Genomic DNA, 65039 nt, shown 5'->3' with positions numbered 1-65039 from the left:
ACACACTCACCCTCACACACACACACACACACACACCCTCACACACACACTCACCCTCACACACACACTGACCCTCACACACACATACTCCCACCCTCACACACACACTCACCCTCACACACACACTCACCCTCACACACACACACTCACCCTCGCACACACTCACACTCACACACACTCACCCTCACATACACACACACTCACCCCTCACACACACTTACGCTCACACACACACACTCACCCTCACACACACACACACTCACCCTCACACACACACACACACACCCTCACACACACACACTCACCCTCACACAAACACACCCCCTCACACACACACTCACCCTCACACACACACACACACCCTCACACACACTCACCCTCACACACACACACTCACCCTCACACACACACTCACCCTCACACACACACTCACTCTCACACACACACTCACCCTCACACACACACTCACCCTCACATTCACACACACTCACCCTCACACACACACACTCACCCTCACACACACACACACACTCACCCTCACACACTCACCCTCACACACACACACTCACCCTCACACACACACATTCACCCTCACACACACACACTCACCCTCACACACTCACCCTCACACACACACACTCACCCTCACACACACACACTCACACACACACACACTCCCACCCTCACACACACACTCACACACACACACTCACCCTCACACACTCACCCCCTCACACACACTTACCCTCACACACACACTCACCCTCACACACACACACTCACCCTCACACACACACACACCCTCACACACACGCACACCCCCTCACACACACACGCACCCTCACACACACACCCTCACACACACACCCTCACACACACACACCCTCACAGACCCACATTCACCCTCACACACTCACCCTCACACACACACACTCACCCTCACACACACAGACACACCCTCACACACACACACTCACCCTCACACACACTCACACACCCTCACAGACCCACACTCACCCTCACACACTCACCCTCACACACACACACTCACCCTCACACACACTCACACTCACACACACACACCCTCACACACACACACCCTCACACACACACACACCCCCTCACACACACACTCACCCTCACACACACACCCTCACACACACACCCTCACACACACACACACACCCTCACAGATCCACACTCACCCTCACACACTCACCCTCACACACACACACTCACCCTCACACTCCCACCCTCACACACACACTCACTCACTCACACACACTCACCCTCACACACACACTCACCCCCTCACACACACTTACCCTCACACACACACTCACCCTCACACACACACACTCACCCTCACACACACGCTCACACACACACACCCTCACACACACACACACCCCCTCACACACACACTCACCCTCACACACACACCCTCACACACACACCCTCACACACACACACCCCCTCACAGACATGCTCACCCTCACACACACAGTCACCCTCACACACACACACTCACCCTCACACACACACTCACCCTCACACACTCACCCTCACACACACACACTCACCCTCACACACACACATTCACCCTCATACACACACACTCACCCTCACACACTCACCCTCACACACACACACTCACCCTCACACACATACTCCCACCCTCACACACACACTCACCCTCACACACACACACTCACCCTCACGCACACACACTCACCCTCACACACACACACCCTCACACACTCACCCTCACACACACACACTCACCCTCACACACACACATTCACCCTCACACACACACACTCACCCTCACACACACCCCCTCACATACACACACTCACCCTCACACACACACTCACCCTCACACACACACACACACCCTCACACACACACTCACCCTCACACACACACATTGACCCTCACACACACACACTCCCACCCTCACACACACTCACCCTCACACACACACTCACCCTCACACACACACTCACCCTCACACACACACACTCACCCTCACACACACTCACCCTCACACACACTCACCCTCACATACACACTCACCCTCACACACACACACTCACCCTCACACACACACACCCACCCCTCACACACACTTACCCTCACACACACACTCACCCTCACACACACACACACACACACCCTCACACACACACACTCACCCTCACACACACCCCCTCACACACACACTCATCCTCACACACACACACACCCCCTCACACACACTCACCCTCACACACACACACTCACCCTCACACACACACACACACACCCTCACACACATGCTCACCCTCACACACACACACTCACCCTCACACACACACTCACCCTCACACACACACTCACCCTCACACACACACACACACACACTCACCCTCACACACACACACTCACACACACACTCACCCTCACACACACACTCACCCTCACACACTCACCCTCACACACACACACTCACCCTCACACGCACACTCACCCTCACACGCACACTCACCCTCACACGCACACACACTCACCCTCACACACACACACACACACTCACCCTCACACACACACACACACACACTCACCCTCACGCACACACACACCCTCACGCACACACACACCCTCACACACACACACTCACCCTCACACACACACACTCACCCTCACACGCACACACTCACCCACACACACACACACACACCCTCACACACACACACACACACTCACCCTCACCCTCACACACACACACACCCTCACACACACAAACTCACCCTCAAACACACACACTCACCCTCACACACACACACACACACTCACCCTCACGCACACACACACACACACACACACACACTCACCCTCACGCGCACACACACCCTCACACACACACTCACCCTCACACACACACACACACACCCTCACACACACACACTCACCCTCACACAAACACACCCCCTCACACACACACTCAGCCTCACACACACACACACACCCTCACACACACTCACCCTCACACACACACACTCACCCTCACACACACACACTCCCCCTCACACACATGCTCACCCTCACACACACACTCACCCTCACACACACACACTCACCCTCACACACACACACTCACCCTCACACACACACTCACCCTCACACACACACTCACTCTCACACACACACTCACCCTCACACACACACTCACCCTCACATTCACACACACTCACCCTCACACACACACACTCACCCTCACACACACACACACTCACCCTCACACACTCAACCTCACACACACACCCTCACACACACACATTCACCCTCACACACACACACTCACCCTCACACACTCACCCTCACACACACACTCACCCTCACACACACACACACACACCCTCACAGACCCACACTCACCCTCACACACTCACCCTCACACACACTCCCACCCTCACACACACACTCACACACACACACTCACCCTCACACACTCACCCCCTCACACACACTTACCCTCACACACACACTCACCCTCACACACACACACTCACCCTCACACATACACACACCCTCACACACACACACACCCCCTCACACACACCCGCACCCTCACACACACACCCTCACACACACACCCTCACACACACACACCCTCACAGACCCACATTCACCCTCACACACTCACCCTCACACACACACACTCACCCTCACACACACACACACAAACCCTCACACACTCACCGTCACACACACACACACACCCTCACAGACCCACACTCACCCTCACACACTCACCCTCACACACACACTCACCCTCACACACACACTCACCCTCACACACACACACTCACCCTCACACACACACACACCCTCACACACACACACACACCCTCACACACACACTCACCCTCACACACACTCACACACCCTCACAGACCCACACTCACCCTCACACACTCACCCTCACACACACACACTCACCCTCACACACACACTCACCCTCACACACACACACTCACCCTCACACACACACACACCCTCACACACACACACACCCCCTCACACACACACTCACCCTCACACACACACCCTCACACACACACCCTCACACACACACACACACCCTCACAGATCCACACTCACCCTCACACACTCACCCTCACACACACACACTCACCCTCACACTCCCACCCTCACACACACACTCACTCACACACACACACTCACCCTCACACACACACACTCACCCCCTCACACACACTTACCCTCACACACACACTCACCCTCACACACACACACTCACCCTCACACACACGCTCACACACACACACCCTCACACACACACACACCCCCTCACACACACACTCACCCTCACACACACACCCTCACACACACACCCTCACACACACACACACCCTCACAGACATGCTCACCCTCACACACACAGTCACCCTCACACACACACACTCACCCTCACACACTCACCCTCACACACACACTCACCCTCACACACACACATTCACCCTCATACACACACACTCACCCTCACACACTCACCCTCACACACACACACTCACCCTCACACACATACTCCCACCCTCACACACACACTCACCCTCACACACACACACTCACCCTCACGCACACACACTCACCCTCACACACACACACACTCACCCTCACACACTCACCCTCACACACACACACTCACCCTCACACACACATTCACCCTCACACACACACACTCACCCTCACACACACCCCCTCACATACACACACTCACCCTCACACACACACTCACCCTCACACACACACACACACACCCTCACACACACACTCACCCTCACACACCCATATTGACCCTCACACACACACACTCCCACCCTCACACACACTCACCCTCACACACACACTCACCCTCACACACACACTCACCCTCACACACACACACTCACCCTCACACACACTCACCCTCACACACACTCACCCTCACATACACACTCACCCTCACACACACACACTCACCCTCACACACACACACCCACCCCTCACACACACTTACCCTCACACACACACTCACCCTCACACACACACACACCCTCACACACACACACTCACCCTCACACACACCCCCTCACACACACACACATCCTCACACACACACACACACCCTCACACACACTCACCCTCACACACACACACTCACCCTCACACACACACACACCCTCACACACATGCTCACCCTCACACACACACACTCACCCTCACACACACACTCACCCTCACACACACACTCACCCTCACACACACACACACACTCACCCTCACACACACACACTCACACACACACTCACCCTCACACACACACTCACCCTCACACACTCACCCTCACACACACACACTCACCCTCACACGCACACTCACCCTCACACGCACACTCACCCTCACACGCACACACACTCACCCTCACACACACACACTCACCCTCACACACACACACACACACTCACCCCCACGCACACACACACCCTCACGCACACACACACCCTCACACACACACACTCACCCTCACACACACACACTCACCCTCACACACTCACCCTCACACACACACACACCCTCACACACACACACTCACCCTCACCCTCACACACACACACTCCCTCACACACACAAACTCACCCTCAAACACACACACTCACCCTCACACACACACACACACACACTCACCCTCACGCACACACACACACACACACACACACACTCACCCTCACGCGCACACACACCCTCACACACACACTCATCCTCACACACACACACACCCTCACACACACACACTCACCCTCACACACACACACACACTCACCCTCACACACACACACTCACCCTCACACACACACCCTCACACACACACTCACCCCACACACACACACTCACACACACACTCACCCTCACACACACACACTCACACACACACTCACCCTCACACAGACGCTCATCCTCACACACACACACACTCACCCTCACACACACACACTCACACACACACTCACCCTCACACACACACTCACCCTCACACACTCACCCTCACACACACACACTCACCCTCACACACACACTCACCCTCACACGCACACTCACCCTCACACGCACACACACTCACCCTCACACACACACACTCACCCTCACACACACACACACACACACTCACCCTCACGCACACACACACACACACTCACCCTCACGCACACACACACCCTCACACACACTCACCCTCACGCACACCCTCACACACACACTCACCCTCACACACACACCCTCACACACACACACTCACCCTCACACACACACACTCACCCTCACACACTCACCCTCACACACACACACACACTCACCCTCACACACACACACTCACCCTCACACACACACCCTCACACACACACTCACCCTCACACACACACACACTGACCCTCACACATACACTCACCCTCACACACACACTCACCCCCTCACACACACTTACCCTCACACACACACTCACCCTCACACACACACTCACCCTCACCCTCACACACACACACTCACCCTCACACACACACTTACCCTCACGCACTCACACTCACCCTCTCACACACACACTCACCCTCACGCCCACACACTCACCCTCACGCACACACACTCACCCTCACGCACACACACTCACCCTCACACACTCACCCTCACACACACACCCTCACGCACACACACTCACCCTCGCACATACACACTCACCCTCACGCACACACACACCCTCACACACACACTCACCCTCACACACACACACACATGCACACACACTCACCCTCACACACACACACACTCACCCTCATACACACACACTCACCCTCACACACACACTCACCCTCACACGCACACACTCACCCTCACACACACTCAGCTCCCACCCCAATGCCTGAACCACCCCTGCGTTCCAGCCCCCCACCCCCAGATCCTTTCTTGAGTCACTGAAAACCCCCCCACTCCGCTACTTTCTTCTCGCCAGAAACCCCCCCCCCATTCTTTTCCTGAAGCCCAAACTACATCTCGTCACCCTTTCCCGAACCGCTCCTTGCACCCTATCTGCATCCGGCGCTCCAAGAGATCTGCTCTGATTGGCACATTTGATTTCTCTAATTCATTTTAAATTTTGTATATTTAAATCAGTGTTTACCAATCACTTAGTGACCACCAGCTTTGCAGAGCCCCTGGAGGCCTTCATGGACCCCTGCAGATCCGCAGACCCGCGTTTGGGAACCTCTGACTTAGTCCATTGTAAAATAATTGACTTTTTGTTTCAAATTCTAAATCAAATAAAGAACACAAAGGATTAGAAAGAATCATAGAATCCCACAGTGCAGAAGGAGGCCATTTGGCCCATTGAATCTGCACCAACAACAATCCCACCCAGGCGCTATGCCCACAACCGCATGTATTTACGCTAAGCTAGTCTCCCTGACACTAAAGTGCAATTGAGCACAGCTAATCCACCTAACCCGCACACTTTTGGACTGTGGAAGGAAACTGGAGCACCCAGAGGAAACCCATGCAGACACAGGGAGAACATGCAAACTCCACACAGATAGTGACCCAAGGCTGGAATTGAACCTGGGTCCCTGGCGCTGTGAGGAAGCAGTGCTGACCACTGTGCCACCGTGCTCCCCAAGATTTAAAGATAAACGATATTTGAATCTGATGTTTCTAAAGGTATGAACCGCAATGAAAAACGCTATTTATCGATTCAAAACAAATCTCAAAAGTAACAACTGTTTTTCTAGCAGTTTTATCACATTTTCCAATGCATAGCAAGTTATAAAAATATTAAGTTCCAAACCAAACCAGGAAGGTTGGTTTACAGGGAGATGCAATATTCCTGAATCCCATAATAAAACATATTTCACTACAGTGCACATTATAGGCCCACATGAACTTTCCCCAATTTGTGTCTCCTTCCCCAGTTTCTGCTTTACTCTCCCTTCCCAGGTTAACTCTCTCTCTCTCTGCTTTGTGAAATTCAATGATTTCATCCCCATCCATGGCCAGTGTCTAAGGTTGAATGAGGTTGTTTTCACCATCAGCACTGTTCTTGACCCAAGCTGAGTTTCGAAGCCCATAATCCCTTCCTTCACTATGATCCCAATCTCACCTTTGTAATTTTACCTATCTCCATCCTGACCTCACTGATCTGCTGCTGAAACCCTTCCCAATGACTTTGTAAATTCCTGACTTGGCAATGCCAATGACCTCCTGGCTGATCTCCATCTTCCACAAGCTTGAGCTCATCCAGAACTCAGCCTCCTGTATCCTGACTCGGACCAAGGTATGTTCGTATAACGGTCCTGTGCTTGCTGACTAACATGGAGTCCTGGTTCAGCAATGCTTCCGGTTTTAAAATCTTGTCCTTATCATTTCTTCATGCTCTCACTCATGTCTCTGACCTCCTCCTCCTTACAACCCTCTGTGGTGAACCATAGATGGTTACCACTATGGGTACTTGTACATATGTTACTCTTGTTACTGTTGGGGTTAGGGTTGGGGTGTTCCACCTGTTAGCATTGTTCTGTGGTACACTCCGTTTGGCTCCGCCTTCTTCCAGGAGTATAAAGGTCACTGATACTTCCTAGTGGCCCTTAGTCTGGGATAGTATTGTTAAGCAGTATGCTCTATTCTTGTTGTGAATAAAAGCCTTTATTCCCGGGTACGTCCTAGCCTCCCGAGTGAATTAATCGCGCATCAATTTTATTCACAACAAAATACCGAAAATTTTGTTCGAAGAAAAATGGAGCAGATGCTGAAACCCGATCGGCTAACCTTGGATCCACGTGCCGCGGGAGCGTCGAATACTTTCGACCATTGGTTGAAGTGTTTCCAGGATTACATCGACGCCTCGACAGCAGTCCAGACCGACGCCGACAGATTGCGGGTCCTCCACGCAAGGGTGAGCGACACTGTGTATGCAACAATCTGTGATTCCCAAAATTACAAAGAGGCCATCGAATTACTCAAGAAGCTGTACCATAAACAGCCGAACGAAATTCATGTTCGTCACCTATTAGCCACTCGACGGCGGCAGCCCGGCGAAACTACGGGACAGTACCTGCGCGAACTTCAACAGCTAGCCAGAGCCTGCAACTGCAAGGAGGTGTCGGCTACTCAATACACCAACGATCTGATCCGAGATGCGTTTGTGGCGGGAATCGGCTCATCCTATATTCGCCTGCGGCTGCTAGAGCAGGGTAACTTGGACCTGGCTAAGACGGTAGAATTGGCCGATGCAATGGAAACGGCCTCCAGAAGTCTTGAAACCTACCCCACCGACCACGTGGGAACATCGTGGCAAGTACAGCCACCGCCTCAACTGTACCCGGCGGCTCCTCGGAACTGCGCGATAATGCTCCCAACTTCAGACCTGACGGCTGCGGCAGCTCCTGGAGGCCCACAGTGCTATTTCTGCGGATTGGCGAAACACCCTCGTCAGAGATGTCCGGCCAGGACGGTCTTTTGCTCCGCCTGTGGAAAGAAAGGGCACTATGCAAAAGTGTGCCGAGCAAAGACCCCTTCCAAGCCCAGCAGTGCTGCGTGTGACTCCCCAGGATCCATCTCCTCGTCTCCGGCCTCGCCGATGTCTTCAGCCACGTGCGATCCACGGGCGCCACCATTTCCTATGACGACAATGCAAGCCACGTGCGACCTGTGGGTGCCGCCGTTTTCAACACCATCGACCACGTGCGATTCGTGGGCGCAGCCATTTTGGTCAACACCGGCCGCAGAAGACCAGCAGGGGTCCTCGTCATCGGCTATCTCAGCTGCCTGCAGTTACACTCAGGATCCAACAGTGGCGTCAATCATCCTGGACCAGGTCAGGCCTCACAGACTCGACAAGTCCATGATGGACATAGAGGTAAACAGGCGCCTGACACATTGCCTGTTTGACAGGGGGAGCACGGAGAGTTTCATCCATCCGGATACAGTGAAATGGTGCGCTCTCCGTGTGCAAACTGTCAGGCAGACAATCTCCATGGCGTTGAGGTCCCGATCTGTTATCGTTCTTGGGAGCTGTGTGGTAACCTTAACGGTGCGGGGCACAGTTTACGAGAACTTCAGGCTCCTCGTGTTACCGCACCTTTGCGCTCCGGTACTCCTGGGGCTAGACTTTATGGTCCACCTGAAGAGTGTGACCCTGCGGTACGATGGGCCAGTCCCTCCACTTTCAGTGGGAGAACAGCAGCCTCCAAATTGTCCAGCGCGCTCCACATGCAGTCTCTTGACACTCAAAATTACCCCGCCTTCCCTATTCGAAAATCTCGTGCCAGGCTGCAAGCCCATCGCGACTAAGAGCAGGCGTTACTGCGCTGAGGATCGGATCTTTATTTGATCTGAGGTTCAGCGGCTCCTCAGGTAAGGGGTCATTCAACCTAGCACTAGCCCATGGAGAGCACAAGTCATGGTGGTCAAGACTGGAGACAAGCCTCGGATGGTCATAGGCTACAGTCAGACCATTAATAGGTACACGCAGCTGGACGCGTACCCTCTCCCGCGCATATCTGACATGGTCAACCAGATTGCGCAGTACCGGGTGTTCTCCACCATCGACTACAAGTGTAGAGGCTGGGGACGAGCTTGGGGCTGGGACAAGGCTGGCAAAGAAGAAGAGCACTCTGGGGGAGGATGACCTCACTGGGCCTGGAGGTCTGGAGTGCTTATACTTCAATGCAAGGAGCGTAGCAGGTAAGACAGATGAACTTAGGGCCTTAATGCTCACGAGGAATTTGGATGTGGTTGCGGTGACAGAGACTTGGTTGAAAGAGGGACAGGACTGGCAGCTGAATATTCCGGGGTACAAGTGTTTTAGGCGAGACAGAGGAGAGGCCAAAAGAGGTGGGGGAGTAGCAGTATTAGTTGGAGAGCATATTACAGCGGTGCAGAGGGAGGACAAGTCAGAGGGGTCGTGTAACGAGTCACTCTGGGTGGAGCTTAGAAACAGGAAGGGCGCAGTCACTATGTTGGGGTGTACTACAGGCCCCCCAACAGCCCAAGGGAAGTGGAAGAACGGATATGTCAGGAGATACTGGATAGGTGCAGGAAAAATAGGGTTGTTGTAGTGGGAGACTTCAATTTCCCTGGTATAGACTGGAAATCGCTGAGAGCAGGGACTCTGAATGGGGAGGAATTTGTAAAATGCGTACAGGAGGGTTCTTTGGAACAATATGTAGATAGCCCGACTAGAGAAGGGGCTATACTGGACCTCGTACTGGGGAATGAGCCCGGTCAGGTCTTCAAAGTTTTGGTAGGGGAACATGTGGCAAATAGTGACCACAATTCTGTTAGCTTTAGGATAGCGATGGAAAAGGATGAGTGGTGTCCCAAGGGTAAGGTGTTGGATTGGGGGAAGGCTAACTTTAGTGGGATTAGGCAGAAATTGGCAGCTCTTGATTGGGAGAGGTTGTTTGAAGGTAAATCCACATCTGGCATGTGGGAGTCTTTTAAGGAACAGTTGTTAGGGCTACAGGACAGGCATGTGCCTGTTAAAAAAAAAGGATAGGAAGGGTAGGATTCGAGAACCGTGGATAACCAGGGAAATTGAGGGACTGGTCAAAAAGAAAAGAAAGGCGTATGGTAGGTCCAGGCAGCTAAAAACGGAGGGAGCTCTGGAGGAGTACAAAGAAAGTATGAAAGAACTCAAACGAGGAATTAGAAGAGCAAAAAGGGGTCACGAAATGTTCTTGGCAGACAGGATTAAGGAGAATCCCAAGGCATTTTATTCATATGTTAGGAACAAAAGGGTTGTCAGGGAAGAAATCGGACCTCTCAGGGACAAAAGTGGGGAATTATGCTTGGAGCCCAAAGAAGTAGGGGAGATCCTAAATGAATACTTTGCGTCGGTATTCACAAAGGAGAGGGATGTGTTGACTGGGAGTGTCTCGGAGGGGAGTGTTGAACCGTTGGAGAAAATCTCCATTACAAAGGAGGAAGTGTTAGGTTTGTTAGAGAATTTAAAGATTGACAAATCCCAGGGCCTGATGGAATCTATCCAAGGCTGCTCAGGGAGACGAGAGATGAAATCGCTGGGCCTCTGACGCAAATCTTTGTCTCGTCACTGGACGCAGGTGAGGTCCCAGAGGATTGGAGGATAGCAAATGTGGTCCCGTTATTTAAGAAGGGTAGGAAGGATAACCCGGGTAATTATAGGCCGGTGAGCTTGACGTCCGTGGTGGGGAAGTTGTTGGAGAAGATTCTTAGAGATAGGATGTATGCGCATTTAGAAAGGAATAAACTCATTAACGATAGTCAGCATGGTTTTGTGAGAGGGAGGTCATGCCTCACTAACCTGGTGGAGTTTTTTGAAGAAGTGACCAAAATGGTTGACGAGGGAAGGGCCGTGGATGTCGTCTATATGGACTTTAGTAAAGCGTTTGACAAAGTCCCTCATGGTAGGCTGGTGAAAAAGGTTGGATCTCATGGGATAAAGGGGGAGGTGGCTAGATGGGTGGAGAACTGGCTTGGTCACAGAAGACAGAGGGTGGTAGTGGAAGGGTCTTTTTCCGGCTGGAGGCCTGTGACTAGTGGTGTTCCGCAGGGCTCTGTATTGGGACCTCTGCTGTTTGTGATTTATATAAATGATCTGGAAGAAGGTGTAACTGGGGTGATCAGTAAGTTTGCGGACGACACAAAATTGGCAGGACTTGCAGATAGTGAGGAGCATTGTCAGAAGCTACAGAAGGATATAGATAGGCTGGAAATTTGGGCAAAGAAATGGCAGATGGAGTTCAATCCTGATAAATGCGAAGTGATGCATTTTGGTAGAAATAATGTAGGGAGGAGCTATATGATAAATGGCAGAACCAAAAAGGGTGTAGATACGCAGAGGGACCTGGGTGTGCAAGTCCACAAATCCTTGAAAGTGACGTCACAGGTGGAGAAGGTGGTGAAGAAGGCATATGGCATGCTTGCCTTTATAGGACGGGGCACAGAGTATAAAAGTTGGGGTCTGATGTTGCAGATGTATAGAACGTTGGTTCGGCCGCATCTGGAATACTGCGTCCAGTTCTGGTCGCCACACTACCAGAAGGGCGTGGAGGCTTTGGAGAGAGTACAGAGGAGGTTTACCAGGATGTTACCTGGTATGGAGGGGCTTAGTTATGAGGAGAGATTGGGTAAACTGGGGTTGTTCTCCCTGGAAAGACGGAGGATGAGGGGAGACTTAATAGAGGTGTATAAAATTATGAAAGGCATAGATAGGGTGAACGGTGGGAAGCTTTTCCCCAGGTCGGTGGTGACGTTCACGAGGGGTCATAGGTTCAAGGTGAAGGGGGGGAGGTTTAACACAGATATCAGACGGACATATTTTACACAGAGGGTGGTGGGGGCCTGGAATGCGCTGCTGGGCAAGGTGGTGGAGGCGGACACACTGGGAACATTTAAGACTTATCTAGACAGCCACATGAACGGAGTGGGAATGGAGGGATACAAAAGAATGGTCTAGTTTGGACCAGGGAGCGGCGCGGGCTTGGAGGGCCAAAGGGCCTGTTCCTGTGCTGTACTGTTCTTTGTTCTTTGACTTGAAGTCAGCCTACCACCAGCTCCCCATTCGCCCAGAGGACCGCAAATACATGGCCTTTGAGGCGGATGGCCGTCTCTACCACTTTTTAAGAGTCCCTTTCGGCGTCACTAATGGGGTCTCGGTCTTCCAGCGTGAGATGGACCGAATGGTGGACCAAAACGGGCTACGGGCTACCTTCCCGTACCTGGACAACGTCACTATCTGCGGCCATGACCAGCAGGACCACGACGCCAACCTCCAGAAGTTTTTACGCACTGCGACTCTCCTGAACCTGACCTATAACAAGGAGAAGTGCGTATTTAGCAAGCACCGCCTAGCAATCCTCGGATACGTGGTGGAAAACGGGGTCATCGGCCCCGATCCAGACCGTATGCGTCCCCTCCTTGAACTTCCCCTACCCACTAGCATCAAAGCACTGAGAAGATGCTGAGGCTTCTTCTCGTACTATGCACAGTGGGTCCCCAATTACGCGGACAAAGCCCGTCCGCTCATAAAATCTACCTCTTTTCCCCTGACAGCAGAGGCTCGCCTAGCCTTTGCAGGGATAAAAGCCGACATCGCGAAAGCCACGATGCACGCTGTTGACGAGTCCATCCCTTTTCAAGTGGAGAGTGATGCATCTGATTTTGCCCTGGCCGCCACACTTAACCAGGCGGGCAGGCCCGTCGCCTTTTTCTCTCGCACCCTCCAAGGCCCTGAAATTCGGCACTCCTCTGTGGAAAAAGAGGCTCAGGCCATTGTGGAGGCCGTACGGCATTGGCGCCATTATTTGGTTGGCGAACGGTTTACCCTGCTCACGGACCAGCGGTCCATGGCCTTCATGTTCAACAACACGTTAAAGGGAAAAATTAAGAATGATAAAATCTTGAGGTGGAGAATCGAACTCTCCACCTACAACTAAGATATCATGTACCGTCCGGGGAAGCTCAATGAACCCTCAGATGCCCTGTCGCGTGGAACATGTGCCAGTGTGCAGGAGGACCGGTTACAGGTCCTCCACAATGATCTCTGCCATCCGGGGATCACTCGGCTCTTCCATTTTGTAAAGGCCCGGAATCTGCCCTACTCCATAGAGGATGTCAGGTCGATAACTCGAAGCTGCCAGGTATGTGCAGAGTGCAAGCGCACTTCTACCGGCCTGACAGGGCACATCTCATTAAGGCCACTCGCCCTTTTGAACAACTGAGTGTCGACTTCAAGACTTCTTTCGACAGATCGGAATGTATATTTCCTCAACGTGGTTGACGAATACTCCCGATTCCCCTTTGCCATCCCCTGTTCTGATATGTCCTCTGCCACGGTCATCAAAGCCCTGCGGAGTCTTTTTACCCTGTTCGGCTACCCCAGTTATATCCACAGTGATAGGGGTTCGTCGTTTATGAGCGACGACTTGAGGCAATACCTGCTCTCTAAAGGAATTGCCTCAAGTAGGAATACGAGTTACAACCCCAGGGGTAACGGACAGGTCGAGAGAGAAAACGCTACAGTCTGGAAGGCTGTTTTACTGGCGTTAAGGTCTAGGGGTCTTCCAGTCTCCCGTTGGCAAGAGGTACTTTCTGATGCGCTCCATTCAATCCGGTCCCTCCTGTGTATGGCAACCAATGCTACCCCACATGAGCGGATGTTTACCTTCCCTTGGAAGTCTTCCTCTGGGACCTCACTGCCGTCTTGGTTGACGTACTCAGGACCTGTCCTCCTGCGGCGGCATGTTAGGGCCCGCAAGTCCGACCCTTTGGTTGAACAGGTCCATCTCCTCCACGCCAACCCGCAATATGCCTATGTGGCATATCGTGACGGGCGAGAGGACACGGTCTCTATCAGAGATCTGGTGCCTGCAGGGGACCTGGAAACCCCCGTCACTCCCGCACCCCTGGTTAGGATTCCTTTGCCCATTCTCTCCCCTCCTGACACGGCGCGGGCAGCATCGGGACCTCAACTTAATCCTCTTACTCCCGTGAACAGCTTGCCTGAGTCCAGGAGATTGTCGCCACCTCGAGGTCCACAGGTGTGTGAGGAACTGGAGGACTCACTGGACACCACCTCGGAGAGAGGGTCGTCACCACGGTCACCAGAACCGGCACTGGAGCCAGTGCTGCGGAGGTCACAGAGACGGTGCGGACCTCCGATACGGCTGAACTTGTGAACATATGGACAGTTCGTATTGTCTCCTTACCCCACCGGCCTTTGTTTTTAAAGGAGGGGTGAATGTGGTGAACCATAGATGGTTACCACTATGGGTACTTGTACATATGTTACTCTTGTTACTGTTGGGGTTAGGGTTGGGGTGTTCCACCTGTTAGCATTGTTCTGTGGTACACTCCGTTTGGCTCTGCCTTCTTCCAGGAGTATAAAGGTCACTGCTACTTCCTAGTGGTCTGGGATAGTATTGTTAAGCAGTATGCTCTATTCTTGTTGTGAATAAAAGCCTTTATTCCCGGGTACGTCCTAGCCTCCCGAGTGAATTAATCGCGCATCACCCTCCAAGATTTCTGCACTTCTCCAATTTTGCATTCTTGTCCATCCTCGATAGCTCGATTGTGACTGTTCCTGCCGGACGCAAGGCCATGAATTCTAGAATTCCCACTCTAAGCATCTTTAAGATGCTTCTTCAAATCTACTTTTTTATCAATATTCTAGCTACCTGTACGAATATATATTTTTTGACCTTGTGTTAAAGAACAAGAAAAACAAAGAACAGTACAGCACTGGAAAAGGCCCTTCGGCTCACGAAGCCTGTGCTGACACACATGATGCCTTTCTAAACTAAAAACCTTTTGCCTCTAAGTGGTCCATGTCCCTCTATTCCCGGCCTATTCATGTATCTGTCAAGATGTTGCTATTGTATCTGCTTCTACCACCTCCTCTGGCAGCGCATTCCAGGCACTTACCGCCCTCTGTGTAAAAAACTTGTCTCTCACATCTCCTTTAAACTTTCCCCCTTTTACCTTAAACCTACGTACCCGAGTCATTGACATTTCTACCCTGGGAAAAAGATTCCAACTATCCATTCCTCTCATAATTTTGTAAACTTCTACCAGGTTGCCCCTCAGTCTCTGACATTCAAGTGAACACAAACAAAGTTTGTCCAATCTCTCCTCAAAACTAATACCCTCCAAACCAGGCAACCTCCTGGTAAACCTTTTCTGTACCCTCTCCAAAATGCATTGTCTGGATTAAATTCCATTGTATTTAATAATGGCTTCTCTGCAGGGTCGTGACATGTGTTTTACAACATTAAAGGTAAATGTGAACTATTACTCAATTAATCTATTGATGTTCATCTATTGAAGCATGTCTACCAGGTAAAAGCTTTAGATTGCTAGTTCAGTATGTTCAGGTGATTGACTCACTTGTTTATTAACAACTACTTTAACAGTCACTTTTTTGGTGATATCACAGAATTCATACAATGCAGAACAGGCTATTCAGTCCATCAAATCTGTACTGACCCTCTGAAAAACCACCCTACCTAGGCCAATTTTCTGGCCTAACCCCATACCTGAACATTGATCATGGCTAATCCATCTGATCTACACGTCTTTGGATGCTAAGGGGCAATTTAGCATGGCCAATTCACCTAACCTGCACATCTTTGGACTCTGGGAGGAAACCGGAGCACCCAGGGGAAGCCCACGCAGACACGGGGAGACTGTGCAAACTCCACACAGACAGTGACCCAAGACTGGAATTGAACCCAGGTCCCTGCTGCTTGGAGGCAGCAGTGCTAACCACTGTGCCACCATCTGGGCATTATCTCAATACAACGTTCATCTAACTTGAACGTATTGAAAAGAAGACTTTGAACTGCTCTTTTTTAAAGAAAGAACTGACTTTCTGATGCAACACCAGCCTCACCCTTTTCCAACGCACTTGCCTGGGGGGACTCAGGTGTTTCGTACACCCTTCAATGTCTCTGTTTACCAAGCACTAATTGCATGACAGCAGGTTCTTTGTCTTCGACTCTCTCACAGTCTTTACTACATTTCACTGTCAAAGCCCTTGTGACCTCATGAAAGCCCTAGATAATAGCTAGGTGCACAAACTGAACTGGGCTTCAAGTACAGCTCAATTCAATGTATTTATATATTTAAACTCAGGATGCTGGCATTGCTGTTAAGACCAGCATTTATTGCCCAACCCTCGTTAGCCTGAGAAGGTGAATGTGGGTGTAATTATTGAACTGTTGTTCGCGGCTTGATATAACTCAATGGCACGTCAGAGGGCAGGTCTCTCCTGAAGGTGGCAATATCAGTCAGAATATCCAGTTATTCAAACTATAAAGGCATTGCCCACACTGATCTGTGCAGACTTTCCATCAAATCACTGATTAGCAGTGCAAGAACTTTGCTTTTTCCCACCACATACCTGCCCCTCCCCTGCCCCCCGCCCCCCGCCATCCCTCTCAGGGGTGCTGAGACCAGCTGTTGTTTCTCTAGGTTTCAATATTATTATAGAGTCTCCCCTCCCTCTCTGTAATCTCATCCAACCACCAACAACCCACCAGAATCTGCATTAGTCCACGAGTTCTGTCCTCTTTTTTTTATACTTTTCCAATTCAATCAAATCAAATCCAATTCAGAGTCTCAACAAGTTGAGACATTTCAGATCCAGGCTGACAAGACAGGACAGGAGACCAAAACCACCCTGTCCTGGGCCTGATCTACATGAGTCAAGCTGATTGGAGAAGGGGGAGGATCCTCCTCCAAGACTTGAGCTCATTTGCATCTTAGCCAAAAGGCCGAGATGCCGCTTTTAAAAATTGCTTCATATGAAACACATGAAGCCTCAGTGTAACCTAATGACCTCGACCAAGTGCAGGCGATCCATACTACACTTGATCTTAGCCAAAAGGCCGAGAAGCGGGTCCTCTTTCACAGCAAGAAGTTTAACAACACCAGGTTAAAGTCCAACAGGTTTATTTGGTAGCAAATGCCACTAGCTTTCGGAGCGCTGCCCCTTCGTCAGGTGGAGTGGAGATCTGCTCACAAACAGGGCATACAGAGACACAAACTCAATTAATTGAGTTTTCTCCGAAAGCTAGTGGCATTTGCTACCAAATAAACCTGTTGGACTTTAACCTGGTGTTGTGAGACTTCTTACAGTGTTTACCCCAGTCCAACGCCGGCATCTCCACGTCATGACTACCTCTTTCACAGCCCCAGTTTTAATCACTGCATCCTGGGTGGCTGTGCCTACAGCTGCTTAAGCCTCATTGGGAATTCCTTCCCTAAAACTCTCCACCTCACTTACCTCCTTTAAGACACTCCTTACAACTATTACTCTGGCCTGTTGCTTGTCTCAAAGTTTTCTTTCTAATACTGTGAAATGTCTTGGGACATTTTATTATGTTAAAGGCACGATATAAATACAAATTGTTGTTTTGTACTCCTGCTGGGATCCATCCTGATTGAGGAATGGTGTGTCCATCTCCCATTAGCTGTTAAAGCAAATTACTGCGGATGCTGGAATCCGAAATCTGAAATCAAAAAAGAAAATGCTGGAAAATCTCAGCAGGTCCGGCAGTAAGGAGAGAAAAGAGCTGACATTTCGAGTCAAAGCTTTGACAAAGTGTCATCTGGACTCAAAACGTCAGCTCTCTTCTTCCTTACAAATGCTGCCAGACCTGCTGAGATTTTCCAGCATTTTCTCTTTTGGTCCCGTTAGTTGTTTTATTGTAACTACCATTCACGACTGGATGAGGTTGGACTTCAGAGCTGTGATTTTATCCAATGGTTGTGGGGTTGTGTAGCTCTGTCTATTGCATGCTATTTCCACTATTTGGTCAGGACCTGACCTGGGCTCGCCATATAAATACTGAGGCTACTAGAGCAGGTCAGATGCGAGGAACACTGCGGTGAGTAACTCATGCAAGACACGTGGCTGAATCTTAAAGCAGGTGAATTTTGGTGATATGCAGAGCACAAACAGATTCTACGATGCTTTGAAATCTACCTACCGGCCCCAGTTTCACAGCGATCCTCAATGCCAACGGGTCAACACTGCTCACAGAAAAAGCCCAAATTCTACAAAGATGGACAGAGCATCCTCCATTGGCCTCATTCATCAATGAAGGACCAATCAACAGGCTGCCGTCAGCTGCTCTCTTGATTACCCTCCCACACTGTTAGAAACGATTAATGCAATCCCCAGGAGCTGATCCTATCCCAGCTGAGCTCTGCAAAGCTGGAGGTCAATGCCTGCTCAAGAATGGGAGGCATGGTGGCACAGTGGTTAGGGGGAGGCATGGTGGCACAGTGGTTAGGGGGAGGCATGGTGGCACAGTGGTTAGCACTGCTGCCTTACAGCTCCAGGGACCTGGGTCCAATTCTCGGTTTGGGTCACTGTCTGTGTGAAGTCTGCACATCCTCCCCGTGTCTGCGTGGGTTTCCTCTCTCAGTCCAAAGATGTGCGGGTTAGGTGCATTGGCCATGCTAAGTTGCCCCTTAGTGACCCAGGATGCGTAGGTTGGAGGGATTAGCGGGTAAATATGTGGGGTTGGGGGGGTTAAGGCCTGGGTGGGATTGTTGTCTATGCAGATTTGATGGGCTGAATGGCCTCCTTCTGCACTGTAGGGTTTCTATGATTCTAAGAAGCTCACTGAACTCTTTCAGTCTGAGTGGGAGTAAGGAACCATCTGTAAGAATACCAAGATTCTTCCATTATCCACCTGTACAAGCAGAAAGGAACTCATCCATCTCGTCACAATTATAAAGCAATCACGCTCCTCTTCATCACCAGAAAACTTTTCGCTAGAATCCTTCTGAACCGCTCAAGGTAACACCTCAGCCAGGATCCACTGCCAGGGAGTCAGTCACGTTTCAGGAAAAAAGTCGAGGAATCACTGATAAGGTGTTTGCAGTTAGATCACTCCAGGAGAAAGGTCAAGAACAGAGCATGGATTTCCACATCACAGTTGTTGACCTGACCGATGCCTTTGACACAATCAGCTGTGACGGCCTTTGGAAGGTAATGGAGAAATGTGGTGACCCTGAGAAATCCAGCACAATGGTTCGACAGGTCCATGGTGTGTGGCCTGGATGATGGTGAGACCTCTGAACCATTCCAGTCATCGATGGAGTTCAGCAGGGCTGCATGCTACAGCTAACGCTCTTCAGCATGTTTTCCTCTGCCTTGCTCACTGATATTTTCCATGAGTCCTGGAGTCAAAATGTATCACATGCACGGGAAGTTTCTCAATCTGAAACACTCCAGTCCCTCCCCATCTGCACCCGTGACTCTTCCAATGCCCTTAATCACTTTAACAGTTTCCTGGCCCTAACCATCTCCTTTTCACCGTGGACAGCCAATCCTCCACTCCCACTAGGAAGTCTTTAGGGCTCTCTGCTCTTTCCTCGTACAGAGGCCCAATCAGTTTCCATCCATTCCACCCTCCTCCTCCTGGCTGAACTTGTTCTCATATAGAATAACTTCTCCATTGACTTTATTCTTCCTTCAGCTTCTCCCAGTTTACTTGGGGGTCACCATAATGCTGGGTGATCACCCTTCTCCACCTCCTACTGTCAGCCACGCATTCCACTTCCAATCCCTAAGGTACAGTAAGTAGTCTCACAACACCAGGTTAAAGTCCACCAGGTTTATTTGGTAGCACGAGTTTTCGGAGCGTTGCCCCTTCATCAGGTGAATGAAGAGTCCAGTTCACAAACAGGGCACATATAAACACAAACTCAATTACAAGATAATGGTTGGAAAGCAAGTCTTAACAGATAATTAAGTCATTACAGGTACAGACAATGCGAGTGGAGAGAGGGTTAAGCACAGGTTAAAGAGGTGTGAATTGTCTCCAGACAGGACTCACATTGTCTGCATCTGTAAAGACTTGATTACCTGTTAAGACTCACATTCCAATCATTACCTTGTAATTGAGTTTGTGTCTATATATACCCTGCTTGTGGACCGAACTCTTCACTCACCTGATGAAGGGGCAACTCTCCAAAAGCTCGTGCTACCAAATAAACCTGTTGGACTTTAACCTGGTGTTGTGAGACTACTTACTGTGTTTACCCCAGTCCAATGCTGGCAACTCCACAACAATCCCTAAGGTAAAAGCAAAATACTGTGGATGCTGGAATCTGAAACAAAAACAAAAACAGAGAAGGGTCACCCAGACTCGAAACGTTGGCTCTATTCTCTCCCCACAGATGCTATCAGACCTGCTGAGATTTTCCAGCATTTTCTGCTTTTGTTCCTCTTCCAATCCCACTGTGTTTAAGTGTCTCACCACCACATCTTTCAATCTGGTCTTAAAAACTTCCTCTTCTCCTTCTTCTGACATTCCCATCTGCAGCGGGATCTTTCTCTTTATTCCACTTACAGGCCGGTATTTGGGGGTCTGCCGATAGCTGCAAGTGTCTCTCTCTTACAGGCCTTGAAATTTCAAAGGCCGGGGAATGCTGCACTGGGGCAACTCCGCAGGAGAGTGCGCTGAACCAGGCTCACCGTTTATACCTGACGGGTAACCTGATACTTATATCACACAGCCATCCCAAAACCGCCACCAAGGCCTGAGTGGTTCTCTCCCTTGTCGGTGGGACAACGGCCACCCTGCACCCACTCCACTCGAGTAGGTCTCCAAGAGAGAGAACAGAGAGACTCTGTCCTTTTTATCTCCTGACCAGCAGTCTCCCTTGAGTGAGCGGGTTCGAATCGCTCAGATCACCCTCGGTTCTAGACTCCGGATTTATGGTAAGGGATATTGAAACTGTGACCTCGTCAGAGTGCGCTGATGAGAGAACAAGAGGCAAGACGGACTCCAAACGAGTTTCAAAACTTACAGTGATTTATTTAACAATAGAATCAACCTCTCCAATACCCCGCCACACGTGAATAAAACTTATACTTTATACTATCACTATGGGAGAAATGCTAACGGGTACAACGTAAAATCTTACTTTACACAGTTCAAAACAAGATTACTGAACTTTAAAATTACAATACATCACCCCTCCCCTTGCCTCAATCTCTATCCTATCCTCGGGAGCTTCACAAGGTTGGCTGGGATACTCACAATTCTAAAAGGGGTTCCTTTGTGGTGGGCTCGAATGTCTTAATGCAGGGTCGAAACTGGGCTGCTGTTGGTCTGCACCTCTGCACATCAGCTTGCGATTCTGGAAGAGGGCTCCTTCTTGCTTGTCTGCCTCAATTTAACAACCAACTTCCCTGCCCCCGGAGGTGATTTTCGAGGACAATGGGCTTCCGATCACCGGCAGTCTCGGGTTTAATTGAGTCAGGTCCAAACACAAAAGGCTGGAACTGCCTTGACCCCCGGGGGTCGTTATTTTAATGTCTTCTCAATGCTCCTCCGGAGCTTCCTGAACGGTATCCCATTAGTGGGATGGGTCTTCTTGTCTTCTGTGGATGGGCCGATTTCTGTGGCCATTGTCTCCCTGCTGGTCTGTTTACTGTTCGTCTGTTGGCCTCCATCTCCCTTTGTCCTTCTGATGATTAGATCACTGGTGTGTCTGCCTTTCTGGCCACTTGCATATTCATGGGGCTCACACCTTTTCCTTAGCACAGTCCACAGGCAGGTTATGTTTGTCCTGCCGAGCCTTCTGGGAGGTTTTTTATCAGCCAGCAGCCAGAGTTGGACACTTTTAAACGGTCAGGTTTCTCCCTGAAACTTACACATCTCCATTACTTGCCTCACCACATTCCCTCACTCTCTCTGTAACAGATGACCAGAACATTTCAATCACTTCTCAGCTACTTTCTTCGATGTTTCCTCAATCTTCACTGACCCCCTGATGTGCTGGTTCCTGATTTCCTCCTTCCTCATCACTCCACATATCCATCTCACCATCCACATCTCATTAGCATCCAGTCATTGTTCCTCTCTGCTTCAGCACTATATAGCAAGGCTGGTCTCACAACTGTCTTGTAGATTCTTCCATTCAGTTTCAACAACACATTTCTATCACACATCACAACACTGAACTTATTCCAACATCTCCGACCCGAGCTAATCCATTGCTTAATTTCCATTTTCATACTTTTCATCTTCAGGTACTTTAAGCTGCTCACTTTCTCCATAATCTTCACCCAAAATCTTCACATCTTTAATCTGATCCTCTTCCCCAAGCTCAAACTGACAGTCCGTGAATTGCATCTTTGGTCCACTGATCTTCACACCCGTCTTCCAATGCTTTCCTCCAGTTCTCCAATACTCAGTCTGTTCTCACCAGCTCCGTAAGAAGTTTAACAACACCAATTTAAAGTCCAACAGGTTTATTTGGTAGCAATAAACCTGTTGGACTTTAACCTGGTGTTGTTAAACTTCTTACTGTGTTTATCCCAGTCCAACGCCAGCATCTCCACATCATGGTCACCATCTCCACCATGGCGTTCAATTTCATCTGCAAACATCATTGATCAGGACACTTCCTGTCGCACATGCTCAGTTAGAACATCCATCTCAATCAGGGAGGGACTCAGTGCTGGTATTTGGTTCAGCCTTGTCTGACGCTCCTTGTACACATCCTGTATTAGTTGTAAGTACTTCCCAGAGACTTCACAAATTCTAGCACATTTCCAGACTTCCTCCCTCGTCTCCTTTGACTCTACTCACTTCCTCCAAATAAAAGATACTGCTATAGGAATCCACATGGGTCCTCAATGTGTGCCTTTCTGTAGGACATGTGAAATTCTGCTTAATCCAGTTCTATACAGACCCTTCCCTCACCTTTTTCTCCAGTACGGTGATGACTATTGGTGCCACCACCCACTCTCATTCTGAACTGGAAAATGACATTAACTTTGCTTCCAATCTCCACACTTCTCTCACCTTCACATGGTCCATGTCTGACTCTTCCCTTTGTTTCCTCAACTTCCCTGTCTCCATTTCTTTGGATGGTCTTGCAACTAATATCCACCCTAAGCCCCCAGCTTCCATAGCTACTGTGACTACAATTCCTCACACACAATTTCCTCAAATCCCCTCTAAATCTCCTGCCCAACATATTAAATCTATTCCCGTTGGTCATTGATCCCACTACTAAGGGGAAAGGTTTCTTCCTATCGACCCTATCTTTGTCCCTCACAATTTTATGCACCTCAATCAGGTCCCCCTCAGCCTTCCCTGCTCTAAGGAAAACAACCCCAGCCTAACCAGCCTCTCTTCATAGCTGAAACGCTCCAGTCCATACAACATCCTGGTGAATCGCCTCTGCACCCTCTCCAGTGCAATCACATCCTTCATATAGTGTGGCAACCAGAACTGCGCACAATACTCTAGCTGTGGCCTAACCAGTGTTTTATGCAGCTTCATCATAACCTACCTGCTCTTACATTCTATGCCTCAGGAAATAAAGGCAAGTATCCCAAGTGCCTTCTTAACCACTTATCTATCTGTCCTGCTGCCTTCAGGAACCTGTGGACATGCACCCCAAGGTTCCTCTGGTCCTCTGGACTTCCTAGCTTTGATTTGATTTGTTTTGATTTGATTTATTGTCACAGCCTGCTGCACTGCTCGAGCAACACAGCAGGTCAAGAGACATTAGCGGGAGGCATTTTGCGAGCCTCCCAAGTGCTTATTTTAGCGCAATCAAGTCTGTGCCAGAAAGCTGCACAAAGCTGATTATCGTATGGAAATGTTTTTGAGATTAACATTTCTATATGATTAGTGACCCAGGACGGTATTCTCTGGGCCCGCTGGCCTCTCCCCCTGCGCCGGGAGTGGTTCCCACCAGCGGGATTTACAACTGCCTCCCACCAACAGGGAACAGGAGTCTGCATCCCGCTGGTGGGGACGGAGGCCATTGAAGCCCCGGGAGATCGGGGGCAAGGCCAGTCTGGCACCCTGGCACTGCCCAAAGGGCAAATTGGCACTGCCCACCAGGCACTGGACAGTGGTCGGGGATCGGGGCCCAAGAGGGGGGGACATGTTGGGGGAGTGGGGGTCTACTGGGGGCGATGGGGGGGAAACCGTTGCCACTCTGTGAGTGGGATCGGTGGGGGTGGGAGGGAGGAGGGCAATCAGGGCTGGCTATTGGGGGGGGGGGGTGTGGGGGTGTTGGGCCTGGTCATTGGGGTGCGGGGGTTTGGGGCTGACAATCAAAGAGGTGTTGGGGAGGGGGGGGGGGGGGGCTAGCCATGAAGGGGGGCGGGGGGGAAGAGGAAAAGATCGTGGTTGACCCGGGAGGGATCCAGTAGGCCAGCAATCGGAGGCCAGTGATTGAGAGGTCAGTTATGGTGGGGCCAGTGTGCATGCCCCAACCTCCACGCTGACAGATCAGTGCATGCGCAGTGGCCCGCTCAGCGCTATGCTGCCGGCCTCTCCAGCGGGAATAGACCTCACCCTCTGCTTTTCAGAGTGAATTATGCTGAGGCACTCTGCATTGCACAGTGTCAGAGATTCATTCAGGTAAGTACGCCCAAAAAACAGGCGGAAAATACTCCCACTTTCCCGGCCACTGGGCACTTAGTTTTGTTTTGGGAGAATCCCGGCCCCTATTGTTTCTTGTGCGCTATACAGATGAAGCATACCGTTCATAGAGAAGGAAAGGAGAGAGTGCAGTATGTAATGTTACAGTTATAGCTAAGGTGTAGAGAAAGATCAACTTAATGCAAGGTAGGCGCTGTTCCAAAATCTGATGGCAGCAGGGAAAAAGCTGTTCTTGAGTCGGTTGGTACGTGACCCTCAGACTTCTGTATCTTTTTGATTGATTTATTATTGTCACATGTATTAGTATACAGTGAAAAGTATTGTTTCTTGTGCGCTATACAGACAAAGCATACTGTTCATAGAGAAGGAAAGCAGAGAGTGCAGAATGTAGTGTTACAGTCATAGCTAGGGTGTAGAGAAAGATCAAGTTAATGTGAGGTAGGTCCATTCAAAAGTCTGATGACAGCAGGGAAGAAGCTGTTCTTGAGTCAGTTGATACAGGACGTCAGACTTTTGTATCTTTTTCCCGAAGGAAGAAGGTGGAAGAGAGAAAGTCCAGGGTGCGAGGGGTCCTTAATTATGCTGGCTGCTTTGCCAAGGCAGCGGGAAGTGTAGACAGAGTCAATGGATGGGAAGCTGGTTTGCGTGATGGACTGGGTTTCATTCACGATCCTTTGTAGTTTCTTGTGGTCTTGGTCAGAGCAGGAACCAGACCACGCTGTGTCCTAACGTTCATTGTGTATTCCTTTGTCTTGTTAGTCCTCGCAAAATGCATCACCTCACACGTTTTTTCAAGGAACCAGTTAGGGCACTGGTTATTTTGGATCTAGTATTATGCATTGAGACAAGATCATAAAGGAGCCACTGGGGAATAGTTATCATAATATGAGAAGATTTTGTATTGAGTATAGGAATGGTTTAGTTGAGTATGAAACTTGAGTATAAATCTGATCACAGAACTATGTAGGTATAAGCGACGCATTGGTTAAGGTCGTCTGAGAAACTAAATTAAAAGGTATGACATTGGATAAGCAATAACAAACATTTAAAGTATTAATTCATAATTCACAACAATTATACATTCCCTTGAGGAATAAATGCCGAGGGGAAAGTGCTTCAACCATGACCAACATGAGAAGTTAAATATAATATTGGATTGTAATGAATGTCAATTTTACACTGCAAATGGTTACAGTCTGGAATGAGGTGATGGTGGAGGCAGATTCAATTATGGTTTTAAAAAGGGAATTGATTAGGCAAAGATCATAGAATCCCTACAGTTCAGAAGGAGGCCACTTGGCCCATCAACCTAACCCGCACATCTTTGGACTGTGGGAGGAAACCAGAGCACCCGGAGGAAATCCACACAGACACGAGGAGAACGTGCAAACTTCGCACAGTCACTCAAGCCAGGAATTGAATCTGAGTCCCTGGCGCTGTGAGGCAGCAGTGCTAACCAGTGATTACAGGCCCATGGGGAAAGGCTGTAGGAGTGGGACCAGCAGAGTTAATATTGCACGGACACAGCAGTCTGTAACCAGCCATTCTATAAATACCTTTTATCTGTCTTCATGGCAAAATACATCAAAAACATTCTGGGGAAGCAAGGTGAACATGATTACTCAAGAAATGGGACTGAATAGATTAATGGGACTGAGAGCTGATAAATCCCCTGGGTCTGATGGGTTTCCATAAAGGTGTTTACAGAGATAGTGGATGCATTGGTTTTGATTTTCCAGAAAATTCCCTAGACTCTAGACTGGTTTTCCAGAAAGGGAATGAAGTAAAAATGGTCGAGAGTTTCAAGCTTTTAGGTGTTCCAGTTCCCCCCATGCTGACACTATAGTTAAGAAAGCCCACCAATGCCTCTACTTTCTCAGAAGACTTAGGAAATTTGGCATGCCCGCTACGACTGTCACCAACTTTTACAGATGCACCATAGAAAGCATTCTTTCCGGATGTATCACAGTTTGGTATGGCTCCTGCTCTTCCCAAGACTGCAAAAAACTGCAAAGTGTTGTGAATGTAACCCAGTCCATCACTCAAACCAGCCTCCCATCCATTGACTCTGTCTGCATTTCCCGCCGCCTCGGAAAAGCAGCCAACATAATCAAGGATCCCACGCACCCTGGACATACTTTCTTCCACCTTCTTCCGTCGGGAAAAGGATACAAAAGTCTGAGGTCACGTACCAACCAACTCAAGAACAGCTTCTTCCCTGCTGCCATCAGACTTTTGAATGGACCTACCTTGCACTAAGTTGATCTTTCTCTATACCCTAGCTATGACTGTAACACTACATTCTGCACCCTCCGTTTCCTTCTCAATGAACGGTATGCTTTGTCTGTATAGCGCAGAAGAAACAATACTTTTCACTGTATACTAATACACGTGACAATAATAAATCAAATCAAAATCCTGCGGTTTAGAGGTTAGCAAATATAACACCGTTATTCAAGAATGGAGAGAGAGAGAGAGAGAGAGAAAGCAAGGAATGACAGGGCAGCCTGACATCAGCAATAAGGAAAATGCTGGAATCTATTATGAAGGACATGCTAACAGGGTATTCGGAAATTTTTAATATGATTGTATCTATTTGCAAATATTTGGGGGCTATTTGAGGTTGTAACAGTTTGGGGATTATTTGAGGTTGTAACAGTTTGGGGGCTATTTGAGTATGTAACTGGGGTTTATTTGAGGTTGTAACTATTTTGGGGGTTATTTGCGGTTGTATCTAGTTTGGGGTTATTTGAGATTGTAACTATTTGGGGGTTATTTGAGGTTGTAACTAGCAGTGTTGATAAGGGGATCCAGTAGATGTGGTGTATTTGGATTTTTAGTAACATGTCACACAATTCACTCCGACTGGGTTGGAAGCCACTTGATGCCAGGCCCTGAAAGTGAACACGGTGGTGAATTTCTAAGCAACGCTCTCCATCCAGACAGCTGCTGGGGATCTGTGTAGCATCTCAGGGGCAGCACACCCCTCAATCAAGGCGGTGACTGATGCACCATCCAGGAATGCAAGTGAGCTCCTCAGATTTGTTATTGATGAGGTTAGTCAAGCCAATAGAGCCAAAGGTTTTGGTGCACTGGCTACTGCTCCGAGAGTCCACACACAAACATATGAAATAGGAGTAAGAGTATTTGACCAGTGTGCCATAGTCAGTATGAGTGTAGACATAGAGACACCCATGGGCCAGCCAGGAGCTGTTTTGGAACAGGAGAGGTTCCACTCCGTCAATGTTCAACCAGTGTGTGAGCAGCAGCTAAGACCACGGCAAGCTTTGAGAGCCCTGAGCCCCTCACATCCTGAAAAACTCTCAGCTCACAAAACTCTACCCCCCAGCATCAGAACTGGATTCTGGGTGACAAGGGGTAGCCAATCAGGAGATGGTTCATGAGAGCTATGAGGAAGCCAGGAACAGACACAGACAAGATAGAATGAGAGCCACACAACCACCAGAGCAAAAATGAAGCAGATCTGGTTTCAAATGAGCTGGTGGGGCACTGCGGTACACAGCACCAAGGGATCCCTCACTGTGGTACACAGCACCAAGGGATCCCTCACTGTGGTACACAGCACCAAGGGATCCCTCACTGTGGCACACAGCATCAAGGGATCCCTCACTGTGGTACACAGCAACAAGGGATCCTCACTGTGGTACACAGCAACAAGGGATCCCTCACTGTGGTACACAGCACCAAGGGATCCTCACTGTGGTACACAGCACCAAGGGATCCCTCACTGTGGTACACAGCACCAAGGGATCCCTCACTGTGGCACACAGCATCAAGGGATCCCTCACTGTGGTACACAGCACCAAGGGATCCCTCACTGTGGTACACAGCACCAACGGATCCCTCACTGTGGTACACAGCACCAACGGATCCCTCACTGTGGTACACAGCACCAACGGATCCCTCACTGTGGTACACAGCACCAACGGATCCCTCACTGTGACACACAGCACCCAGGGATCCCTCACTGTGGCATACAGCACCAAGGGATCCCTCACTGTGGTACACAGCACCAGGGATCATTCACTGTGGCACACAGCATCGAGGGATCACTCATTGTGGTACACAGCACCAAGGGATCCCTCACTGTGGTACACAGCACCAACGGATCCCTCACTGTGGTACACAGCACCAACGGATCCCTCACTCTGGTACACAGCACCAACGGATCCCTCACTGTGGTACACAGCACCAGGGATCATTCAGTGTGGCACACAGCATCAAGGGATCACTCATTGTGGTACACAGCATCAAGGGATCACTCATTGTGGTACACAGTACCAAGGGATCCCTCACTCTGGTACACAGCACCAGGGATCATTCAGTGTGGCACACAGCATCAAGGGATCACTCATTGTGGTACACAGCACCAACGGATCCCTCACTGTGGCACACAGCACCAAGGGATCCCTCACTGTGGTACACAGTACCAAGGGATCCCTCACTGTGGTACACAGCACCAAGGGATCCCTCACTGGGGTACACAGCACCAACGGATCCCTCACTGTGGTACACAGCATCAAGGGATCCCTCACTGTGGTACACAGCACCAACGGATCCCTCACTGTGGTACACAGCACCAGGGATCATTCAGTGTGGCACACAGCATCAAGGGATCACTCACTGTGGCACACAGTGCCAAGGGATCCCTCATTGTGGTACAAAGTACCAAGGGATCCCTCATTGTGGTACACAGCACCAAGGGATCCCTCACTGTGGTACACAGCACCAAGGGATCCCTCACTGTGGTACACAGTACCAAGGGATCCCTCATTGTGGTACACAGCACCAAGGGATCCCTCACTGTGGTACACAGCACCAAGGGATCCCTCACTGTGGTACACAGTACCAAGGGATCCCTCACTGTGGCACACAGCACCAAGGGATCCCTCACTGTGGCACACAGCACCAAGGGATCCCTCACTGTGGTACACAGCATCAAGGGATCCCTCACTGTGGTACACAGCACCAAGGGATCCCTCACTGTGGTACACAGCACCAAGGGATCCCTCACTGTGGTCCCGCACTGCAGTGCTCTGCTGAACTCTTGAGGGAGCTAGGGCTGTTCTCTCTGGAGCGGAGGAGGCTGAGGGGAGACTTAATAGAGGTGTATAAAATGATGAAGGGGATAGATAGAGTGAACGTTCAAAGACTATTTCCTCGGGTGGATGGAGCTATTACAAGGGGGCATAACTATAGGGTTCGTGGTGGGAGATACAGGACGGATATCAGAGGTAGGTTCTTTACGCAGAGAGTGGTTGGGGTGTGGAATGGACTGCCTGCAGTGATAGTGGAGTCAGACACTTTAGAAACATTTAAGCGGTTATTGGATAGGCACATGGAGCACACCAGGATGATAGGGAGTGGGATAGCTTGATCTTGGTTTCAGATAAAGCTCGGCACAACATCGTGGGCCGAAGGGCCTGTTCTGTGCTGTACTGTTCTATGTTCTATGTTCTCCACAACGTTGCACTTGCAGACATACTGGCGGTGAATGATTTTGGAGAAAGGCCCACATTCTCTGAAGAGAATTCTTAACAAGACCAAGAATTCATTCTTCAAGGCCTCTGACCTTGCTGGCAACCAGCGACATGGTGCCCATGTGACTCGGGCCCAAATGGGCCTTCATGTAATAATAATGTGGCCATGAAGCCCCACCTGAAACACCTCATCCCCTGAACCGTTTAAACAGCCCAGGCCATCTGAGGGCTGGACAGCATTTAATACAAAGTTTAAACATCAAAACCCTCACAGGAAGAGAAAATCCATTTCCGGTCTTACTGGCTCACAAAAACACAATATCGCTAACACGTCTGACTTAACGGAAACCATCACCTTTGCTCAACCATGTGTGTCCATAAATCTTAAATCTTTATCACATTCCATCTTGTGGCCAAGTGGCCAACAGCCTGAGCAACTAGGCCCGACACAGAATTGGACAATCTAAATTAAACAGCCTCCGCAGCCAAGCCTGATGGAAATTCAGACAGGCCATGTTTAAAACACAGGCACAGGTCAGAGGTGAGCAAGGGCAATCCTGGACTTGGCCTGGAAGCTGGGACAAGAGGCAATCAGCTTTGACCAAATAGGACAGTATTTGTGACTCACCAGTTTTGGCCAGGCTCCCTGGAATGTTGGGTTCTCACTGTTTCCCGATATGGAAAGCGGCTACGTGCCCTCCCCTCCCCCCTCCTCCAATGCCCACATTAGGATGTGGAAATGCCAGCTAGGACTAGGGTGGGCACAGTAAGAAGTCTCACAACACCAGGTTAAAAGTCCAACAGGTTTATTTGGAATCACGAGCTTTCAGAGCACTGCTCCTTCCTCAGGTGAGTGGTGAGGGAGGAGCAGCATGGTAGGTTGTTGCATAAGATTAAATTTCACGGGATCCAGGGTGAGATAGCCAAATGGATACAAAATTGGCTTGATGAGAGAAGACAGAAGGTGGTTGTAGAGGGTTGTTTTTCAAACTGGAGACCTGTGACCAGTGGTGTGCCTCAGGGATCAGTGTTGGGTCTACTATTATTTGTCATTCAAAAATCAAAATGATTTCGATGAGAATTTAGGGGCATGGTTAGTAAGTTTTCAGATGACATCAAGATTGGTGGCATAGTGGACAGTGAAGATTATCTCGGATTGCAACGGAATCTTGATCAATTGGGCCAGTGGGTTGATGAATGGCAGATGGCGTTTAATCTAGATAAATGCGAGGTGATATATTTTGGTAGATCGAACCAGGGCAGGACTTACTCAGTTAATGGTAGGGCGTTGGGGAGAGTTACAGAGCAAAGAGATCTAGGGGTACAGGTTCATGGCTCCTTGAAAGTGGAGTCACAGGTGGACAGAATGGTGAAGAAGGCATTTGGTATCCTTGGTTTCATTGGTCAGAACATTGAGTACAGGAGTTGGAACGTCTTGTTGAAGTTGTACAAGACATTGGTAAGGCCACACTTGCAATATTGTGCACAGTTCTGGTCACCCTATTATAGAAAGGACATTATTAAACTAGAAAGAGTGCAGAAAAGATTTACTAGGATGCTACCGGGACTTGATGGTTTGAGTTATAAGGAGACGCTGGATAGACTGGGACTTTTTTCTCTGGAGCGTAGGAGGCTGAGGGGTGATCTTATAGAGGTCTATAAAATAATGAGGGGCATAGATCAGCTAGATAGTCAATATCTTTTCCCAAAGGTAGAGGAGTCTAAAACTAGAGGGCATAGATTTAAGGTGAGAGGGGAGAGATACAAAAGGGTCCAACGGGGCAATGTTTTCACAGAGGGTGGTGAGTGTCTGGAACAAGCTCCCAGAGGTAGTACTAGAGGTAGGTACAATTTGTTTTTTAAAAAGCATTTAGACAGTTACATGAGTAAGATGGGTATAGAGGGGTATGGGCCAAACACGGGCAATTGTGACTAGCTTAGTCGTTAAAAAAAAGGGTGGCAAGGAGAAGTTGGGTCGAAGGGCCTGTTTCCATGCTGTAAACCTCTATGACTCCAAATAAACCTGTTGGATTTTAACCTGATGTTATGAGACTTCTTACTGAGCCTTAGAATGGACACCAAGGGGTTCCTGCATTCTCCATATATGGAATCAGAAACCCCATTGGGTGCTGTGACCCCCGCTCGGTGACCTCATTGGCTGAAAGCCAGAGAATCTTCCAGAAGGGTGCAAAAGGGAGGATAAGAGGAGACATCTAGAGGCCACCCCCAGCGAAGACTCAACCTGCAGTGAAGGCTAGGCGGAGACCCGTGATGACGAAAGAGTGCGTGTGAGACTAACATTCACAAACGTTCGGGATAAGTTCAGGGATAGTGGCTGCAGCAACTGAACTATTGTATAAAACAGAAAGGCTGTCAATCAATCCCAACACAGATGAACCATCAGCTAAGGTTGTAGCATCTCCATGGTTACCCTTCACCTTTCAACCTTTACACGAAATGATGCCTCTGAGCTCTTCACACTCCCAGCATTACTGTTTGACCTGGATTCCTATTACGCCATTTTCTATCCTGTAGATTCTGTAGCACATTCAATCACTCTCTCCCCCCATTGCCTGGCCAGCACAAACTGCAGCCTCTCCACAACCAACGGGTCTGGTGCCCTGGTTACTGCAATATGTCCTCCTTCTGGACACACTCCCTCCATCTCTCTCTGCAATTAGGGACCCTCTTCTCCTGAGAAGGGAATGGGAAAACGAGGACTATTTGTTTTGGATATCGCCAAGCCCTCTTGATTGACACCTTGTTACGGCAGTTGGTATAACTGCCCCATTCTGGAACTTTCTTTCCCAAGCACCACCTTCCCCAGTGGCCTGAATGACCTTGAGAGGAGCAGAGGCTCCTCAATCAATGCCATGTGATGGATGTTGATTCACTCATTTGCCAGGCCCTTCATTCACTTTCCCTCCCAAACATGGGCACCTCCAATGCCAACAATGTTAATCGCTTACCCTTGCACCATTTAACCTGCTGGTGTATTGCAGGCACCTGTTCTGGATGCCTCCATGGCCACCGATCTCCTCTGCCACCTTGGGACGATTTCCTTTCTCCATCCGGCAGTAATCATGTCACTCAGTGACAGCTGAGGGGATCCCATAGAATCGTGAGAACCCCACTCAGCTCCTGTCCTTCGCCATTGCTCCTGGTTACCTTTACAGTGAGATTGGCTGCAAATGACCCGGTGTGTGTGTGGTGTGTGTGTATGAGAGAGTGTGTGTTGGGTTGGTTGGGGGAGGGTATGCAGAGACACTGAAGTCTAACTGAGGATCGGCTATCCGACAGAAAGCTGAGCGCGGGGCTTATCATGGGGATAATCTCAGGTTGGCAGCAGCCAGTGTTGGGACCTGAGCTATTTACAATCTACATCGAGAACTTGGATGAGGGCACCAAGCACAATGTATCCACATTCACTGAAAGGCGGGCTAGGTGGGAGAGTAAATTGTGAGGCAGCTTAACTGAGTAGGAAAACATTGTAGTTAAATATGAAGAAAGCTGATGTCATCCACTTTAGTAGCAAAAAACAGGAGATAATGAGAGACTGAGAAATGTTTGCACTCAGAGGTGTGCCCTTGTACAGGAATCACACAATGTTTACAAGGCGGATACAGCAAACAATGTAGAAAGCAAATAGTAAGGGAACCTTTATTACAAAGCGATTAATGTACAAGAGGAAGAGCTGTACAAGATCTTGCAGTATTATGCGCGTTTTTGGTCCTTATCTACTAGAGATCTACTGCGATGATGGGATTATCCTACGGGGAGAGATGGAGTACCCTCAGTCCATATTCCCCAACATTTCAAAGAACGTGAGGTGATCTCACTGAAATGTATAAAATTCTGAAAGGGATTTTCAGGGCATGTTCTGGGAGGATATTTCCCTTCGCTGGGGAAATCTAGAAATAGAAGTTCACAACCTCAGAATATAGGGGTTAGGAGTACGAATGAGATAAAGGGAAATTCTTTCACTCAAAAAGGTTGCAAACCTGAGGAATCCTCCACCAGAGAGATGTGGATGCACAGTCATACAAGTGAGACATTGAGTGATCTTCAGATACTAGGGAAATGAGGGGACACGTGGACAGTGCAGGGAAGTGTTATTGAGCTACAGCCATTATCTTATTGAATAGCAGAGGAAGTTTGTTCAAAGGAAGTTCAAACTTCCCAGACAATTCCCATGGAGGTCAGCACGTTGGGAATTTTGCACAGTCCCAAAGTGCATCTTGCATCCAACAATCTGGAGACCAGAAGTTCTAGGCCATGCACATTTGTTCAGTAAGGGATAAGGATCACAGGCAGGGAAGTAGTGTGGAGACACAGATCAGAGGAACTCCTTCCTGAACCCATGTTTCTGGCTAAATGAGAACTTACAGCTGCTGGTTTGAAAACCAGTTTAACACCATTCACCCAGCATGATCATTCGCTGCCTGAATGATGATGTGGCACTGTCATTGTTGTAACATTTTGCAGAACCAACTGAAGCTCCAGCCACAAACCAGAAACAGATGTTCAACTTCCCTACCAGTTGTGGAGATGATAAAGTCAAAATCCGTTAGTGCACTAGCACAGCACTGTGATTCCGCGGTAGCAGACTTGCCTCCAGGTGTTAAGTTTTCAAGCACCACTCAACTGTTACGCACAAAATCGAGGCTGACAGTCCCAGTGCAGTACCTTTGGAGTTCCCCCAAGTCTACCGCTCAATATTTAGCTTTTAGCTAACAGTAAACTATTTGTGTTCATTATCACAATGCATATACCAATTAGCTCTGTTGTTTGCGATATTACAACAATGTCCAAACTTCAAAATAACTCAACTGACATTCAATGGCATTACAATCACTGAATCCTCCACTACCAACATCCTGGCCATATAAAACACTGACTACAAGAGCAGGTCAAAGACTGGGAATCCTATTGAGAGTAGCTTACCTTCTGACTCCTCAAATCTTGTCCACCATCTACAAGGCACAAGTCAGGAATGTGATGGAATACTCTCCATTTGCCTGGATGAGTGCAGTTCCAACAACACGCAAGAAGCTCAACATCATCCAGGATAAAGCAGCTTGATTGGAGGCAGTGAATGTGGATGTGGTGCCATCGCTGATGCATAGTAACAGCAGTGTGTACCATCTACAACATGCAGTGCAGCAACTCCTTGCGCAGCACCTTTCAAACAAACGTCTGTTACCATCTAGGGCAAAGGCTGCAGATACATGGGAGCCCCACCATCTGGAAGTTCCCCTCCAATCCACTCACTATTCTGACTTGGAAATGCCGCTCTGAAATGGCCTAGCAAGCCATTCAGTTCAAGGGCAATTAAGTTCCCTGTGGTCGTTTACATCCACCCGAGGGGACAGGCATCGCCTTGGTTTAGCTTCCCACAGAAGCGCTAACAGTGCAGCATTCCCTCAGGACGTGACTTGGATTTCAGCCTGGACGATGTGCTGGGAGGGAGGCTCAATTCTTCCGACTCAGAGAAGTGAGAATGTTACCACCAAGTCAAGCTGACAACTGGCTCACGCTGTGAGCAGATACTAGGAAAGAGGTGCTTCAGTTATGTGTAATGATTTGTGACATTGGGATTGTTCCTCTTACAGCAAAGAATGTCACGGCAAAATTTCATAGAGCTTCCAAATTTGGAGGAATTACAATGCAATAAACAAGAGAAACTCTTCCCACCGACAGGAGGGGAGGAAGCAGAGGAACACAGATATAAGATAATTGGAAAAAGAACAAGAGGGCTCATGAGGAGAAGCTTTTTAACTGCGAGTTGTGATCTGACAGGGCAGTGGAAGCAGATTCAATGGCAGCTTTCAGAAAGGAATTGGAGAAATAGTTGAAAGGAAAGAAATTACAGAGATATGGGGGGAAAAAAGGGGAGTGGGACCAATTGGGGTTGTTCCTTCAAACAGCAAGCATAAATAAAGGGGACTGAATGGCCTCTTTTGTTCTCTCTCTCTCTCTCTCTCGAGCACACGCACATTCTGTAATGCATTCTAACACAAATTCACTCACTAACATACACGTTCTAGTTCACAGGCTCACAAACATCCCCCACCCACCCAACACACCCAGCCTCCCGCCCCAACCACACATCCACCCTCCAGTGTAACTGAACAAAACTGTCCTGGAGTTGTGTAGCCAATTGTAAAAAGGACAGCAGGCATTGAGCTCTGTAAAAAGATTTATTCAATGAAATGTTTAAAATACAATACTGATTAAAAAGTGTTTTGCGTACACATACAACCCTGCCCATGATCAAAACAGAGCAACAGACCATCAGCTGGTGAGGAAGGACAGTAAAGTATCGGCAGAGATCGACATTCCTCTGCCAGTTACACATCATCAACATGAGCACAATAAAGAGCAGGCTCATTTTGCCATGTAAGTGTGGGAAACACATACCACACCTCCAGCAGGCCAATGTAGCCATGTGACGAGAAAGTTGACCAAAACCCAACTGTTGTTCGGACATCAAGGCTGGCTGTGGGGCAGGGTATCCAGAAATCTCCAAAATGTAAACGGAATATGGAAGGCCTGTTCTTTTTATCTAAAGCTCATTTTTCAGCTTAATTGAATCATGTTTTGGGCTCAGGATTAGATGCTAGGGTCAGTAAAGTCAGGCCTGTAAAGAAAAGGAGTTCCACAAAGTCAGACCTCAGGGGCAGACTGCTATAAAACTACAAAGTCACAATACATCAGGTACACTCCCAGAAAAGCTTTGTGGTGATTGAGTGATGACACTTGGTAATTCTGCAGTCCAAGAAGCGTGGAGGCTAATCCTTAAAACCCACCCAGATGTTTGCACAATCTTAAAAGGGACAGTAATTCCAGCTAGGCACACAATGTCAGTGGCCCATTCATCAGCTTCACAGATAGGACGAAGAACATCAGGCCAGTGGTGAGATTGTCAAAAGCAGATCACTCACTATAACATATGTCAGGTTTGCCATCCCGCAAGGACTGTCCTGGAATTATTGATTAGTCTCCCAGAAAAATCAAAAAGGTGTTCTCTCCTCCACTTACATCCTGGTTGGACTCACGATAAACAGCAGGCTGCAATGGCCCCAGGACACAATAGGGTCTTGGCGTATGATAGATAGAGCAGGTTCTGGAGGGCAGAGGATTGTGGGTACTACAGTAGCCATTATCGACCAATTGCCACACAGAGTGATCAATTACTTGCGCATGAGGGCTGGGCAATGAAAAAGGTGGTCATAAACTAGAAACTTTCTAGGATACAGTGCAAGCAGGTAACAACCATAACAACACAAACACACTGGGGGTCAGGAACCAAGCACAGCCACCTCTAGGTAACATGCCTTCCCCTTAGAACATTACGGTGTATAAATACACAAATAGTAAGGCAATTGCAAACAGAGGAACAGGTTTTTGGATTACTGTTTACTTTGGCTTTTAATGTGACAGTCTAGTCACTTCAACAAATGGCATTTCCCAATTATATTTGATATGGCTCGAGGGACTGAATGGCCTACTTTTGTTCCTGTGCTATTAATATCATTTCCTTTCCTACTTCTGGTGTCAGAACACAATCCAATGTTCCAGTCTATTCCCACTGGGATGTCAGTAAGCACCATGTAAAACCTAACCTTAGTTAGGACATGGTTTTCAGACTAGCAACTTCAGCTAGACAGGCTGCCAACGTTCAGACCAGCTGAGTACCAGACTGGACACTGCACAAGCCAACTGACCCCTGAGGCACAACCTCACCTTCTGCTCCATTCTGTTATTTATGATGTATGGACAGTGGGAAGGAAGAGTTCCAAGGGAGGATGTTGGGACAAGAACATTTATAGCTGAGTGAGTAAGGTGGTTAACGGATTCAATCCACTGTTTGCATGGAGCAGAGGGCGCTTTGCCTTCAATGATGCTGAAGTTGAGGGGACACCAAGTGTGGTCTGGAGAGTCGGCGTTCCCTAACAACTGTCACCCAGAAAATACACCGAAAACAAAAGCAGAAGGAAACCATTTCCTACAGCTTTGCCCATGAAGAGAAGACTGAAACATTGACATTTCAGTCCGAGTGATGGACAACTAAAGACATCTCTGGTTAACTGGACCCTCCTCAGTGAAGTTGAAGAAAAGCAAAACAAGAGGCCAGAAACTGAATCCATTTGGAACAAAATTAATTCCCTGTCAAAACTCATCCTAAACAGAAAGGTCACCCTGGCAATGGGGGAGGGGCGAACCCTCCACAGAAAGGTCACCCTGGCAATGGGGGAGGGGTGAACCCTCCACAGAAAGGTCACCCTGGCAATGGGGGAGGGGTGAACCCTCCACAGAAAGGTCACCCTGGCAATGAGGGAGGGGCATAATCTCTGCAGAAAGGTCACCCTGGCAACGGGGGAGGGGTGAACCCTCCACAGAAAGGTCACCCTGGCAACAGGGGAGGGGTGAACCCCCCACAGAAAGGTCACCCTGGCAACAGGGGAGGGGTGAACCCTCCACAGGAAGGTCACCCTGGCAATGGGGGAGGGGTGAACCCTCCACAGGAAGGTCACCCTGGCAACAGGGGAGGGGTGAACCCTCCACAGAAAGGTCACCCTAGCAATGGGGGAGGGGTGTAGCTATTTAAGATTTTCCCATAGTTTAAAGTAGGGCATTCAGCCTCAGCCAGTGCACCTCTTTAACATTAGAGGATCCACACCAGACTCTCACTCAGAACAGAGTCTGACAAATCGAGCTCTGTAATTGCTGCATTCAAACGTGAGAATCCAGTCAACGTCAGGATATTTTGTCTCGGGGTTTGGTGGGTGAGGGGTGTGTTGTTTGGGAACAAGGCGAGCCAGCATCTCCCAAGGCGACAGCCATGCACGGAATGCCCCCTGCCCCTACTCCCTTGGGTGTTTTTTAAAAAAGATTTAAGCTTCTCTTATGCAATTGACTTTGGTTCCATGGAGGGATCAGCTCCCAGGTGACCCAGACTGATGTTCCTCTGTGAACCTCCACTCAGATTAACCAGTACACAGCAAACAAGAGCCAGTGAGAGGCTTATACTTTCAAAGATTCAACTGCAAACTCCCAGACAAAAGGATGAACATAGTAATCCCTCCCCGCCCACACCCCTCCCCTGCCTAACAGGTCTGGCACAGTCCAAGTGATGTGAGTCCATATCAAACCCTCTTCCGTTGGCTCTTTAGTCAGATTTGTCCTTCTTCTTGGAAGCGAAAGGCACTTTACTGGCCACAGTGGATCCCACCGTCGAAACACCTCCAGCCACAGCTGACACTCCACCCTTCACTAGTCCCATGCCAGCCGCTGGCACTGAAGTGACCGCGGTCTTGGTCACTGCTAGCCCTTTGCCACCGAGCCAAACCACACCACCAACTGTCGCACCAACAGCTCCCTTGGTGATATTGTACAGGCCGCCAGTCACTTTCCAAATCATTCCCACTTCTGTTTTGGGATGATCCTTCGAGGAGTCGGGAACTGGGAAAGAAGAAAGTCATTGGTTGAGTCAAAACAAAGCCTTTCCACCCAGGGTCACCGGAGATTGTCGAGCAGCAATAACAACCCCACTAGCTCTCTTCATCTCGCCCACATCCCAGAGCCTGAGGCCAACTCAAATAAAATAACTTGTATTTACATTACTTCCCATAATGTCAGGACATCCCACAATACCTTACAACCAATTAACTACCTTTACGCAGGGAACATTACAATTTGTACACAGTAAAATACCATAAACAGCAATGAGAGAACAATCTGTTTTTAGGTGTCAGTTGAGGGCTAAATATTGGCTGGGGCCTCCAGGGAGAAATGCCCTACTTTTCTTTGAACGGTGCCATGGGATCTTTTTCGGCCAGTTTAGAGGGCAAACAGGGCCTTGGCTTAACATCTCTTCTTAAATCTCAGTGTAGCACTCCTTCAGATTTAAAAACTCCATAATTCCGCCTGAACTATGTGCTCGAGTCTCATGAGTGGGCGTTAAATCCACTTCCTTACTCTGCCCGGGCCACCAGCAGCTAACTCCAGGAAGCAGGGATCTATTTATTCTCTGTTTTGCCCTAAAGTAGAACGTCTCAAATGATCCAGCTCACACTCAGCAGCTTCAGAGCAGGTTCACGACAGTCACAATCACAGAACAGTGTGTGTTCCGAACGTGAAACTCAGCTCCAGCATCCTGCGCTGGCCTCGGAACGTGGCACGGATTATACACAGGCTAATAAAGCCAAACATTGCAGATCCTGGAGATCTGAAATCTCTGGGATTCGGGGGGAGGGGATTTTATGATATTGATTTTTTTTATTTTAAAAGTTAATTCGTTTATAAATAATTTAGCATTTACACTATTTCAACATACTAGGTATAATGTTTTAGAATCCCTACAGTGCAGGAGGTCGAATGACCCATCAAGTCTGGACTGACTTTCCGATAGAGCATCTTAGCCCTAACCCCACATATTTACCCCACTAATTCCTCTAACCTATGCATCTTTGGACACTAGGGGGTAATTTAGCATGGCCAATCAACCTAACTCGCAGATCTTTGGAGTGTGGGAGAAACCCACGCAGACACGGGGAGAACATGCAAACTCCACACAGTCACCCAAGCCGGGAATCAAACCCGGGTCCCTGGCACTGAGGCAGCAGTGCTAGCCACTGTGTCACCGTGCTGTCCATAAAAGTGTGAAATGTCTAATGTTCTTTTTCCTGAGGAGAAAGATCCTACAGATCTCAACTTCAGTTTTTACATTGGTTGTAATGAGAAAATCTGACTTGTTTAATGTGGTTTTGTTTTCAGAAATGCAACTACAACAGTGAGCGAGGAATGACTGCACAGACCAGCGAACTGAGGAACTAAGCGGCTGATACTGAACATGTGCTAGCGAAATGACTCCCTGTGGCTGCACCAAGTGATGGGGAAGATGCTTTATGTGAGTGGGAGCCTGTTACAGGAGTGGCAGATTACTTGATAACTGGTTCCATAACTGAGGAATATTGCACAGCGCAGGGCAATGTAAATGAGGCAAAGAAATGAAATATTTGATTCACTGTTTTCTCTCCTTAGCAGATTAACTTCCTTACCTTCAGTTGGTTCACTGTCGAGGATTTGCTGATCATTCTTGCTTTGGGATGGTGATCGGTTCATTTCTGTACCATTGACAACCTGAAACCACAGCGACAGGAAAGGGGTGAATTCCACTCGGAACTCCATCGGAACAGTAAGATACACAGAATAGGAGAAGGCTGCTTCAACCATCCAGCCACTGCTTTGACAGCCTGCGTACAAATTACCTTTTCAGCAATTCTACCCAAAGTTTCTCTCCCATCTCGTGAGAAAATCTACACACCCAAACTGTAATAGACGCCGATATTGGAACATTCGGTTATATTCTCCTCTCTGGTGAGGTGTAAATAAAGGGAGTCGAATAAAGGTTGTCTGCAGCTGATCATGCTGTGTCAATGTTACTCAGTGCCAATCACAGCAGGAAGATGAGAACAAGTCCGGGATGGAATTCGTTTTTACATTCCCTCTGAGAAATTCAGAACTGAAGAACATCGTTGACACATTTTCTGGATCTTCTAAATTCTGATTTTGAGGAAGTGCGGGCAATTGGAAAGGTCGGTTCTTGTCAGGGTGACCAACTCTTGGGGCATAAATGAGGGAACACTTTGGTATGGAGGCTGAGGGGGGAGGGGGGGATTGGGGTGCTTGCAAGCCTGTGAGAATGGGAGGGGAACCACCCTGATGAGAGCTCAGCATGCAGCACTGGGGAGTGGGGAGGGTGAGACCTCAGCATCAGTTCTGACTCTGCCTGGTCAGCCACAGGCCATCCCCAAGCTCAAACCATATGCATGAAGGGTGTGTGTGTGTAAACAGAAACCAAGTCACTATCACTGTGGGTAGGGCACAAATTTAGAAACCAACCTTAAGAGACACTGTCGTAGGAGGCCTAAAAGACAATAAAATCCAGGCCAAGCTTTTGAGTAATGGCCATGAGCTGACATGGAAGGAGGCCTGAGACAAGGCCACAGCCCAGGAAATTGCAGAAAGAGATAACTGTGGATTATAAGGGAGTTACTTTCTTGAGCCAGGAGGGGGTCTCCACTGGATTTCAGTGAGACCCAGACAACAGCAGCAAAGTTCCCAGTGTCCGGGTCAGAAATTTGGATGTTATCATTGCCATGGTATCCACCAATCACTGACATGCCTCCATTTCAGGTCAAAGTGTTTTGCCTTTGGGAAAGTCAACCATGCAAAGCAGAGGAAGCAGTAATACTCCAGGCAGTAAGAACCCAGGTCACAGTGCACCAGGTCCAGGTTGCTGTTGATCTAAAGCTAGGGCGGCACGGTAGCACAATGGTTAGCACTGCTGCTTCACCGCTCCAGGGACCTGGGTTCGATTCCCGGCTTGGGTCACTGTCTGTGTGGAGTTTGCACATTCTCCTCGTGTCTGTGTGGGTTTCCTCCGGGTGCTCCGGTTCCCTCCCACAGTCCAAAGATGTGCGGGTTAGGTTGATTGGCCAGGTTAAAAATTGCCCCTTAGAATCCTGAGATGCGTAGGTTAGAGGGATTAGCGGGTAAATATGTGGAGGTAGGGCCTGGGTGGGATTGTGGTCGGTGCAGACTCGATGGGCCGAATGGCCTCCTTCTGCACTGTATGATTTCTATGATTCTATATAGTTCAGGAGTCTAGAAATCCTTGAATGGGTACATAATCGATATTGAAACAGAAGTTGATGCTATTAAGTAGGAAGATCGAAAGTTATGCTCGGAAAGAATAGGTGGAAAATGAGAGTAACAGTGTTGAAGATAAAATTCCAGCACCCACTGTGTGCCTGACACTGACACTGTGCCAAGGGGGCACAAAGGACCAAATGATCACAAAGCATCACAAAGGCGAAGCCAAGATGAAGGACAATGTCCAGTCGGTATTTTGCAAGGTTCGGCCAGTAACATACTCCCAGTTAGAAGCAGTAAGTGAAGAGTTGGATATATTATAGATAGGGGAGGCATGGTGGCACAGTGGTTGGCACTATGGCCTCACAGCGCCAAGGACCCAGGTTCAATTCTGGACCTGGGTCACTGTATGGAGTTTGCACATTCTCCCTGTGTATGCGTGGGTTGCCTCTGGGTTCTCCAGTTTCCTCCCACAGTCCAAAGATGTGCAGGTTAGGTGGATTCGCCATGCTAAATTGTCCCTTTATGTCCCAGTGTGTCTAGGTTAGGGGGGATTAGCAGGGTAAATATGTGGGGTTATGGGGATAGGGCTGGATAAGACGCTCTGTTGGTGATTCGGTCCAGACTGAATGAGCCAAACATCCTCATTCTGCACGGTGAGTCGTTTAAGTACACGAATGACATACCAGTATCTGTCAGAGAAATTAATGCAGAAACTCACAAGTATGTAGTGCTCAGTAAAGTGTTCAATTATGTAATGAACAACTGGCCACAGGCTGTGATGAACAAGAACAAAGAACAAAGAACAATACAGCACAGGAACAGGCCCTTCGGCCCTCCAAGCCCGCGCCGCTCCCCGGTCCAGGATTGAATCCTGAATCCAGGATCCCCGCCCAATTTTCCAGCCTATCTACATCCTAATATCCTATCCACCGAGGTGTCCCTCACAGCTATGATGCTTTGTTCATCACAACCTATTAACTCACCCCCACCCCCCCATTCCAGACCATGTGATCTCCAGGGAGAGGCGAAAACCCAGAGTGAAAACCCCAGGGCCAATATGGGGAAAAAAAATCTGGGAAATTCCTCTCCGACCCCCTGAGGCGATCGAAACGAGTCCAGGAGATCACACTGGGGCATGAGGAGAAGCTGTAGGAGTATTTCACACCTAAAAATGAACTGAGTACTAATTAAGGCTGTCTCTATGGGGTTGAAGAGGAATTATTTTGGTTTGGTTTATAGAGAGACTATTAGAGGAACTTCAGTCAGAGCACACATGGATAATCCATATCAAAGCAGCAGCAAGAAGCTAGTTTTGGTGTCGAAAAGTAGGCAGAGCTATTAAAGAGCTGTGAAGTGTGTCTCATAAAGAGAACGGGCCCCACCAAGGTTCCTTTCATTTCATTATCAAACACAAAAAAGCCTTGGGAACAAGTACCTGTCGATTTCTTTGAGGTGGAAAAGAAAGAAGTCCTGTAAGTGGTTCAATGTGGAGTCTATGCCCAACACTACAAGTGAGAAAATGACTGAAGTTTTGAGAAGCTGGTTTGCAATTTATGGGTTGCCAGGTAATGGTCCACATCCGAAGAGTTTGAAATATTTTTGAGGAACTATAGAATCAAACAGACTCTAATACCATAACAGCCAGCATCAAACAGTGCAGCAGAAAGAAGCATATAGACTGTGAAGAGCTCTTTGCAGAACAATTTCCTCGGTTCAAGTGAGCTATGTTTCTCTGACAATTTTCTGTTCTCTTACAGAATAACTCCACAATCTACAACACGTTGCTCACCTTACAAGTTAGCGGTTAAACACACCTCTCGGACAAGGTTTAGTTTGCTTCAGTCTGACTTTAATAGCAAAATAAGAGAAAACACAGACAAAGGGAAGATGAGTCATGATATACCACACATGATACTGAGAGAATTCAGCTCTGGTCAGGAGGTCGTAATAAAAAACCCACTGAGGTGATAAGGAGATGTATGTAATTGTAATTGGTGCAAAAAGTCTGGGTGTATTTAAACATCTAGTGAAGAATTGGAGAGGGTCTCCACCAGTGTCATGTAGACCATTTTCTTGAAGGAGGAAATCTGGCAAAGCGAAAGCATGAGAAACCTCTTATAGTCCAAAGCGACAGTCAGAAGGAAATTGAAAGCTTGTCAGTATCGCAGAATCCAAGTGTAGAGCAAAACTGAGTCAGGGTCTTTGATCAAAAGAAATCAATGCCACAGTGCCAACCATGAAGTGGAGGCAGTCAAAAGTCAAAGTTTGGGTTTGAAACAGTCAGAGATGTTAAGAGAAGAGAGTCAAGCTAATGGAAATGGAAGGAGATACCCAGACAGAAAAAGATGCCAGATAGGAACATATATTTTAAAAAGTTGCTCTTTTCCTTATTTCTTGTCAATTGATATTTTTGTCAAACACATATTGATGATAATAAAACACAACTATTTTACACATGTAAATTATGCTGGTAATTTTAATTGTAACTACAGTAAACAAATTATACAATGCAATTTATTAAATTTCAGGTATTGTTGATGTTGGTTTTATCATTTAGATTTTGAGAAGCTACGTACATGCACCATTTTACATTTTAATGTGAGTTCTTTTTTAAATGGGGAGTATAGTATTTTGCAAGACCTGAATAATTTGGTATATGGCCTCTCTGTTTGGGGAGGTATAAATAAAGTTAGTTCAATAATAGCTGCCTAGAGTTCAGGATGTGTCAATCTTAATCAGTGCAAGTCACAACACAAAACAAGGTTGACCTCGATATGTTCCTATCTCTATAAACTCCTTCAACCCTCAGAGAGCTCTTTCTCTCTCTAATTCAGGCCTCTTGTGCATCCCTGAATTCCACTGCCCATCATTGGTGGCTGTGCCTTCAGCTCACTGGGCCCCAACTCTAGAATTCCCTCACTAAACCTCGGTCCCTCATCCTCCTGAAAACCACCTCCAGCTAAGGTTTGGGTCATCTGTCTAATATCCACATGGCTGAGTGTCAGCTTTGTCTGATAACACTCTTCTGAAGTATTGTGATATGTTAAAAGAGCTATATAAACGCATGTTTGTTTCTCCTTTTTTATTCTTTCACGGGGTGTTGCCCATTTGTAATTGCCCCTTGAGAAGGTGGCGGTGAGCTGCCTTCTCAAATCACTGCAGTCCCTCTGGTGTAGGTATACCCACAGTGCTGTTAGGGAGGGAGTTCCAGGATTCCAAGATAGGTGGAGGGGCAGGTAGTATTGAGGAGGTGGGGAGGCTGCAGAAAGATTTAGACAGTTTAGGAGAGTGGTCCAAGAAGTGGCTGATGAAATTCAACGTGGGCAAGTGCGAGGTTGTACACTTTGGAAAAAAGAATAGAGGCATGGACTATTTTCTAAACGGTGACAAAATTCATAATGCTAAAGTGCAAAGGGACTTGGGAGTCCTAGTCCAGGATTCTCTAAAGGTAAACTTGCAGGTTGAGTCCGTAATTAAGAAAGCAAATGTAATGTTGTCATTTATCTCAAGAGGCTTGGAATACAAAAGCAGGGATGTACTTCTGAGGCTTTATAAAGCACTGGTTAGGCCCCATTTGGAGTACTGTGAGCAATTTTGGGCCCCACACCTCAGGAAGGACATACTGGCACTGGAGCGGGTCCAGCGGAGATTCACACGGATGATCCCAGGAATGGTAGGCCTGACATACGATGAACGTCTGAGGATCGTGGGATTATATTCATTGGAGTTTAGGAGGTTGAGGGGAGATCTGATAGAAACTTACAAGATAATGAACGGCTTAGATAGGATGGACGTAGGGAAGTTGTTTCCATTAACAGGGGAGACTAGGACGCGGGGGCACAGCCTTAGAATAAAAGGGAGTCACTTTAGAACAGAGATGAGGAGAAATTTCTTCAGCCAGAGAGTGGTGGGTCTGTGGAATTCATTGCCACAGAGGGCTGTGGAGGCCGAGACGTTGAGCGTCTTCAAGACAGAAATTGATAAATTCTTGATTTCTCGAGGAATTAAGGGCTATGGGGAGAGAGCGGGTAAATGGAGTTGAAATCAACCATGATTGAATGGTGGAGTGGACTCGATGGGCCGAATGGCCTTACTTCCGCTCCTATGTCTTATGGTCTTATGGTCTTATTTTGACCCAGTGACAGTAAAGGAATGGTGATGTAGTTCCAAGTCAGGATGGTGTCTTGCAGGTGATGGATGTTTCCAGGTATCTGCATTCATATCATGCCTATAACACAGCAAATACAACCTCAGAGCTTTACTGAGGTTAAGAAATCATGAATCATATGTATGATAAAGAGATATCTAGAATACAATTCCAGGAATTAGTCACCCAAAGGTCAGGCAGATGTGTTGCTGGTCACGCATCAGGCTGGGAAGAAGTACAGAAGGTGTGAGAATCTTCAATACAGTGTACATGTTGCAGGGGCTAGGGCAGATGGTGGCATTGGCATGGTGAATGTGTGGGGTTATGGGGATAGGCCTGGTTGGGATGCTCTGTCGGAGAGTCAGTGGAGACTCGATGGCCCAGTCAGGAGGGAGCTGCCCTGGAAGCTCTTAACGTTGACATCCGACCCCCAAATCTTATGGCATCAAACAGGGGCAAGGAAATCTGCTGATTACCATCTTTCCCCAGCTGATGGTACGCTATACTAAACATGACTTGGAGGAGGAATTGAGGGTGGCAAGGGCACAGGATATACCCGGGGAGGGGGGGGGTTCTATCTGAAAGAGTGGCTCGGTATTACTGAGCTGGCCATTTCCTGAAGGACATCATTTCCAGACTGAGGCTGTGGCAGGGTGCGAGAGGACCACCATGAGGGGTAAAACCTCCATTGTATTGTGTAGCATAACCATGATGTTAAATGGGATAGGACAGATCTAGCAACTCAAAATTGGGCATCCACGAGAGGCTGTGGACTATTGGTAGAAGAACTGTTTTTAGACCACAGTCGGTAGGTAACCTCATGGCCCAGCAAATCCTTCACCACCATTACCATCAAGCCAGGGGATCAACCCTGATTCAATAGAGTGTGAAGGCGAACATCCCAGGAGCAGCACCAGGCATAGCTAAAAATGAGGTGCAAGCTACATACAGGCCACAGCAAAAGCAACATGTGGTGGACAGAGCTAAGCGATCCCACAACCATTGGATTAGATCCAAGCTCTGCAGTCCTGCCACACCCTGCCGTGGATAATTTAACAGCTTACTGGAGTAGCAAGTTCCACAGATATCCCCATCCTCAGTGAAGGCAGAGTCCAATGGAAGAGACAAGGTATTTTCAATCTTCTTCAGCCAGAAATATCGAGTTGATGAGCCAGCTTGGCCTCCACCCGAGTTCCAAGCAATTACAGAAACCTTTCTGAAACCAATGTGATTCACTCCGAGTGATATTAAGAATCAGCTGAGTTCACTGGATACAGCTAAAACTGTGTCGCAGCAACATCCCAGCTGTAACACTGAAGATTTGCGACTCAGAACTAGCTGTGCTCCAAGTCAAACTGTCCAAGTACAGTTACAACACTGGCATCTACCCGGCAATGTGGAAGATTGCCCAGGTATGTCTGTTCACAAAAAGCAGGACAAATCCAATCTGACCACTCTACTTTTGATCAAAGTGATGGAAAGTATCATCGATAGTACTATCAAGTGACAGCCACTCAGCAACAACCTGCTCACTGCCACACAGCTGTTGCTGCCCCAGGGCCACTGAGCTTCTGACGTCACTTCAGCCTTCGATAATCACGGACTAAAGAACTGAACTCCAGAGTTGGGGTGAGGGACTGCTCTTGACATCAAAGCAGCATTTGACCAAGTACGGTTCAAGAAGTCCCAGCGATTTGAAGTTGTGAATCAGTGGAAAAACTCCCTACTGGTTGGAGTCATACCCTGCGCAAAGAAAGATGGTTGTGGTGGTTGCAGGTCAACCATCTCAGCTCCAGGACATCACCGCAGGAGTTCCTCAGGGTAGTGTCCTAATTTCAAACATTTTCAGCTGCTTCCTCGATGACCTTCCCTCCATTTTAACTTCAGAATGGGGGATAACCATCTTCAACCAGAAAGAATCTAACTTTACTACAATGTTTATTGGTGTTACCTTCGCTGAAACTCATAGCATTCAACAATCTGTCAGAAACTGAACTGGATCAGCCACATTAACACTGTGCCTACACGAGTAGGTCAGAGATGGAGAATTCTGCAGCAATTTCCCCTGCAAGCCACATACCATCCTGACTTGGAAATATATCGCTGTTCCTTCAGTGTCACTGGGTCAAAATCCTGGAAGCCCCTCTCTGAGCGCTGTGGGTGTACCTACTCAACATGAACTGCAGTGGCCACCTACCCAAAGGGCAATTAGGGATAGTCAGCAACCATGCTAAATTGCCCTTTAGTATCAAGGGGATTAACAGGGTAAATACATGGGGTTACAGGGATAGGACCTGGGTGGGATTGTTGTCAGTGCAGGCTTGATGGGCCAAATGGCCTCCTTCTGCACGGTAGGGATTCTATGATTCTGCTATGATTCACAGCCCATGAATTTAAATATAAAATTCTGGAACATCAATTTAGAAACTCTGAGCTCTCTTCCTTGAAAAAATGTCCTCATGGACGAAATATCTCCCCGTTGCCCAACATTTTTTCCTTGATTGTACTTCCAGGGAGCTTCTCAAGTACTTTTCCAATTGGATGATGATACACAAATGGAGTTTGGGACCTGTTTTTTTTCCTTTTCAATCTTGTGGCCGAGACTCGAACTTGGGGATGCAGTTTGAGAATAAGAGGTCTCCCGTTTAAGATGGAGGTGAGGAGAATTTTCCTCTCTGAGGGAGATGAGTCTGTGCAATTCTTTCCCCCAGAGAGTAGTGGAGGTTGGATCATCGAATTTATTGAGTTAAAACAGATTTTTTGAAGAGAATGGAGTCAAGGGTTATGGGGGGGGCAGACAGCAAAGTGGAGTTGAGACCACAACCAGATCAACCATGATAGTATTGAATGGTGGAGCAGGCTTGAAGGACTGAATGGCCTACTCCTGAGTCCTATGTTCCTACCCCCCACCCCCCCTCTCCTTATGCTTCAGTCATTCTTGCATGTGTACCAGATACCTTTTCTGAGGAAGGATGAAACATTAAGCAGTCTTGTCAGAGAGTGACAAAGCTGCTGTGCTGATCTAATTGTTCAGAAGATGTGAAGCTTGCTTCAACAAGCTCTGGTTACAGAAGCATGAAAGTGTCCTGATTATTTTTTTGAATCAACTTAACTCAACTCAAAGGCCGCCTTTTATCTATAACCATCAAACCTGTGGAACAGGGAACCCGTGAACCTTGCCTGGTACCCAGTGATAAGGAAGCATGGCAGGAGGTGTTGCAATCTATCCTGGAATTCTGAAATGCCTCAGAGTGACGGCACTTAAACAGTTCTTCAGAAAGGTGATCCTCTAAAGAAACTGGAAAACCATGAAAATGTGCATTGTCATGTTTTACATTTACCCCCCCTCGGGTAACAGAGCCCCATATCCAACCACCAAGATACCACTGGCACTTCAGTTTGCTGCCAAATGATCGGACCTTTAGTTTAATCATGAAGTTCCGAACAGTATCCATCCTGAGACACTTGTGTTGGAGAATATTCAGCTGCAGGGTGCAGAACTGGAGGTCTCAGTCTGATACTGGAAGTGATTAATGTGTTAACCCAATTCTCAGTTCCCACACGCTGTACAATAACACTGTACCAACTCACCACTGATGTACTAAAATGCCCACGGTGATGCCCGGGAGTGTAACCAAACAAAGACTGACACGGAGTCAAAAAGCAGACACTACGACAGGTGACGGAAATCTCAGCCAGTTTTGAGAAGGGTCCTAAGATGGGAGATTCAGGTGGAAAGTCAGAGGATTTCCAGTACAGTTAGCATGGCACTGGCTGGGTGGCGGTTGTAGAGACCAGAGCTGGAGGAGCACAAGGATTTCAGACAGGCAGTGTTATAGTGATAGAGGTAGGGATGTGTGAGGTCACAGTATGGTTACCAACTTCCAGGATTGGCCTGGAATCTCCAGACATTGAAGACCAATCTTCAGGGCACTGCAGTGTGAAAGCCTGGAGAAAAATCATCAGGGCCTTCAAAAACACTGCTTTCATCTTCCATACATGTGTCCCTGTACCAATATACAATATTGGAACGGCGACGGCAGCGGCAGGGGGAGGGGGGGGATGATGCTAGTCAAGCATCATCCAATTGAGTCAGGAGTCTGTTTATTTTCCAATTGGCATAGGAGGGCAGTGCATCACTAGGGTAGATGTACCGGCCTAATGGCTGGAGTGTGGAGGAAAGTCATGTGATGAAACCTCCATTTCATCACAGTTAGCAACCCATGGGCGGATTTATTCTCCAGGATGTGTTCACGAATTTTAGAATGGCTTGAGCAGATGCCAGTGCAGGTCAGCGAGCACAGGGTTAATAGGTGAATGAGACTTGGTGCAAGTTAGGAATGGGCAGCAGAGCTTTGGATGAGGTCACATTTGTGTGGATGAGACTGCAGCCAGGCTGAGATCATTGAGCCTGGAGTTAACTACGTATGAATGAAGGTTTCAGCAGGAAAGGAGTTGAGGAAAGGCCAGTGATAGGAGAGGTCAGTGAGTCGGTAGATTTGGTGATGGAGATGATGTGTAGTCAGGAATTCAGCTCGGGTCAAATTAACACAGAGTCACAGAGTCCTTCCAGCGTAGAATGAGGTTATTTAGCCCATTAGGTCCATGTCTCTGTAAAGCAATCTAGTCAGTTTCATTCCCACACTCTATCCCCATAGTTCTGCAAGTTAGTTTCTCTCCTATCCATTGTCTTTCTAAGTTTCTTTAGCTGTCACTGATCATTACTGATTCCACCATCCTCACAGGCAGCAAGTTCTAGGCCATTATCACTCACTGCATCAAGAGGTTCTTCCTCACATTCCTCTTCCAAATGCTTTAACTCTGTGTCCGAGTCGTCATACTTTGGAATAAACCAAGATTGCAAAAGGAATGAAATCAATGTCAACAGAACAGAACTTGAGGAAAGGAGGCTTCAGTCTTACCAATGTTTAGTTGGAAAACATTGTAACTCCTCCAGTTCTGCAAGTTAACCGAGCAGTTTGACACACAGAGGTGGTGTTTACGCATGGTTATGGTGAGGCAGAGTTGGGTAACAGCATTGTTTTTGTGGAACCCGTATTATTGGTGATGTGCAGAGAGGTTTAGTTGGTTGAACAGCTGGTTAGTGATACAGAGTGACGCCAACAACACGGGTTTAATTTCTGTGCCGGCTGAGGTTATTCATGAAGGCCCGTCTTCTCAACCTTGTCCCTTGCTTGAGGTATGGTGATCGTCAGGTTAAAATAACCACCAGTCAGCTCTCTCCCTCAAAAGGAGCAAGCAGCCTATGGTCATCTGGGACCACTGGGACTTTGAAGAGGGGCAGCATGTAGTCAAGGTAATCCAGTTCAGCTGGATATATCTAAATGCTAACCTGTACCTCAAACAACATGGTACAGTGAACAAGGGAAGATGTTTCTGGTTATTGGAGGCCTATCAATCCCAGGACATCACTGCAGGAATTGCACAGGGTAGTTGTCCTAGGCCCAACCACCTTCAGCTGCTTCATCAATGACCTTCCCTCCATCATAAGGTCAAGAATTGGTGATGTTCACTGATGGTTGTACAATGTTCAGCCCCATTTATAGCTCCTCAATACTGAAGCAGCCCGTCCACATATGAAGCAAGACTTGGACAGCATTCAGGCTTGGGCTAATAAATGACAAGTAACATTTGTGCCATACAAGTTCAAGGCAATAACCATCTCCAATAAGGGAAGCTAACCATAAACCTTCGCTGTTTAACATCATCATCATTGAATTCCCCACCATCAACATTGTGGGGCTCATCATTGACCAGAAACTAAATTGGACGAGCCATATAAATACTGTGGTGATCAGAGCAGGTCAGAGCCTGGGAATTCTATGGGGAGTAACTCACCTCCTGATTTCTTAAAACCTGTCCACCATCTACAAGGTACAAGTCAGGAGTGTGACAGAAGTCTCTCCAATTGTGTGGATGGATGCAGTTGCACTGATGCACAGCGGCAACTGTGTGCATTATCTACAAGATGCACTGCAAAATGTCCTTCGACAACACCTTCCATAAACACTACCAACTAGAAGGATAAAGACAGCAGATACCTGGGAACGCCACCACCTGGAAGCTCCCCTCCAAGTCACTCGCTATCCTGATTTGGAAATATATCGCCGTTCCTTCACTGTCGCACAATCAAAATCCTGGAACTCCCTCCCTAACAGCGCTGTGGGTGTACCTGCACCATATCGACTGGTGGTTTAAGCCCATTCGGGAAACAGGGTTCACAACCATCTTGTGGGCAATTAGGGATGGGCAATAAATGCTGGCCTAGCCAGCAACCCTCATGAACAAGTGAAAAAAATAATCCAAGTTTCATGGGCCAATGGTACATAGTAACACAAATCTCATTGGAAGACATATCAGAGCACTGACATGTTTTCCTGCTTAATCCTACATTGCAGCAGTTAGCAACAAAAAAAAAGACATTATTCATAATAATCTCAGACTCTAATTTAATCCAGAAATAAAGTTGACATCCTTCTTTGCAAGCATCCCAGAAACACAGTGCGTCTGGGGAAGCCTTCAAATAGAAACAACAGACAATAAAAATGTTTGCACACTCCATGTACAACACTGGCCTATGAAGGAATCAGGGTGAAACGTATTTAGAAAAAAACTCTCGAGGATAACGTGTGCAGACACCTTGAAGAAAACAAAATCGGGACTGAACATAGGCACAGTGTCCGATAGGTTCCTTGTGTTACACAAAGTATAAGATCAGGGGAATTATGAGACCAGCAATCAACATAGACGAGTACCTCTGTACGAGTGGCCCCTTCATCAAAGTGGAGAGAACTAGATACAAGTAACAACATCCTCAATGAAAAATCGCTTCAGTGTGGGACTTGGGGATAGGGGAAAGGTTCAGGGGATGTTGGTTAGAGTTCTGATGTGTTGGTTGGTATTGGGTTTAATGAGACTGCATCAAATGGAAAATAATGAAGCTGAGATCTTGCTGTAGGATTTGAGTGCATGTTATTCCAAGTATGTTTGTTATGTGAAGCATTGGACTGCCCTGGACAGAGTCAGAAGGCTATGTGATCATTCTAATCAGACAACTGCAATAGCAAGGTGACCCCAGAGGCAGAAATGGAAACTGAGTCATGATGTTCAAACTAACATTCCAACAGATTCAGTCTCTCGCATGAACCTCAGGTCGCCCACATCTCTCCCAATACCTCTCTGACCTTCCATTTAACTTCTGTAAACTTCAAATCAGCCCAATCAATACTGCCTGTGTCTTAATTCACACCAAATCCCATTCACCTATTGCCTCTGTGCCCACTGACCTAAACCAAGCAATCTCTTGATTTTGAAAGTCTCATTACATTTTCAAATCTCTCCATGCCTTTGACCCTCCCTAACTCTTTAATCTCCTCCATTCCCACAACCCTCTACAATATCTGGCTCCTGGAGAAAGAACACATTGGAAAGAGTGAAGAAGAGGTTTCCAAGAATGGTTCAGGGTGAGAAACTTCAATTGTGGGGATAGATTGGATAGGTTGGAACAGTCCTCCTTGGAGAAAAGGCAGCTAAGAGGAGATTTGATAGGGGTTTTCAAAATCATGGTGGGGCTGGACAGAGTGGATAGGGAGAAACTATTCACAGAGCGATAATCACTGAATCATACTGTGCAGAAAAGGCTCTTCGGCCCATCAGGTCTGCGTCAACAATAACTACCAATGAAGTTGCACTAATCCCATTTTCCAGCACTTGTCCCATATCCTTGAATGTTATATTTCAAGTTCTCATCCAAATATTTTTGAAAGGTTCTAAGGTTTCCAGCTTCCACTACCTTCCTAGGCAGTGCATTCCAGATTCCCACCACTCTGATTTTTTTTCTCAAATTCCCTCTGAATCTCCTGCCCCTCACCCTAAAACTATGCCCCTTTGTGATTGACTCCTCAATCAAGGGAAACAGCTGCTTCCTATTCACCCTGTCCATATCCCTCATAATCTTATACACCTCAATCATGTCCCCCCGCAGCCTTCTCTGCTCTAAAGAACACAGTCCAAGTCTATCTAGTCTCTCCTTGTAGCTCAAATGTTCCATCCCAGGCAACATCCTGGTGAAGCTCCGCTGTGCCCCCTCTAGTGTGCTATCACATCCTTCCTATAGTGAGTGACCAGAACTGCACACAGTAGTCCAGCTGTGCCCTCACCAATGTTCTGTACCACTCCAACTTAACCCATCTATACCCTCCTGTAACCTACAATCATCTTCTTCACTATTAACCACCCTACCAATCTTGGTGACATCTGCAAACTTGCTTAACATTCCCCCACATTTTCATCTATATAATTTGCATATATAACAAACAATAAGGGTCCCAGTGCTGAACCTTGTGGTACGCCACTGGAGACCAGCCTCCAGCCACTCAAACAGCCTTCTAACCACTCCCCTTTGTGTCCTATTACTAAGCCAGTTTCTGATCCATCTCGCCAAGTTTCCCAGAATTCCATGTGCTTTAACCTTCTCAATCAGTCTCCCATGAGGGATCTTGTCAAAAGCTTTGCAAAAATCCATATCATCTGCATCAACTGAACTTCCCTCATCCACACACTTGATCACATTTTTGAAAAATTCTAACAAATTTCTTAGGCATGAGCTCCCACTGACAAAGCCATGCTGACTATCCCTTATTAACCCATACCTTTCCAAGTGGATATTAATTCTCTCCAACAGTTCCCTATCACAGATGTGAGACTCACTGATCTGTAATTTCCTGGTTCATCTCTACCACACTTCTTGAAAAGTGGAACTGCATTAGCCATCCTCCAGCACTTCCCCTGTGGCCAGAGAGGAATTAGAAATTGTGTAAGAGGCCCTACAATTTCCTACCTCGCCTCCCACAGCAGCCTGGGGTATAATTCATCCAGGCCTGGGGATTTGTCCATTTTTAAGCCCATCAGAGCCTCCCAATACCTCCCCATTTCCAATGCCAAACTGTGCAAGTTCCTCAGTCCCTTTTCCTGAATTGTGTACCTATGTGCTCCTTTTGCTGAGTGAAGACCAATGCGAAGCATTATTGTAACACCTTAAAGATCACAAGCAGATTTAAAGTGATTTTCAGAAGAAGCAAAAGTGACCTGAGAAAGAACTTCTTCGCACAGCAAGTGATTGGGGTCTGGAATGCACTGCCTGGAAGTATGGTGAAGCAACCGAGGCATTCAAGAGGGCATTACTTGAATAGAAACAATGTTCAAGGATTATGGGGAAAAGGCAGAAGATCTGAAGACATGAAGGGCCGAATGGCCTCCTTCTGCACTGTAGTGATTCTGTGATCGCTCTCATTCCAGCCTCTTGAGCATGCCTGATTTGTCAGACCTGGGAGATTATTACCTGTGATCATAATTAAAATGGCTTCAGGGGCTGAATGGCCTACTGTTGCTCCTATTCCTTATCTAACAACGTAGATCTCATTGAAGACAACAGCATGAAAATCAGGCAGCTTATATCACAATAGTTAATCCGCTCCATCAGATTCGGATCAGGTGGTCAAGGTAAATATTACACATCAAAACCCTTTGTTCAACTGAATATCTAAAAGAGCATCAGGCAATGTGTGCATGGAAGATTTTGAATAGATGTTAGTCATTTTGATTCTTAGGTCAGAACACAATTTCTAGAATCTTTGATCCACTGCCCTCGATTACTTATTGATCCCAGCCTTGAGAATGTAATTTGTTCTTCAGCATTCAGTCTTTCTGGGAGAAAGTTCCAGATTTTCACTACCCTGTGAGAGAAGCAAAACGTGCTTCCTGATTTCCCTCCTGCACAGCCTGGATCTAATTTTATGATGTGCTCTTGTTCTAGGATTCCGTCACTCAGAGGAAATAGTTTCTTGATGGCTGCTTAATTGAATGCCTTCGTCACTCTGAACACCCTGATTAGACCTCTACTCAACCACATACACTCAAAAGGATTTAATGTCCCATTCAATTTAAAAAATTTTTTAAAATGGCACCTCTGACAGTACAGCACTCCTTCACTACTGCACTGCAGCGTGAGCCTGGATTATGACTGGAGTGAGAATAGACCACAATCTGTCTTCGGGGTAAGGGTGCTTGCTGCCACAAATGCATCCCGTCCTCTCAAAGGTTAAGAGCTGGAGGAAAATTAAGATGGCTGCAGTCTTAGTTACAGTCAATAATCCTTTCAATGAAGGGATTGTGGAACTGGGAGCCAATGGATTTCCCTGCACGAACACACCGTTTACACTTGGGCACAAGTATCTTGTCTGAAATTGCCAAATTTTCAGCTTCGCAAATTAATCCTTTGGTTATATTTTAGAGCAGCAGATCCCTACAGAACACGCAGAATTCATCATTTATCTAACAAACAGTAGTCAGAGAGTGCCTTCGTAATTTTATAATGAACAACTGCTATTTAAGCTCACAGTGCATGGTGACGTTGTGATGTATAGGCACTGACTCTGACAGCACTAACCTCTGCTTTCTGTCACTGTGACAGATTGGCTCACGGGATGGTGGGGTGTGAGGAAGAGAGCCTTCAAAACTGAATGCAAATGAAAAATACATGTCTATCTTCACTCATTGGTTTATTGCATCCAGGCTAAATACTGCTAACACAATACCGTGAATCTTATTAAAACCAGAAAGACAAGATTAACTTTGTGACAATGACTACCTCGAGAATATGAAGAACCGAGATTGGGGACAGGACCGCAAGCACCAAAAATAACCAAAGTATAACTGAGAAAGGGAGGGATGGAAAACATCGAATTGCACAAAGACACTGCTGCTGATCACTATCCCAGTGGGACTTTGTATAAATGTGTGTGCATCAGTATAGAAACCACAGAAACTCTATAACGCAGAAGGAGGCCATTCGGCCCATTGAGCCTGCATCAACAACAATCCCACCCAGGCCTTATCCCCACAACCCCACATATTTACTAACCTAGGCATCCCAGGACACGAAGGGGCAAGTTAGCTTGGCAGACACCCATGTGTTACATTTATGTATAAATGTGAGAGATGGGGGACGAGGGGGGGGAGGGGAGTGATCACTGATCTGTGCAATTGAAACACTGAATATATCAGAAGATGTGTTGCTGTAAAGCCAGCACTTGCTGAATGCCCCTCAGCCCAAATCATTGTGCAAACACAATGCATTGGGAACTCAGCAGACCTCACCTTTGTTTCATTGCTACATGCTGATATATAACTGCAGCGACACAAGCCTGGTGGAACACATGACTAAGAGACATCATTCTGCCTCCTGAGTCTGTTTCACTGCCCAACCAGAGCATGACAAAAGCAACTGGCAAAATAAACTACACATTTACTGGTTCTACCAATAATCTTCCTGACCACTGAACTAACATCTATTTAACACCTTCTGGGCTAACAGAAATGTTTCTCCTTTCATTAGTGACACATGCTAAACCCAGCACTGCCAGGCTGAAGAGTCTCCAAGCCAAAGTGTTGAGCATTCCACATTACGTAATAATGGGTGATATGCTTTCTCCCAACAAGTAAACTCTCAAAGCTGAATCGGGAATGCTCTGGTCGTCTGAAAAACAAATAAGTTTCAAGATGGATATCAGCATTCGGGAGGGTAAAGGAATGTGGAACATGTCAGCCACAATGTGATGCTTCAGCTTTCTCATGTTCAAAGACCTCAAGTGGCCTCATCCATTCCAACCACTGCAACCTCTTCCACCCCTACAATTCCTCAACGGACACGGTGCTCCTTCAATTCTTGCCTTTTGTACATCTCAGATTTTCATTGCACCATCATTGGCGGTCATGCCTTCAACTTCCGGAAAGCCCTTGACCGACCGTCACTGTCGCCCTTCCTTTCTCTCACCAATTCTTATTTTGAAGTTTGGCCTTGAATCTTGTAGTTTGAAGGAACTTCTCCTGTTTAATGCCAAGAAGCTCTGAACTGCGGACATGCATTTAAGAAATGTAACTTAAATAGGATCTTTGCTGTCATTGCAGGGAGAACATTAGGAATGTGGCCCACAGCCCACTCTGCATTCATAAAATCAAGGCTGATCTTCAAATTCAACTTTCCCAGCGTTACCCCATATCCCTTCGTTCCTGAGTCCAAGTATTTTCCGATCTGAACCTTGAATAATTCATCTACAGATGTTCTACAGCCCTCGGGGTAGAGAATTCCAAAGATTCACAACACTCTCAGTGAAGACATTTCTCCTCATCTCAGTCCTAAATGGTCAAACCCTTCATCATGAGATGATGCCCCCTTTGTAGCCAGGGGAACAGCCTCTTAGTATCCATCTTGCCAAGCCCTCTCGGAATCTTACATGCCTCAATGAAATCATCTCTCAATCTTCTAAATTTGAGAGTATAGGCCCATCTTACTCAACCTCTCCTCCACCCTTTCATCACAGGAATCAATCTCGTGAATCTTTGTTACATCCCCTCTGAAGGCAAGTATATTCTTCCTCAGGTACAGAGACTGAAACTGTATATAACGCTCTAATTCTCGTCTCACAGAGCCCTGTAAAATTGCAGGAACTCTGCTGCAACAAAGGTCAATGGAGCATCTGTTTTCCTGACTGCCTAGTGTACGTACATGTTAGCTTTCTGCATTGTGTGTGCTCAGATATCCAAACCCCTCTAAACACCAACGTGGAACAGTTTTTCACTATTTAATCAAGATTTTTTTTTCTACTCTTCCTACCTCACATGTCCCCACATTATATTCAATCTGACTTTTATAGTATTGCAACATCTGCTGTTGAATTGTTATGGGTTATCAGTAATTTAAAGCATTATACAGCTCAACATGAGCTTGTAGCTGTCAACAGACAGCTGTCAATCTCAGTTGTTGACCCATATTGGTGAGTTTGGGGGGGAAAGGGTGATCTAGTTGGTGATTGTATTTTAAAACAGTTCTTTGACACCGACTTACTCACTTAACCTGTCTATATCACTTTGCATAGTGTCCTCCCCACAGCTTAATTTTCCACCTAGCTTTGTATCATTAGCAAATTTGATACATTACACTCAGTCCCTTCATCTAAGTCATAACTATTGAGTAAATAGCTGTAGTCCCAGCATTGATCCTTGCAGAACCGCACTAATAATAGTTTATCAAAATGAAAATTATCCATTTATTCCTACTCTCTGCTCTGTCCTTTGACCAATTCTCCCGTCATGCTATTTAGTTACCCACAAGCCTTACTTTGAGTGTGGCATCTTATGGAATGTTGTATGAAAATCCAAATACCGTATACTACCTCCACTGGCTCCCCTCTGTTCAAGGAAGGTTATTACAAGTCGGTTCAAAGAACTGTTTTAAAATACAATCACCAATTAGATCACCCTTTCCCCCCCCAACTCACCAATATGGGTCAACAACTGAGATTGACAGCTGTCAATTGATAGCTAAAAGCTCATGTTAAGCTGTATAATGCTGTAAATTACTGATAACTCATAACAATTCAACAGCAGATGTTGCAATACTATAAATGTAGCTGTGGATTCTGGAATCTGAAACAAAAAGAAAATGCTGGAAAATCTCAGGAGGTCTGACAGCATCTGTGGAGAGAGAATAGAGGCAACGTTTCGAGGCTGGGTCTCTAGCTCTTCAGTCAGAGCTAAAAAGAACAGGTGCTGTAAACTCGGAGCAACACAATAAAAAAATGAGGGACACAAAACAAAGAGAAGAGGCATTGAAACAAAGGCACAAAGGCGCTTCTCTCCCTGTATAAGGGAAGAAATCTCAAAACTCCAGAGGCAAGCTGACTGCCCCACTGGATCGCCCTCTTGGTGACATGGCATTGCTGACTTGTCACTGTGGAGCTGGGATGAGGGAATGGGGTAAGCTGCCTCTGGACTAGACACTCAACCAAAGAGTTTGTGTAAACTCGCTTCTTCCAGGCAGCATTGCAGAGTGAACTGAAATGTACAATTGTGTCACTTTCACCTCGCACCGTGTAACTGACAAACACTCCCCCCCCCCCCACTCCCAAACAAACATCCAGCGAGATTTTCAGACCCCCAGCCTCTGAAATCCGGCTAAACAGGCCAGCAATTCTCCCATTCTTTGGAAACACGGGGCCAAGAGCATTCGGACCCCACCGACCCTATTTAAATATTGCAACTAACTGCTCTGGCCAGATTCCGTTTTTTGCCGGGGGGGGGGGGGGGGGGGGCAATCTTAAACTTGCCAACGTGAGAACTTTCTCCGAACAAAGAGTTGTGTTTTCCTGTCTGTTATAAGAGAGACAGAAAACCGAGCGCTGCTCTTACCTTCACCATTCTGTGCCTCCCTGCCCTCTGTACCAGTGACGGGGATACCGCTGCTATCCCACTCCGGCTCTCTCCCTGTCTGTCTCTCTCACTCACCCTCACCCAGTCCCTGTCCCTCTCCCTCCAGCTCCAGCTCTCCGGGATCAGCGCTGCCGACGTGGCGCTCCGCCCCACATTACAACCGGACATGGCGTCAGGAACAGCAAAAAAACCTCCAACAAAAACAACATTTACACACTGGCTGAAACCCTGCTGCACACAGATCAGTGTGGGAGGGGGCACCTGCCTTGGAGGGAAATCATCTGTTCTCCCACACCAACGCCTCAACCCACTTCCCCGGGTGCAGAGAAAAGGCATCTTAGTGGGTTCCCATCTCAGTCAGAGAGGACTGCTACCAAAACATCTGAAACCCATTCGACATTGGAATTAGGGGGTCACAGTTTGAGGATAAGGGGTAAACATTTTAGAACGGAGATGAGGAGAAGTTTCTTCACTCGGGGTGGTGAATGTAGTTCACCACAGAAAGTAGTTGAGGCCAAAACGTTGTCAGATTTCAAGAAGAAATTAGATGTAGCTCTTGGTACTAAAGGGATCAAGGGTTATGGGGGAGAGCAGGATATTGAATTCGATGATCGGCCATGATTAAAATAAATGGCAGAGCAGACTCGAGGGGCCGAATGGCCGACTCCTGCTTCTTGTTTCTATGGAACCCTGTCAATATTGATTCACTCCCTAGACACCATCCACTCCCTGGACACCTCCTGACAATATGGATTCATTTTCTAGACACCAGTAACTTTGGAGTCCACTGAATGACAGTGCCTCAACTGCACTATGTGGTGTGGATGACCAAATATTTCCACCCTCCAATTGCAGGGAGTCCAATAAATCTCAGTTCTGGAGGCCCTCTGTCATTATGGTCACGCCAAACAGGTTAAACATCTTTCCTGCATGGACACTGCACAGCCCTGTAAGAGCTGTTGATGCTTCATATAGATAGCCTCTCAGTCCACGGCACAGTCCAGCACACAGGCCCATTCTACTCACCTTGCCTCATAGGATTATGCCATGGTCTTTAAACCATTTCTAGTGCACTTTGGTTGTAATTAGTTCATGCAAATTCTAATCCAACCCTTTATAACCGGCGGACAGGCTAATGTAACAGGAAAGTGCTACCTGAGGAAATCTTGTGAGCCTGGAGCAGAAACCTGATAGAGGCAAGTCGGGCATGTGGTGTTTGACCAATTCACTGACTCTGTAAAAGATAAGGACTAAGGTATAAGATAAGGACTCGACTCATTGATCGACAGTTCCGACGCGTCACAGCGAAAAACTGCACCGACGTCCTCAGAAGACAAACACGGGACACGGCGGACAGAGTACCCTTTGTCGTCCAGTACTTCCCCAGAGCGGAGAAGCTACGACATCTTCTCCGGAGCCTTCAACATGTCATCAATGAAGACGAACATCTCGCCAAGGCCATCCCCACACCCCCACTTCTTGCCTTCAAACAACCGCACAATCTCAAACAGACCATTGTCCGCAGCAAACTACCCAGCCTTCAGGAGAACAGTGAGCACCACACAACCCTGCCACAGCAACCTCTGTAAGATGTGCCGGATCATCGACACGGATGCCATCATCTCACGTGAGAACACCATCCACCAGGTACACAGTACATACTCTTGCAACTCGGCCAACATTGTCCACCTGATACGCTGCAGGAAAGGATGTCCCGAGGCATAGTACATTGGGGAAACCATGCAGACGCTACGACAATGGATGAATGAACACCGCTCGACAATCACCAGGCAAGAGTGTTCTCTTCCTGTTGGGAACACTTCAGCGGTTAGGGGCATTCGGCCTCTGATCTTCGGGTAAGCATTCTCCAAGGCGGCCTTCACAACACACAATGCTGAGGTGCTGAGCAGAGACTGATAGCCAAGTTCCGCACACATGAGGACGGCCTCAACCGGGATCTTGGGTTCATGTCACACTATCTGTAACCCCCACGACTTGCCTGGGCTTGCAAAGTCTCAGTAACTGTCCTGGCTGGAGACAATACACATCTCTTTAACCTGTGTTTAACGCTCTCTCCACTCACATTGTCTGTACCTTTAAGACTTGATTACCTTTAAAGACTCACATTGTTCTATGTTCCAACCATTATTTTGTAAATTGAGTTTGTGTCTTTATGTGCCCTGTTTGTGAACAGAACTCCCACTTACCTGACGAAGGGCAGCGCTTTGAAAGCTAGTGGCTTTTGCTACCAAATAAACCTGTTGGACTTTAACCTGGTGTTGTGAGACTTCTTCCTAAAATAAGGACTCTCAGACCATGCAAAAACAAACCTACAACCCGGGAACTCTTACAAAAGAAGGACCCTGGGCTCAGAGAGGAAGATGATATCTGTATCGAGTGACTAAACCTGGCCAGCTCCCACACAAGTGTAGGAATAAATCC

General features: G+C 47.7%; 1 protein-coding gene across 1 annotated transcript; it reads right to left on the bottom strand.

Moving 5' to 3' along the window:
* Positions 1 to 37684: 37684 nt before the first annotated feature.
* LOC144511914 (transmembrane protein 263) lies at positions 37685 to 62736 on the bottom strand. Its single transcript, XM_078242371.1, has 3 exons — positions 62577 to 62736; positions 42562 to 42643; positions 37685 to 40963 (listed from the first exon to the last, which is right to left on the bottom strand). Exons 1-3 carry the CDS (start codon positions 62583 to 62585, stop codon positions 40671 to 40673), a joined length of 384 nt encoding a protein of 127 aa, XP_078098497.1. The 5' UTR covers positions 62586 to 62736; the 3' UTR covers positions 37685 to 40670.
* Between the last annotated feature and the right edge of the window lie 2303 nt (positions 62737 to 65039).

Source organism: Mustelus asterias, chromosome 25, assembly GCF_964213995.1.
Source record: "Mustelus asterias chromosome 25, sMusAst1.hap1.1, whole genome shotgun sequence".
NCBI classification, from domain to species: domain Eukaryota; kingdom Metazoa; phylum Chordata; class Chondrichthyes; order Carcharhiniformes; family Triakidae; genus Mustelus; species Mustelus asterias.
Note: the sequence above shows the minus strand (reverse complement) of the source record. Positions and strands in the feature narration are given on the sequence as shown.

Bases quoted from the DNA above. Each gene is read 5' to 3' on its own strand.
- LOC144511914 (XM_078242371.1), bottom strand. The intron at 40,964-42,561 runs GTAAGGAAGTTA...CTTCTTTCCCAG, and splicing joins CGACAGTGAACCAACTGAAG to TTCCCGACTCCTCGAAGGAT.